A 72,089-nucleotide genomic window follows, 5' to 3' on the forward strand; every position below is an offset into this window, starting at 1 on the left:
TGGGATATTTGTCTTCAATAACAATATTTGTCTTTTTTCAGACTTGTGGTGTAAAAAAGTCAGAAATAAGCATTTAGGTCTTTATTTTACTACACTTTGTCTGTTTGCGACTGTAGATTTCTCATAAATTCATCAAAAGTTGTCGTTATAAATCATCCCTCTGCTCCGCGATCGCGATCTAGAAAGCTCTCTCTCTCCTGAACAACACTGCCGGATCCAAATATGGTCATTTCCTTTTTATCAGCAACCAATCGTGAAACTAAAAGGGGGATTTAACTCTAAATGCGTAATCTTATTGGCTGATGCTAAACCTTTAAAGCCCGTTTTCTCAAAATGACTTTTCTATCGTACTCAAAGTCCGAAATCTCCAGTTCAGTATACACCAAATTTCCCAGTCTTGTACCTAGTTATATTATGAAGACATTTATAGAGGGATTTGTAAATATATTATTCCTAGCCTGATTTATATAACATTTTATTCCAAAAAACATGGCGAAAATAATTTTTAAGGCTATTGACAGTATATTCTGATTTACAGGATAACAAAAGTAGATATCTATAAATCCCTCTGTAATTTTTTCCCCATCTAATATGTGAACACAATGAAAAAATAATTTTGAACCTGGCTTTATCCAATACTCAGATTTCGTTTTTTAAATATATGCAAATTAGCGCATATTTAATTAGATAATGCCTAATTTGTATATTTAAACATTAAATTACAGAAAACGTGCAATACATTTTTTTCTCATTTTAATGAGGGTAATCAGGTGGGAAAGTTTCATGGTGATATCTGCTAGCTAAAAAAAATATCCTATTCACCTGTAGTATCTCGCCTTAAATATCTCAATATTTCCATTGGCTTAAAAACATTAGAGTATTTCTGGATTAGATTGTTGATCTTAAAGGGATATTTCACCCCAAAAAAGAATAAATGTAATAATTTATTGACCCTAATGTCATTCCAAACCTGGTTGACTATTTGTTTTGCTGAACTTTTATATTGAAGAATGTTTAAGCTGTTTCTGTCGATACAATGAAAGTCAATAGGGTCCAAAACAACACTGGACCTCACTAACTTTCATTGTATGGACAATTTTTTATCTTTCATGTTCCACAGAATAAGGAAAATCATACAGGTTTGGAGCGACATCAGCAAATGATGACATCTTTTCATTTTATTCTTTTAAATTTAATTTTAAACAACTTGAAAATAATGTTATGGGCTTGTCAAATGGCAAAAGTGTCCATTTTTCTGCACCACATGTCTACCAGTGAACCAGAAACAGTTTGGTCACAGCTGGGAATTGGAGATATGCAGGAAAACACTTTTTGGTGTGACAGCTTCAAACCACTCTTACTTAAACCATGAGGTATTTTTTTATCCTTTAGCACATGCACATGTTTGCCACCTTCAAACAGGGATTCTAGTACAGAAGTCTAAGGTATTTGTTGACTTTCAGTTCATTGGTATGGTTCTTTTGATTAAATTCTTTGTGGTTTATCTTTAAAATGTCATTGGTATGGTTCTTTTGATTAAATTCTTTGTGGTTTATCTTTAAAATGTTTCATATAGGGAGTAAAAGAGAAAAAAAATTGTTTGAGGGAATATGAAGGAACAGTTTCTACATATATAAGGAGCTAAAGTAAATCTCTCTACATGGAGATATTAATACACTTTTTTATTTTAGTAGAAGTTTTTCAATTACAATATGCCTTGGAGATTTACCACAAATGTTTTCCCAGTTTAAACCAAAAGAAAATTACCTATTTTCTTTTCACAACATAGAGGTACTGAGCTAATGAGGCACAATTTATGGTCAGCTGACTACACCGTTCTTCACATGTGCTTCAATTATTGCGCTTGTTGCATTTATTGATGTTACGGCTGATTTTCTGTTGGCCAAAACAAATGCAAAATGCAACACATTTTATGTTATGTGGAGGTCACGACAAATGTTTCACTTTCTGCTATTCCATCTCCAGTTCTTCCATGCCCAAGGCTAACCATTCTAACCATTATCCTGTTAATACAGTAGGTTATACAATGTGAATGTCAACAGCAGTCTTGTTCAGGACTCTTAAAGACTTTGTCCAACTGTAATGGCCGCTTCAATGCTGAATCTTTAGCTGTGTCCCAATTCAGAGCATGCATCCTTCAAAGAACTCAGACTTCAAATGCTGCATCTTTCAAAGGCCACGAAGGTCAGACTAAGCATTGTTAAATGGGATGGTCTAGCCTACAGAGGGTTGTTCTTGTCGCCTTGCAACTGTGACAGCTGCCGTTGATGAGTGGCAGAAACGTTGGTACTGGACTTTTTTTGAAAGTTATATTAAACTGTCTGAAAACAAAACAGGGTTCACAAACTGCCTAAATATGTTCACCACTATAGTGGTGTATAAACTATATTTAATCGCATTTTGGTAGGATATAAGTCAACATTTGAACTGCTTCAACATTTTGTTTTTTTTGTACATTTGTGTCATTTAGATATTTGAGTAGCTGAAACCAAATACTTAAGTTTAAAAGTGTAATTCAGCAATTTCTCTCCAAAAAGATTCTGTCCTCACTGGCACGCAATGAATTCTGGGGTACTAGGAAAGGCCGCGAAGGATCATGTTGTATCCTTAATTTCACAGGTAACGAAGGACGCATTTAGAGGCCGCATTTTGAAGGAGTCTCAGAATTGGGACAGGCTTCGTCGTGCTGGGGTGAAGCAACCGGCCTTCAAATGCGGCCTTCAAAGGATGTAGACTATGAATTTGGATCCAGCTGTGTCCACAAGTTCTTGTTGAGGCACGACCATAGCTGTACATTTTTCTCTAAGATTCTCTATCTGTCTGATAGCCGTCTCCAGATGGACCCCAAAGAAGTGTACCCTAAGGATATTCATTTGCAGCTCTAATGTTCTGTGGCAAAAGGACTGAAGTAATTTCATCTGAAATAAATTGAATCTCAAAGCTCATCGGAACCTTAAGTTAAGCCCGCAGGTACAACAGCCTTCCTCTTTCCGAGTAAAATGGACAAAAAGAGAAGGTCTGAAATCACATATAAATGATAACATAAACAGTGGCAGAAGGGAAAAGTGAAATGAGGCTTTGCCTCACTCTGTGAAAGTCGAATGTGCTGTGGGAGATGTTGTGATGGATTTCTGTTTAGAGCGTGTAGAGCAGCTGTTTGCTCTGAGCCTGTTTTTGAAGAGAAAAGCAAAGTGTGGACACATGCCAACACAAAATGCAGCAGTCTATTAAATGGCATGGTTTCACCCAGGGCTTACTGCTTCTAACCACTGAATCAGAAAAGTCAGGTTTTATAACGCACATTGACATATTCTCCTTTGCACTTTTAATTACAGTCCTCTCTGCAATCTATTTTCCCCATGTTCTTGTTTTCTCCAGAAATGATTTACTGAGCTATGACATCAACTACCTGTTCAGCCGGTATCTTTGTGTCACCCTTTTTTTGCCCTCCCCCTTTTACAGATCCGACTGAGCACATGAAAGGGGATTTTGAGGCACATCAATTCTGCACTCAGACACAGACACATCGGAGCATTTCTCTCCTGTTGTATCCCCATCTGACTCTTACTTTTTAGAAACACCACCTCCTCCTATTTTCTATTACATTATGTACATTATATAGACAGCTAAGAATAGACCAACAACTCTTTTAGAATTCTAGGAATAAAATGCAGTTTCAAAATCTTTTTGAATTGATCCTTTTCAGTGCGATTACAAGAGCACTGATCTTTATGCCTTATCTTACACAATTGGGTCATTCCAAGAAATGGGTGTCGTATCCGTTTTTAAAAGGTGAATTTTTAAAGCAAATTTCTTTATAATGATAATAATTCAACCAGATGAAGAATGTTAATAAATTGCATTTTTGCCATCTTGAGCCAAATTAAAAATGGTCAGAAATTTGCTATACGCAATCATAGATTAATCGTTTGGGTTGCAAACCTAACAAAATATAGGCTATGGTGAAAAATATAATAAAGTCAAAAGAGAGATAATGTCTTGAAAGAATGGTGTCATCATCAATAAAATATAAAGTAAAATATGTTTATCTATGCATCTAATCTCTGTATAATATGCCTAATTTAAGAAAAGTAGGCTTCTCATCATTGAAGTCATTGTTTACACATCTTCATGAGGGACAGAAGGCTCCTTTTTCATAGAATAACCCAATCATGTCCATTTTTGTTCCTCTACACTTATTTTCCATGGACACTCCAACTAGTGAAATAAATAGACCTCATAAATAGATAAATACTTTGCTGTAAATTTGATCGTCAATATCCCCAGCAGAGCTTCCCTCACAAGATGTGAAATCAATACGCTTTAGAGCTCTAAGATTCTCGTCCCACGCAAACCTGCCGTATTATGTTTTTATTTCGGCTAGAGGAGAGTCGACGGAAACGCATCGACGCACACAAGACTCATGGTACATATTTCGTGTCCTTTTTGGAGAGACACACAACGGAAAGTCCGTACAGTCTGTCATTGACAGCATTCTTACCTTGTTCTCTCAGAACGAAACTGTCTTTTATTGAATGGGAATTTACAGCTTCACACAGAGCAATAATCTAAGGTGACTTTATGAATTCATACAGTAAAATTAAAGGGACAGCGAAAGATTTTGTAGCAGATATTGTGTTTTAAAAGCTGCGCGCGGAGATTCGGACAAGAAAGTTCGCGCTGTCTTGAACAGCTCATGATTCAACTGAAAGATGCGCGCGGACTCCTACTACTATGAGGTGCGGTGTACAGTAAGACTGTTTTAAAGCTGTACTGTGTTACAGTCAGTAATTTTACCGACTTTTATCATATATATTCTGCATTAGTCAAGTTGGATATCTGTTGCTCGAGAAATGACTCACGTTGAGCAGGTTTATTGTTTCGTTGCTCGTGTTCATCCTTAGAAATCAGAGGTATTGTTGTTCGCTGAGTTTACCGGCGCCTCACGGGCTTCTGCAATGGAGACTCGGATTCAAACCGTTTGACATTTCTGTGGAAAGCCATTCGAATGCCACATTGTCACTGAATCAAATCGAATGAGCCGGACACCTGGATTACTGAGTCGCAAGGTAAGACATGGACATTTCCGAATATGAGGCTGAAATTTGTCATAAATATAGGCGCTTAGCTACTGAATAAACAGATAATCTGATTTGATCACTGTACACAAAATGCCTATGTTAATGGCTACTATGAGTTATACTGTAGCCTACAAATGTCTATTGTATAAGCCAGGCTTTGGCCAGAGTGTATTCCAGTCTGAACACCTTTAAACACAAAATAACATTTTATGCTTTTGTCTGTGCCCTTAAGTGAAAAGTACACTGTACTGTTGTTTACAGATATGACATAAGGATTTACTTATTTTATGTTGCAATAATGAGGCTTATATTATCGTTATTGACACATCATTGATATGATAAAATTGTTTTACGCACGTTACTTACTAATCTGTGCCGTATACACTACACTGTCCAGTACAGTTTACAAGCATACATATGTATTATGCAATCAAAGCATTATATATATATATATATATATATATATATATATATATATATATATATATATATATATATATATATATATATATATATATATTCAGCTCTCATTCTGTTTGTTGATCTGTACATTCGCACTGATTTACCCTTCACTGACAGAGTGCATGAGTCACGACTAGCTTGTATGACTATGAGTGAACAACATCAACAGATAATTAAATATGCAAATCAAATGAATACTAGAATACAAATAGCCTCTTTGTATTACAAGTCCACATTACTTCGTTCTTCCGTCCCTCTCTTGTACCTGCATTGTGCACAGGGAGATTACAGTGCATACATGAGTAGCAAAAGTTTCCATTATCCATTTTACCCAACACATTAACACTGCTAAAGTGTTTTCAGCCTCTATCCTATTAGAATTCAGAAGGGCCGAGACTCATAAGGCTTAATTGACTAAGACACCGGCAGGGGGGTTTGAATGCACCTTAGCACAAGGAGAAAGGGGCTGTAATCAATGATGGAAGCATGTTGCACCTTTCTTTGTTTTGGTTACCTTGCTGTTATTGAAATGGAGGAGAACGGTTATTCACAAATAGTTAAGGACTGAAAATCATTTAAAGCTGCTTTGAAACAATTTTGCTGCAATGGACAGATCGATTCAAGTATAACACAAAAAGTCTATGAAATGGTTCTCGATTTGTTCTAAATCACTGTCAGTCTGAGTCACTGCACCCATATGCATTAGTTATATTTGTATTGCATGAAAGATAATTATTTGCATATTCATACTAATAACTGAGGAGAACGGTGTTGTGACCCTCCTCATCAGCGACCCTGTTAAATAAGGGAGACCTAAGAAATCTGCTTTAATGTATATTTACCAATTAAATGCTTGCCTAGGATAAAAGGTCTGTGTTTCTGTATGTTGGTCTGATGCATATTTTATTTAACCCCAGTCATTTCAGTTTTACATGTTCTTAGAAGGTAAACAGCCTTTTTTTAAACCATACAGTTTATCTCTGCCTACAGTATACGGATGCTATTCAAACTCTCATTTAGACCTGACCTTGACAGAGGATATTTGAACACTTAACAGGTGTTTCTACAGATGTAAATGCACAACTGTACACACCATAGTCATAATAAATCGCTAAATAGTGTTTGCCGTGATCACCATTTTAAAAAGATGTTTCCAGTTTGAATTTCTTTTTTTTGAAGGGGCTTTAATATTAATCTTTCCAACTTCCAGTGATAAGGTTCCACACAAACACATTCAAGGATCTAAAAAAGAATGTAGAAGAGAAATGCACAGGTGTAAAAGCTTTAGAAGTTTATTGTGAATGTATGAATTGAAGACTCTCTGACTCACCAGGCAATTATTTGTCATTTAGAAGTCACTTTTTATCCTAAGCTGAATTGCTTCTGCCTAATTTATGAAATGAATCATGAGCAATTCTACCATTCAATTATTTTAACATAGCAATTCTGACAAATTATATCTCTGATAGCTCTCTCAAATTAATCTAGACATAACTGACATCGTCTACAATAATATTGTCATATGAAATTATGTAAAGATAAACTAAATTAAAAGGCATCTACAGTACCATTAAAAACAGAATCTGTTATTTTATTTCATCTTTGCTCTGCAAAGTGTAAAAGTTTATTGCGGTGTCAGTTGCATTACAAGCAGTCCTTTTAATTCAGTTTAAAATTCAGCAAAAAACAAGTGAACACTCTTTACTAGGGATGTGCGTAACAACTAATTTCATAAACGTTTGAATGGAAATTTTGCAACCGATAGTCTGCTTGCTTGCTTTGTATTATTATCATCGTATATTAAACTTAAGCATTCACTTAAGCAACATTATCCATTATAGATATATGTATTCAAATCAACTGAATCAAGACCAATAAGTTCAAACCTAATAGCCTCTTATAAACAGATTTCCTCAAATGAAATTTAATCCACACAAGTCAGCACGTTAAGGTATTGTTGTCCGTTACCATGGCAACCACCTGCGTGTCGGAGTATGACAAGTATCTGTACACATGACAGGTGGGAAAATCACAAGAAAAGCTTGAAGTGTTGACAACTACATTATTTAACCGTATTCTCTTCGTTAGGATGTTAGTAGAAACTGTTCAAGTGTCAGTTTCATTCATAAAGTTTCTCCTTTACTCCGATATAAAATTTCATATAATATTGCCCCTCCCAACCGGTAGTATAACAAGCCTATAAGCAAGCTTATATACTAGTTTGACATGACAGAAGAAAATTAAGTTTGTGTACGCTTTCAAATGCATAGGAATTGATGAAAATTAAAATCCCACAATGATTTTCCGCCAATGAAAGAGTCCTATACAACCAATTCTAAAACTATATCTGTACACACAGTTTCTGACCTCTCAGCTACAAACAACAGCATATGCTTGCATGTTTCACAGGCCAAGGCCTGTCTCTTTTTGACAAGAAAGGCTTTAAGGCCATGTGAAATTTCACATTTCCAAGATCCCAATGGCAGTTAGAACCTGGGGGATTTTTTCTTTTCTGTTTTCAATTGCCAGGGTGGTGGAGCCTACAAGCATAGAGTAGCAGAAATGGAAATTAGGTCTGCTGTGACATCCTACTGGCAATTTTAGTATGGCCTCATTTTAATTACGAAAAACAACACTAATTAATGCTTTCAGATGATTAATGACACAAAAAAACAAATTGTATTTTAATTAGAAAACAAAGACACCATAAATAATGAAAACATAATAATTATTTTTTAAATATATTTTATTTAAAGATTATTTAATATATTTTAAAATGAAATGATATGAACAAATACTGTATATACTTAAAAATAAATAAAAGCCGTAGGTGTTTTTTGTTGTTCTTTTTGACATTATACAACTTAATTGCTATAGTTAGGACCAGCCTTACATAAGCAACTAATGCACACACTCTTCATCCGCTACCACTAGTCTCTTTCATCACAAATAGACCCTTGTTTTAAATAAGCGGGTTGAGAAATGATGATAGGAGAGGAAGCTAATGCGAGGAATGGATCTGTAGCAGACACGTTGTTGAAGATGCAGCTCGAAACGGTCCAGGAATCAATTCAGCGAGAGGAAAGATAGAGATTGACATTCAAACTGGGAAGTCTCCTAGAATAACTAATCATCAATCTATTCCCTAATTCATAATTTGATCTCGACAGCATCTTTTCATTAGTTAGCTCTAATGGTGGAGTATTATTGCGCTGGGAGAATGTGCTCAGTTGATGCTGACTGTGTTGAAATGCGTATTGAGAATTGGGGGAGCTCAAACAATCTGTCAAGCATGAAGTCAGCATTCCTTGACGCATGATCCTACATTTGACGATCCCTGGAGGCATCGGCACAATCATATCAAAAGCTCTGAAATAATCTGCTTTCTATCGGATTGTGTTGCTATTTTAATCACAGATTAATGAGGAGAAGGTAGGAGAGGGCACACCAACCACTGTGGCCACATGTCGTTTTCTCCAATCAAAAGAGAGTTTTGACAGGATTTAGATCTGAGTACAATTGATGTGCTCAGTTAAAGAGCATCAATAACCTGCTAGACTACTTAACTTCACATCAGTCGCACATTAAAGAAACTGATACATATTAGTCTCAGCCTCAGACAACACACCTACAGACCACCCACTGATCGTCTGATGCACACAAAATTGGAAAGCAGTTTCTAGATCTGGCAAGGGCTAATCTGATTGGCTGACTTTACACCGCTTCCCGGAGTAAGGGCACGCAAGTATGTTTTAATCAGTTCACTATTATTCCAAGTTATGATGCAAAAATGAATCAATGATTAGTAACATAAAAACTTAAAAGATACAGTTTAAACAAGATTTCGGGTCAAACACTTGGGTTTGCAGTAAAGATATTTATGATTAATTGACAATAATTTATTTATTAAATTAATCTATTTCAGCACAAATATGTTTTGTAATCAGAAGCAGATGGTGAAAACATTGACTTATCATAAATAAAGTCATCGTAAGCTAGAATCCAGCTCAGCTTGCACGTTGGATGTCATGACACAAACGTCCACATAAGAAACGAATAAAAAAAAGAAAAGTCTGTTTTTTGGTAATACTATTAACAATTGATTGATAGGTAATTTACTCTATGCACACTGACTGCATATTTCCACAAAATTAATGTTTTAGTAGTTTCAGAAAATGTTAGTACGAAGGTACTGGTAGATTGTATCAATATTGCTTTGTCCTGTCATATAACAGACTAAATGTGGAAGTAATCATGCATAATTCATAGTCCATTTAATTGCAATCGAATATATATTAAAAATGGACAATGCTAGTTTTCTGGGATATGTCTGTGAAATAGTTTAGATTAATTATTGTTTTCTGTACAACCACCCTCCCATTATTACTTTTTCATGCCAGCCTATTATTGTGAAATAAATATTTACAGACACAAAATGACATAAAATAAAAGATGACAAAAGAAAAGAAAAGAAGAACTATAGTGTGGTGGACCAGAATGCCATTTAGTCAAATATCTGCCTATGTAAGACTAAATACATATTTCCCCTTCAATTCAATTCTGGATGGCCAGTTAGGCATTTAGGATGGGTCATTGGGCATGTTTGGGATTCCCTTTGTAACAAAAATGTCTACTTTACCTTCATGGCATATGAACTCTCAGGCATGCCCATTCGGCAGGGTTATCAGTGAGTGTCATGGGGCAGCAGAATAAAGTTAATTAAAATCTGTCTGATAACCACATTTTATCAGTTAGATGGAGAGGAATGGGACATTATGACTTTTTTGTAATCAGAGAGGAAAAAGCTCTCTCTCAGACTGACAATCACTCACTCACCCCAATAAGAGTCAATCTGCTGTAGCTTAAGCCACTCTTGGTGCCACAGACATCATTGTGTTGTCTGCATGGATGCCTTTCCACTGCCCAGCACCTGTCCATCGTGGCAGTTCGGTCTTATTAAACTCTCCTCTACATGTGCTCAATAGTCCATGTCTTTTCCTCTATCTCGCTCACTTCTCTCTCCTCTCACTCCCCCTACAGCTCACGGCCTATTGAACACATTAGCACCTGTCACATCAGTTCAGGCAAGGTCATTGCTCCTTCCCTTCATTCTCCATCCGGCTGTTAAACTCCGAGTCCCGGCGCTCTGCACTTCAACAATGGAGAGCCTAAGTGAGCTTCAGAACCCACTTCTAGATAAAAACAGTAAGCATATGGTTATGGCCGACTATGGTTATGGTGGCGACTTCGACAGCAACCAGTATCAAGAGAACATTATTAACTACTTTGTGACTGGTGGAGGAGGTGGAGGAGGAGGTGGTGGCGGAGGTGGGGTTGCAGTCACAGGAGGAAATGGCCAGGCTAAAGCCCAGCTACTGGACGCCACCTCGCTTCATCTGGCGGTGGAGGCCTTTTACAAGCCTAACTTCATCCTTTACAAGGACGAAGTGAGCAGCAAGGGCAAGGATTACAAAAACGAGTGCTGCGAGACCACCTTCATGGAGAAGAAAGACAAGGACGTAGTGGTGGAGACCCCCAGTACGGAGGACCCGCAGGCTAAACTGCTGGACGAAAACGAGGTGAAAATTCAGACTGTGTCTTATGAGGTGGAGGAAGAGGAATATGTTGAATATGAGGTAAGTTTGCTTTTTAAAGGTTTCTTTGAAGATGCTGAGCCGAACTCATGTGGTTTTGTATGGCTGGATTAATTCATCAGGTCCCTGACAGGTGGCCTTAAAGCATCGCAGCTCAATTCTCCCAGGGAACACCAGTTTCTAGTTATAGCCTACACTACAATAGAAGACCCTTTTTTGGAAAGGCTTCACATTTCAAAAAGCTGTCCTCCAAAGGTTTAATTTTCTATTTGGAGGTTGAAATTGCTGTAAAACATCACTTTATGCTCTAGCAACATCTGCTGGCTCTACTGGATCGTATGTGACAACTACCACTTCAATTTCTCAGCAGATAGGCAAGGGCTAATGAGATGGGCTGGGCAATGATCAGTGCTGCTGATAGGATGTAATGGTGCTGGATGGGGGTCCGTCACCCTCGAAGCTCAGTGAGAGGAATATGTATTCTGGTCATGTCCCGGATTCTGAGCCTTTCAGCGTCTCACAATGGATGTAGCTCCATGCTAGGCAGCACCGGAATTCGCTGCGGTTGTCTGATGATATTAAAGACATTCTCCGCGTATGGGGCTCTGGACCTCTGCAGCCCATATGGTGTGGTCTGTCTTCATGATATGTTCTGTGGCTTACAGTACATTAGAGAACCTACAAATTAATTATCTCCCCAAAATTTAAGCCACAGCCGCATATATCTGCATATAATGTGAACAGGACCAAACTGAATGACTAAATAAAAAATAAAAATACAATATCAAAAACAAAAATCCATTGTTTTTAAATGCTACAAGTATAGACATAGCAACAATACAGAATGAAAAATGGATCTCTATTAAAGTTTATAAAACAAAATAGAAGAAATGAGCATGAACAGTTAAATATAAAGTATTGACTGATGCCAGTAAAATCTCTGCAAAATTATAAAGATTTTCCCCAAAAAGCACAGATGTGAATGTAAATAAACAATCTATAAATAAACAAGCCTGAGTTATGTCAAGTAAAAGTCATTACAGTGAGCATGTGTGAAAACAGAACGATTCATGTGAATAGCTAATGATTCATCCGGTTCACAGTCTTTATATCTGATAATAGGATATTCATGAGCATCCTTTGAGAGATATTTCAACAGTGCATTAGTAACATCGCTGTGACATTGAGGCTTGTGTTTCTCATTTGTATTCTATAGCTTTAAGATCCCTCTGTGGCAATGATAAAGTGAACGCGGGAGCTTGCCTCTAGAGACACCTCTGTTGTTCCCATTCTTGTTCTTTATTCTGAGATTTGTGAAATATTTTTTGTGTGTAACAGAAAAGTGTGAACTGTGCCTTTCCACTCTTGGAGAGTGCACACACACACAAACACACACACACACACACACACACACACACACACACACACACACACACACACACACACACACACACACACACACACACACACACACACACACACACACACACACACACACACACACACACACACACACACACACACACGCACGCACACGCACACACACACACACACCTGTCAGAGCTTCTCGCTTGAAGGAGGATTGACGGCAGGTCTTGGTTAGCCAACATCCTCTAGTAGAAAACAGCCACTAATGGTCCTAGTGGATTTGTTTGGAAGTCACAGAATGTCATGAAAGCAGTATTTGAAAGGATTAAAAAAGAAATTACATCGCCTTGAATGGCAAAGTGCCTAAATATCTTAATTGAGATTTTAAGAGATTCTCATCAGTGGATAATAACTTAAAAATCCTCAATTAGCCTCCTTTAAATGAAAAGATGATGCAAAGATTATGTTGAAGGAGAATGTCATGCTCATTATCCCTGTTGGTTTTTATAAGCCTAACTTAAATGGTATAGGAATCTTTATCTAAATGTCATCTTTTAGAAATCTCAAAATGAATATCCATTTTTTAGATATTATACACATAAATTTCATAAATTTTCACACAATGCGTTTTGAATATGTAATATTGGCCATAACATGAAAATAATTGTCAGCTTATCAGTGTTGGGCAGGATTTTAATATTGGTTTTAATATTGGCTTTAATTGCATACTAAGCCACATGCTGAGACCAATGGAATACTGTGATGAAAAATGTCACTCACATATAATAGAAACTATACTCCAATATTAAAATTCTGTCTGTCTGATACTGGCTAATATTTATTTAAATTGAATGGATTATAACTGATAAATAACAGTAGGATAAACAGTATGAAAATAATAGTATGATAAATAATAATAAATAATATTATAATAATGGATATTTATTTTAGATATGCTAAAGAATACATTTAACAGTGTTTTTAACTTTAAGTGAGCATTAGATGACAGCAATCTAAATATAAAAATAGGGGAAATTATGGAAGCATATGGGTAGCAATATTAAATTTGAAATGTAATATGCAAAATGACAATGCAGCATGTAAAATGGCAATGTATTTCTTTATTTAAATTTACATTTTCCATTACATCTGTGCAATGTTTGGTGAAAAATGAAAATGAAAATTCAATTAAATAATTTACATTTGCCACTTCAAACACTAGTTTTTATATGTAAATTCAATATATTATATATGTTAACGCTTTATAAGTTTCAAAATTAAAATTAAAATGTATTACAGAAATTATTAGATATGTTTAAAATGTTCAAGCAAAAACTGTAGCAAAATGATAATTTAAATGGGTTACACTTTATTTTAAGGTGTCATTGTTACAGTGTAATTAAATATTTAAGTACAGTGTAATATTAATTAACTACATATACTTACTATAGGGTTAGGGTAGGATTAGGATTTGGTTGAGGGTTAACTGCGTGTAATTAGGCATAATTCACTGATATTACTATGGTAATTACATGTAACATATGTAACAAGGACACTGTAAAATAAACTGTTACTTTTAAATGTTATTTTTCTTAATTGCATTTACACTCACAGTTAAGACACTTGCGAATGCATTTTCATTTAATGTACCGCAATGAATGTAGCAAAATTCAACGTGCAAATCAAAAATGCATTCCGAGCTGATCACGCTACACTGCATGAAGTTGGCCCCACCCCCTCCCACCTTGTCAATCACTGCGTGAAGTTGCCCCCACCCCCTCCCACCCTGTCAATCACTTTGTGAAGTTAGCCCTGCCCCTCCCACCCTGTCAATCACTGCGTGAAGTTATCCCTGCCCCTCCCACCCTGTCAATCACTGTGTGAAGTTAGCCCTGCCCCCTCCCACCCTGTCAATCACTTTGTGAAGTTAGCCCTGCCCCTCCCACCCTGTCAATCACTGCGGGAAGTTAGCCCTGCCCCTCCCACCCTGTCAATCACTGCGTGAAGTTGGCCCCATCCCATCCCACCCTGCCAATCACTGCGTTAAGTTAGCCCTGCCCCTCCCACCCTGTCAATCATTGCGTAAAGTTGGCCCCACCCTCTCCCACCCTGTCAATCACTGCGTGAAGTTGGCCCCACCCCATCCCACCCTGTCAATCACTGCGTGAAGTTAGCCTTGCCCCTCCCACCCTGTCAATCATTGCGTAAAGTTGGCCCCACCCCCTCCCACCCTGTCAATCATTGCGTAAAGTTGGCCCCACCCCCTCCCACCCTGTCAATCACTGCGTGAAGTTAGCCCTGCCCCCTCCGACCCTGTCAATCACTGCGTGAAGTTAGCCCTGCCCCTCCCACCCTGTCAATCATTGCGTAAAGTTGGCCCCACCCCCTCCCACCCTGTCAATCATTGCGTAAAGTTGGCCCCACCCCCTCCCACCCTGTCAATCACTGCGTGAAGTTTGCCCTGCCCCCTCCCACCCTGTCAATCACTAGGCTTGTTCGACTTGAACCGGCGCTGCACAGACCGATCGGCTGATGACATCAAAGTACCGCGAGAGCGATTTCAAAAGCATAAGGAGCCGTCTGCTCTCTAATCGCTCTTGCGGTACTTTGATGTCATCAACCGATCGGTCTGGGCGATATGGCCTAAAAAAAAATCCCTGATTTTTTCACAAAAAATTCAATTCACGATTTAAATCGTTTTTTTCTCTCTTCCTACTTAAAATCAATCTGCAGATGACAAAGAAATTGTTCAAAACAAGTTTTAACTTTATTTTGATTTAATATTCCCTTCTGGGATTTGATCTCCATTAAAGTCCAATCAGAAACAACAAGCCAAAAAGACAAGAGGACAGGCCCTGTCTTTGAAAACAATGAAAATGTAAAATAAAATGGCTGGATTGGGATTGGGGGGATGTGTAAAAAAAACAAAAAAACTTGCATCACAATACGTGTATTGTGATTGTCAAATTATTTGGTAACTAAACATAATTTTATTAAGTTTACTGGTATGCTACTGTTTTTATTATTGCTTAACACAAATTTCACAATTTCAAGTCAATTCTTGTGATTTGATTCTGATCTTGATTCAATATAAATTCCTTTGGACAAATAGGTACAGTAGATACGTTAATGTGTTAATTGTTCTCCCCCCAAAAAAATAAAAAAATAAATCACCTAATGCTGTAAACATACAGAGAGCCCTGTCAGCTGGTATTATTAAAGGTTAAAACGAACTCAAATTAAATATAATAATTTTTTATTTTATGATGCGTCTAACTAACATGCGTGCTATGGGTCATTAAAAGGCATCCTGAGGTAAATGTTTATTTTTTAAAAAGGTTTATTACATTTCGGTAAGTTGGTAGTAAAGAGTAACAGATGTTCGGTTCACGTGCCGCTTGAACTGAGATCTGCCAGCTTTCTTTCATGTCACATTTACAAGCGCCAAAACAATGTTTATTGTTTGAATTTTGTAATAAAATTGACAGAATCTGAGAGCTGAGAATCTGTTTCATATACTAATCTATAGTAACCTGCTCTGTCTTGTCTGTCGGTGTCAGTGTCCTCTTTGCTTCGCAATTTTTCTCTGCGTGAGAAAAGGGATGTGTGGCGTGAGAGCGTGTAAAAAGTGACAGAATTGCGTCTCTCACAGTGAACATGTGAGAGTTGGCAGCCCTGCAGATTCAGCTTGTAGCCTAAATGTTTTCGTCGGCTGTGCTTCTGCTGCCGCGTCTTGCTCATTTGCCATGTTGTTTGTGTATCTCTATCATGGCAAGCGCTGAGCCCGGTCGGAACTACGGGAGCCCAGATCGGAGCGTTGGCGGTTGTTAAAGAGAAAACCGATTTTCATTCAAAAAAATCGTCGTAAACTACACATTCGAGTTAATCGATAAAATCGATTTATCGCCCAGCCCTACCCCGCCCCCTGCCAGGGGCGTAATTTGTGGGGGGGATGGGGGGGATATAACCCCCCCAATATTTAAATCTATGCATTACAACCCCCCCATTATTTATACCATGATCACAATATCAGGAGGCATACCCAAACTTCAACCCCCCCAATGTTCAAACCAAATCTACGCCCTTGCCCCCTGCCACCCTGTCAATCACTGCTTGAAGGCGGGGCTCGGCAACAGGTAACCGTTACGTATTTTGAGGTGTTGGAAAGAAACATGGCGGCGGCATATCTGATACGAGCGCTAAATACACTGGCAGAAGAAGTGGAGCGTGAACAGAGAATTGGTAGTGTTTCCGAAGATTATTACCCGTCTGCAGGTGATAGAACCAGTACGTTGTTGGACCGTCTGGGAGAATTTTCTGCTGCGCTGTTGTTGTCCGATGCTGGACTGTGTTAATGATGGTTTTATTTTCTATAAAATATTCTCATTGTCTGATACACATATGCTTATCTTTATTCTTATTGCTATTAACTATATTCGGCATTCTGAGCCGATCACACCCCCGCCCCCTCCCGCCCTGTCAATCATGCGTGAAGTTGGCCCCGCCCCCACCCAATGCAAAACTCCGGCAAAATAGGCTCAATCGTTTTTAAAATCAATCGTTTTTACTTCGTTTGTACTGGTTTGTGCTGTAATTCTTTTTTGTTTGTGCTGCTTCAGCTTTTTAGATATTAAAAGAATAGTTATAGGTCATTCTGAGGTCACCCAGCCCCCCACGTGTAATTATTCTGTGGATTAATTTCCATCGTTTGGTCTTTTTATTCTAATTTAGTATATGTTTTCAATATGATCAATTGTAGATGGCCTAAAGCTGGAGTGCTCTTGATGACTGGAAGTCTGCACTGTTGAACTTTATAGTCAATAATGTTGTTTGTTTTCTTTCGCCACCCATTTGATAACATCTGCCATCACTCACCATCTGTGTTACTGTGCTGTCAAATAAATAAGTTTCTTCCAGCTGTTAGTGCATTATATATGGTCAAAGTTTTCAGAGAATGTCCAATGATCAAATATAGAACATCCAATAAATAGTTTATCTCTCAAATTCGAGAACATTTCTGTTCCGAGAGCTGTTTACCACCAAGTGCCACAGGGACACATTTCTGTCAGTTGTGGAGATGATTAAATTGAATTTACTAGGCATAGAAAACTTTTACTTGGATGATTGACTGCAAAAAAACAAACAAAAAAACAGAAAAGGCACTGGGTTTTTTTCTGTGTACAGTTGTATACTGTCAAACTGTCTTAATTTCTCTCTTTCTCCCTTGCTAACAAACTCTAACAGCTGAAATGTGGCTTCACAAATATGTCCTTTATGACAGAAAGAAAGAAAGAAGAATAAGTTCTTCAACCCCTAATCATATTCCGCTGAAGCTGTGATGCACCTGCACTTTCTTTCCTGCATGCCGGATGCCAGTCTTAAGATTAATTTCTCAGGGTCATGCCAAAACATCAGCCGCCGTTTTATATAAAGCTCCTAAAAGACACACGACAAAGCACGACAAGCTAAAATCAGAAGGAAAAAATTCCTTTAGTAATTTCCTAATAGTAATTATAAATTCAAATACTGCTATCAGTTATTTTTATTCTACAAAAAAAATCTAACTATTTGATCAAATAATACATTAAATAATTTACCAAAAGCATCAAAATGTATCACATTTTGACACAACATTTTTTGATTTACTGAAACCAACATATTTCGCTATGTGGAAAAAAAATCTGATCATCATTAAAATCTGGTTGTATGGGTTCTACTCATGTTTCTACTCCAAGCACAACCATTACATTGAATGGTATTTCTCTTATGCTGCTCTGTAGCCTAAATAAAAAGCTCTGGCACCAGGAAATGAATTAGTCTTTAAATTATTAAGACCCAGAGAACTCTGTCAACACTAACCCATTCTTAATCACATTACTACTACATTGTGGGTGAGAGGGTACGCTGAGTTCTCAGGTGATCAAAGGCTATTTACACAGACTGAAGATAAATAAGCTTGCTGTGTATTCCACAGAAAATTAATTTATCATAACTGCTGATGGATAGGTAAGCAAGAGTAAACATTGCAAAATGTATTATTGTAATAATATCTCTCTGTTAGGAGGTTGCAGATATCAATTACAAGAGTTTATCCCAAGCTTCAATATCAAATCGAGCCCAAGTACCAATAAATTATTAATACAGCATTGAGCTTTTTAAAATAATATTCTTTTAGCCCTCATCAACAAGCATTTGCCATCAAACATCATGTAAAACAGCCTATTCTGGAAAGAGAAAAGTAATCCATTTGAAAATATAGTTTAGAAAAAATATGGCACAGAATTATTATTCTTTTCACTATTATCATGCACACGTCATCCTGGTTATCTGCTCAGTGATTGAGAATCCCATTGTGGTCCTTGAACACGGGTCATGCCATACGCAAGTGTGGTCCTGGGGTCTATAAATCAGCCGGGCTTATTAACAGCTCAGTAAGTCAGTATTTTTTATTTGTCTGGCATGCGCTAGACGTTAATCAAACCCCATGATGAATTATATCCTTATGACCCGTGCCTGAAATGCTGCCAGCACCTGGCAGGACACAACTTAACTACTCTCTGCCGTGAGACTACCGCTTATAATCTCTGAACAGTCCCATTAAAAATGTATGCGGCTGTTTTCAGCAACGCCATGACACCTGCTGGGACAATGACCTCCCAATGACATATCTGATGCAGTTACTTGGCCCTTTGTAGAAATATAATTGCCTGGGAGAGCTTTTCACCTGACAGCTCTTTTATTCCATGACCCCCACCACCACCCTCTAGTTCCATCAGTTTACTGGTTGCTGTTTAGATCGCCTCATTCGCTTTCCATCCTCAACATCAAATTCCATTACAGACTGCTCGAAGTCAGAACGATGTGGAGGGAGACTGCGGCAAAGGAAGAATTTTATAAATCCTATGTTTGTCCAAGTTGAAATGCATCCCGGAATAAAACCCCACAAGTTGCGTTTAGCTTCATGAAGGGACAAAAACAAAGCCTGCACTAATTTCAGTTTAGTCTTGCGGCGAAAAATCTGGTCTTTTGTTGTACCTCATTCAGGCCGCTTGGACAGGAAGACTGCCTGAACTCAGAAAACAAAACTGAATATATATAGCTTTGTTCATGGTTATCTAGTTAATTTGAAATGAAATGCCTCTAACTAAATTCTGATGCCACTAGTGTATACAACAAATACAAGAGTTATTTTTTCATCAGATACACCGGTTATATATATACCTGCTACCTACTTGTTCCCAAGAGGACTTGGAAACAAATAATTAGGCAGCGGTCCGACATAATAGCCACAAACAACAATTATCTAAATTCAAGGAGTTTGGAAAAGTGGAGATAAGTAACTAAAATTGCCAAATTTGAAAGAATGTAATTTTATAAAAATACACTTTAAAAAAGAAGAAATTATTATTTTTGAGCTAGGATCCACTAAATTGATAAAAAAATTACAGTAAAGACATTTATAATCAGGGCTTAACATTACCACCTGCCAAATGCGGATGGATTTCAGCAGTGGCATGTAACGCAGTCACTCCTAGTAGCCACTTTGGCTGAATTTTGTTGAATTTTATGAATAATAAATTATTTTTTCCCCAATTGTTGTCTTTTACAAAGGCATCTGAAAAGTGCAATGTAGTGTTGTCAAAAATATCGATTTTTATATATATAGCCTATCGATTACTCATTTTCCGTTAAATAGATACATTATTTTGCTCTCTCATCTCTCAAACAGCGAGTTGACACACAAACCCGCCTCGCCTCAATCACTCGTTTAATTTGCTCCGGATGAATATTGTTGGTGTTACAGGGCTTGAATTTCGGCATGGGATTGCATGTATTGCACATAATTGTACTCATTCCCGCAGATTTTTTGCTCACATCCAAAGTGTGCGCACATAAAGCCGCCTATCAGTACCGAATTGATTTCTTTTCCGCTGCTTATTGCATTTAAAGGGGTCATATGATGGTTCTAAAAAGAACATTATTTGTGTATTTGGTTTGCAATGTGTTTACGTGGTTTTAGGTAAAAAAAAAGTAATTACTTTACACATACTGTACATTATTGTTAAAAATCTATGCCCCGCCTTTCTGAAACACGTCGATTTTTAAAAAGCTCATCGTTCTGAAAATCACGGTGTGCTCTGATTGGCCAATGATCCAGTGCATTGTGATTGCCCAAAAACCTTAAGTGTGTGACGGAAATGTCACACTCCTTACCATATTTGGAACATCAGTCCTCAAAGCAATAATGACAGGTGATACTGTCGGAAACTACCTTATCAATTCGAGCCCGAATCTGACCAGGAAAATGCAGATGACCAAGCTGATCGATCAACTTTGCCAGCGCGACTGGACCAGAACGTAACAGATTGGTAAGGTTTTATTTCATTATAATTATTATAATGACTTTACTGTCTTTTTACGCGTCGCGCTGCACTACGGGGGAGGGGGGGGGGACACTATGTAAACATAAAACCATGTCTGCATTTGTGATAATAGAAACGACAAACAAGCACTACTCTATTCTGCTCAAAACTCGCATTTGAATAGTCAATAATGTCATTTGTTTTCTTTTGCCACCCATTTGATAACATCTGCCATCACTCACCATCTGTGTTACTGTGCTGTCAAATAAATAAATTTCTTCCAGCTGTTAGTGCATTATATATGGGCAAAGTTTTCAGAGAATGTCCAATGATATAGAACATCCAATAAATAGTAAATATTTTTATTGTATTTTTATCAAATAACTGCAGCCTTGGTGAACATAAGAGGCTTCTTTCAAAAACATTTGAAAAAGTCTTACTTAACCTAGACATTTGAACGATAGTGTATACATATAAAATAATAGAAAAATCTGTACAAATACATTAGCTTTCCTGCACCGTTAGTGTTCGGACCCCTAAAAACACCCAAACAATCAGATTGAAATTGAGGACATTTTTTTGTGCAATTTGAATCAGATGTTCAGCGAACAGACTTTGGGAGGTCTGTGGCCATTGCCATCTGAGGCTAATTTCAGTTTGACATGAAGCTATTTTACTCCTTTTGCATTGTGATAAAATCGTGTCGGATAAAGTAACTGGAATTTTGATCAATTTGATTAAGCAGCTAATCACAAATGTATATGGATTCAATTTCCTCTCCGCCAAAGGAGGGCACTCATCCAGAGCCCTCACACATGACACATACATAATAAGTTTGAAAGTGTTGACATCGATCACCTTGAAATTGAGATGAAGTTCTATTAGCTGAGCGATGGATCGCGTAAGAACAGAAAAGACAGAAAGGGGAGAAGGAAGAAGGACAGGACTCATCGTGCTCATGCCAGGGGAGGCATTTTGGTAACATAAATTACACGCTTTCCTTCCTGTGCCTCCTGCCACCCTGAAAGGATAAAACCATCCATTAATCTGTCATTACCTGTCAGGAAGCTGGCAGGCAGGCAGTGACAGCATCTGCCGTCGCCCCCCGCACACCCTCTTTCAGGAGAGGCACCTGAGAAGGAGAAGCAGGGGTGGAGGTGGGCTTATCGGTGGCCAAGCTGTGGGTCTCTGGCTCTGGGGCTAAATCATTTGACACTGCTGGCAGATTATTCACATACAGCTTAGATCAGTAATAACATAATGCACAAATTTAATGCCTTTCAGCTAAATGTGGAGATAATGAGATTGTTTTTGGCTTTTCTGTTTTTATTCCATTTTTTGGACAGTTCAATGCATTAGGCAATTGAATCCATGCAGGATATTGGTTGAAAGATGTTTGTACATTTTCTGTTGCACGATGCTTCTACGTCATTTTTAAACATGTTGGGGAACAAAAATCAGGTGTTGTCGTTTGAATTTGTTACACTGTGTCCTCACCAGAGACGATGCAATAAGATTTTATCGACAAATAATTTGTCTTTCCACACTAGACGCGACGCGACTGCGAGATGCATCAAAATCAATCAAAACCCACGGCCAATCAGAACAGCATGTGGGCGGAGTCTCGCTCCAAGTGCACAGCACCAGAGAGTAATCTTGATGGCACTCGCAAGAAAATGGATAAGTAGGCTACATAATCAAATTCACAACTATTACACCATTTAAACATTATTAAAAATACATAGGCTACTGAGTTACTAAAACAATCTTTGTCAAAGAATACACTTGTTTGTTCACAGTTTGAACGTTCTTGTTACCATTTGTTTAATTTCAAGATCTGAGGTGAATTATCCATTGTTGCTTTTACAGCTGCAAAGCTGGGAGCACTAAAGTCACATTGCATGCTTTTAACATTAAATAAAGCACACGAACAGTATCTGAGATTATCATTGCCACACTTTGTGTTTGTTGTTCCAGCCACAACTGGCTAGGACACAAATTCTGATTAACATGGAAAAGATACCTTTTATTCAGACCAGAGCAATCAGTGTGGTGTGAAAAGGAACCAAAACGCCTGAAAATGATACAAAGTATAATTTTTCACCCTTAGTCCAGACCAAATGAACCGAACTACAGGTGTGAAAGTTCGATATTTCGCCGGACATTGTTTTCCCTTGCCACTGTTCTATAGGGTCGGCAGTCTTACAAAGATATCAATAGCAGGATTAGTTTTAATATTATGTAACCATTATCGACATTAAATATTCGTTCAAAATCACCGTGCTTTAATGCTGCATATTAATACCTGAGAATGCTTTGACGCGTTTCCACAACGCATGCCTAGGGAACGTTTGCCAATTCCACTAACTGCATTAAACGTAGCCTATAATTTGTATTATTTAAAATTACTTTTCAAATTCCAAAGCTTGTAGAAGGTTCCTATTGGCAATGCTGATCTGGTAGCCTTGAGTAAATTAACTTATCTAAGAAAATGATTCATAAAACTCATCAGTTGAGCCTATGTTTACTTTCTTCACTGGCTCAGACGAAAATTTAAAGACTATCAGTCAAAGTTCAGCTTTAGGAGGGGAAGAAATACGGCAGGATAAGAGGACTGAGAGAAAAAGAAAGATTAAGATGAGAGAGCAGGTATTGACAAATAATCTAATGCACACTGACATGGTTTTAAAGCTATTTTTTGTCCATTTTATTGGCCTTCAAAAGTTTTAAATTGCACATATGTAGGTAAGAGAAATCAAAATTTTCTCGGTGGAGCATGACCCCGAACCCCCCTAACTACCTCACATTTAAATGCACATGGCTGTGGGGGGTAATGTGGGCTGATGTGGCTACAATGCCAGGGCTCAATTTTTGGCCCAGTGTTCAGCAATTTTAACATTGTATCATCATATCAGTGTAGATGGACCAAAATAAACCATTAAAATATCAAGTAAATAAGTATTGTGATATGTGGTGCCACAGTGACACTCTTGTCCAAAAAAGTGTTGCTATACCACAATACTCAATATGTTGTCCCACGGTGAGTCATTTTCCCTGTTGCACCTACACAAAATTTGAGGGTTACCCAACCTACCAAATTCCACTTTAACCACTGTGTATATATATATATATATATATATATATATATATATATATATATATATATATATTAGGGATGCTCCGATTGATCGGACGCCGATCATGATCGGCCGATATTGGCTAAAAATAGATTGATCGGCGAACCCCAAAAGCGCCGATCAAAAAAGCCGATCACGTGACGTAATTTACTCGCGCGACTTTTTCCCACATGCATGCGTGGTGCACGGGCACACAACAGCAGAGTGGAGCTTGGCCGTGGCAACATGAGTTCTCCTTCACCGGAACGAATAGGGAGTCTCCCAACGGATTGAAGCGCGCTTCCGAGTGAAGACCGTGCACCGCGCGAGCCACAACAGAACGCGGTATCTGCGCCACTGATCGCTGCGGCAACGAGCACTTTGATCACTTGATAAAAAAAAAAAAAAATTTCAGTGCTAGATCGCCTCTTATTTAACAAATGAACAAAATGTATGCTCTCAGTTAACTGGATAAGTTTTTATTTATTCGTATTGGTACATTTGTGCCGCGAGATGTTTCAAAAGTGGTGGTGGTATTTTTTTTTTTTTTTGATCTGACGTAGTTGGTTCCTCAACTACATCAGATTCAGATTCAGATTATTTTATTTAATGCCATGTCAGCATTCAAAGCTATTTTCATGGCAAAAATTCAATTATAAAAATACAAATATCAAATAAATACAATAAAACAAAACAAAACAAGAAGTCATTTCATACAATATATATTTTTAAATGAACATATGATAAAAAATCCAAAACCTTTTCAGGCATAATCTCATTAAATATGTCCTTTAATGAAGTAACTTCATAAAAGAGCATTCTGCTCAACTACATCAGACGTTCATAATAATAACAGAAAAAAACTTGCCATAGTTTTGTCCTTTTATCAGTAGCCAGTTTTGGTGTAACAAGTTGTACATTTTGTTGCCAATTATTAAATGTAGTGGGTGTATTAAGAGGCTACAATTTCCAAATATGCCTAAGTGTAACTTGATCCCCTCCCATTAGGCTGATCTGATGTGTGTTGGTCTGCCTGACCCTCTTTGTTTGGAATAATTTAATGTTACTCTGCCTTATTTGGGAAAGCTGGCCTACAGTAGCCTTAAGACATCTTATTTTCTAAATACAATTAAATAAACACATTTCTACAAATGGTGCAAACTCTGCTAGATTATAGATAAAGATTCCCATTCCCCTGCCATTCTGTGATCGGCAGTGATCGGCAATCGGCAGATCATGATTTTTGTGATCGGTAATCGGTGATCGGCCCCAAAAATGCTGATCGGAGCATCTCTAATATATATATATATATATATATATATATATATATATATATATATATATATACACGCACATCAACATGCATGAAAATATTTAAGAAATATTTTGTATAAATATTTATATATAATTTGTTATGTATATAAATGTAATTATTATATATAAAAAATAAAAAAAAAATTCTTAAATATAGAGATGCATGTGCATTTATATATACAAAATAATTATAGACAAAACACAAACACAAATTATGTAAAAAAACTTTTATTTTGGATGCAGAACTATTCAGTGTTTTCTACCATATAATGTTTACATTATGTTTATGACTTTAACACTCATGTTATGTAGTGGGTCAATTTGACCCATTTAGATATTTGAGGTTTTTTTTCTTCTTCTCATTTAGGGTCATGAACATGCATGCAAAGACAAAGTTTCATCTTGCTGATGTGTTTCGACATGTACACTCATAATTTCTATTACGTTTGTGATGTTCGTGGGAAAATTCATACAGAATTTTTATACAATCTTGATGTTCATGGGTCAATTTGACCCATATAGGCAGCTATATGCAGCTATAAAGGCAAGCAAGCGAGCACTTGGCTCAGTGTCAACTCGCACCCTCTGAGGGGGGTTCAAAAACAGTCAGTTCGGTTGGTTCCGGCCACTATGCTTCAGGCCACCGAAGTGGCCGTTCCAGTTATACCAGAGGCCAGTCTCGAGAGGCTGGTACCCTTAGTAGATTATCTGACAGAATGGAAGAATCTGCCAAACATATCTCAATGGGTTCTGCACATAGTAGAAAGAGAATTCAGTTTAGTTCTCGTCCACCACGCTACAGCAGGGTGTTGCTCATTAGGGCTGGGACAATAAATCGGTTCATAGCGATTCGTTGATCGATTCCAATTTTTTCCGAATGCATAGCGATTCTCTCTCGAATCGATTCTGAGCTTAGTTTTCAACAGCAGATGGCACCCTAGTCTAGTTTTTAACCGCACACTCAAATGCTCACAAAGAAGAGCGCTCGTGCGTTCGGGTGATTCTGAGATTATACTTGCTCCTCAGAATGCTTTTATGGCGTGAGATTAATGTAAATGTAATTTACCGACAAAATATAGACTATTTACTTGCACGTATTTGTGAATCAGATTACCAGAAAAAAAATTAATATATCCAATACATCAGTCATACAGCGTGGTTTGTAACGTGACAAGCATGACACATTATCATGGAAATAATAATGTACCCCCTGAAAAATAGTGCAGGACACCCCTGACCAATGTAACCAATATATACACAATATGAATTAATATAGATGAAAAACAACAAATATTAGTCTCCAAAAATCAACCGATTTAGTCAAAATATATTGTGCATAGTCACTATCATTTAATGCTGCAGAGATGCTGTACAGTTTTAAAAAAGAATGCCATATGGTCCATCCTCCAAAACCTATAGCACTCATTTCTGTCATCACTGATTTTGTGTGCGCATTTGCAGTTACGCAATAATGCCACTAGCCTTGCAAAGTGAATCGGTTGTGAAAACTATGCATACAAATGATGCCATCAACTGGCACAGTTCATTTGTAAGTGTTTCAGTTTAAAGCACTAAACTGCTAGTCCACAGCACACAGCAGAATGGCTAACAAACACCCAATTAAATTATTTATATCCTCTTATGTAACGTCAAGGTGTACAGATATAAGCAATGAGAAAGAGTGCAGGTGTGACGATTCGTTATATGGACTGAAATTTGCCAGGTTTCTTTTGCATTAACGACAAGGTAAACTGTATGTTGGTTTTTGCCAAGAGATGTACTTCACCATATAGCAGAAACATGACAATATCCATGTGCACAAGCCACTTCACCCCTTTCTTACAGAGAAATTCAATCTAATATCTCATGTTATTTTATAGAGAGGTAGGCCTATTATTTGCACAGATAAAATCCCGGTGACAGAACTATCCTTCACCACTGATGATTGCAGCTTATTGCCGGGAATCAGTACAGAAACATTTTCCTAACAGCTTTCCTCTTGGCACACTCTACAGGCAGAGTTATTTTTAGTAACTCAAGTGAATCACTGGAATCAAAGGAGAGAACTGACAAACAATGCAAAATTCACAAATTGTTGTAGAAATGCTGCACAGATTCAATAAAAGTTGTCATTATAAGCCCTATGAACAGTATGTGATGCTTAATGTTCATTATCACAGAAAATAATTTAGACTTGGCCATCCCAAAAAAAATTTAAGTAAACTAGACCAGTGTACTATGTGGGGTTTCAAATGTGTTCATAATAGTATATAACTATTATATATAATGAATTATTACTTATATATTTTGTTTTTTATACTTTTAATGTACAATGCAATTCAAAGGTTTGGGGCCAGTAAGATGCTTTTTTTCCCCAGAAATTTATATTTTTATTCAGCAAGGACTCAAAGTGATCACAATTGACATTAAAGACACAAATATTTCTTACAAAAAATATATTTAAAATAAATGCTGTTCTTTTGAACCTTCTTTTCATCAAAGAATCATGTGACATTGAAGACTGCAATAAATTACATTTTAAAATATATTCAAATATTTATTTAAAATGATACTAATATTTCTCAATATTACTTAGTCTCGGTATGATACTTTTTATTTTTTATTTAAATACATCACCTGTTAACAAACTGCAGTGATTTTAATTAATCTTCTCTCTCCCTATAGACAGATTGCTCCAGTGACAGTGAGAGCGAGGACAACTTTATCGTCATCCCTCCTCGTGATCACCTAGGCCTCGCTATCTTCTCCATGCTCTGTTGCTTCTGGCCTCTGGGCATTGCTGCTTTCTACTTTTCTCAGGGGGTAAGTGCAGAGCCCACCAACCAAATCCAGAGCCTAACCACTGAGCCTGCTAAAAATCTGCTACGACACAAGAGAAAGAAGAGATGAATTCTTCAACACTTTTTCATCTGTGCCCTCCAAACAAGCCTGTAGTCTCTTGAGAGAAAAGTGTTTTGTGATCTCTATCAGCTCCCTCTAATAATACAGAACATCTTCATTATAAAACCCATCATACGAGCAAACAGCTCTGCTTGCGTGACTGCAAAAATGACCAGGCACTCCTCTAATATAAATGGTGTAAACATGAATGCACTGATAAAATGGGTGTGACTATGATGATGTGCCATGATTTCAGCTCCAATTTCTCATCCTGCACAGAACACATACATTTTTCTACCTCAGAATGAGCCTTTTTATTCTTATCTATAGTTAAGTTTGTGGCAGACACGGGCAGAGTGAATTATTTTGTCAGGAGCTAAGTGCATTCTCCCAGAGTAATTATGATGATGGTGGTGTGTTCAGAAAAGGTTCTCCAGAATGCAACTTCAGTGTGTGTGTGTGTGTGTGTGTGTGTGTGTGTGTGTGTGTGTGTGTGTGTGTGTGTGTGTGTGTCTGTGTGTGTGTGTGTGTGTGTGTGTGTGTGTGTGTGTGTGTGTGTGTGTGTGTTTGTGTGTGTGTGTGTGTGTGTGTGTGTGTGTGTGTGTGTGTGTGTGTGTGTGTGTGGATGGAAATGCGAAAGTTTTTGCCCTGTCTCCTGGCTGGGAATATTCCTCAAAGAACATCCTGAATGGATTGTCTCACCTTCCTCGCGGCATAGGGTTGAATGTTCATGAGAAGTGTCACCAACTGTTTGCCTCAGACTCCTTCCTCTCAGCTTCCACCTCTGTCTTAGTCTTACTAATAACTAATTAAGCACTTTGGATTGTATAGGACTTTGAGTATGTTAAAATCAATATCAATATTTGTTCTACACAGGCCATGACACATACTGAGCCCATGCATATAGAGCTGGGCTATATAACAATAATTTTCAGCTTTTTTGCTTTTTTTTTTTGCTCTAAAATGACTGAAAGGGGATCCATCATTCTGTAGATACTACTTTACAATCAAAGTACTTTACAATCTACTTTACAATCCTAGTTAAAATTAATTAGTTTTTCACATTTAATCTTTTTAATTTAAAAGCGTCAATATAACAATTACATAGAAATAAAAGCAATATTTACCTTCATACAGTATGTTGTCCAAGTGCATTTTTGAGTGAGGAAACAAACATAACGACTCGGTTACTAACGTAACCTCGGTTCCCTGAGAGGAGGGAACGAGTATTGCGTAAGTAGCTTACGCTATGGGAAAACTCCTTTTCTCGAGAATATTGAAGTCTTTATGTAAAACGCATTGCAGCTGCACAGCAGACAGCAATGAGCGAAGGAGCTCGGTCATTGGCTGTGCTGCGGCAACTTGCTCAAACCAATGACGGGGCGACTCTGAATGCGCGACCAATGAGCGCGCCTCGCGCCCGCGCGCGTCAGAGCCCGCCAAGATGGGCGTGGCCAAGAGCTATATATTGGGCGCCCCGTCATGAGAGTTATTTAGGTTAAAACGACTGAAGCGAACTAACCAAGAACAAGCACGGCAGCTTACGCAATACTCGTTCCCTCCTCTCAGGGAACCGAGGTTACGTTAGTAACCGAGTCGTTCCCTTTCGAGAGGTCTCTCCTATTGCGTAAGTAGCTTACGCTATGGGAACACCATGCAAAACGCCGTGCGTGCTGAACTTCGCCTTATGATAGCCAGAGGCAGGTGCCTGAGCTAAAAAGCAAAGTTATCATCCAACCAGCCGGCAGAGGCGAGCTTTATATGTGGGAAAAAAGTAAAGAGTGGCTAGAAGGCGCTCAGTGTGACACAAGCACATACATAATCTAGATACGAACTCATAGTTCTACTAGCATCATGCTGATAGTACATTGGAATGCAATGTCGGGACCTGTAGGTTGTAAAACCTGATAAATGTGGACGGTGAGGCCCAGCCTGCCGATCGGTATCCCGCTCGACCACGCCCAGGAAGAAGCCACACTCCTCGTGGAGTGTGCTTTGACTCCCCAGGGGCATTGAAGTCCCTTGGCTTCATAAGCCAGAGCTATAGCCTCAACTATAGCAGTGAGAGATTCTCTGCTTTGAAACGGCGGAACCCTTCGTACGGCCGCCAAAGCATAAAAACAGTTGTTCTGTCTGTCTGAATAAGGCAGAACGCTCCAAATACACTCTGAGAGCCCTAACGGGGCAGAGTAGGTTAGCGTCGTGTTCGTCTGCTGGAGACGATAGCGCAGTTAGGGAGATAACCTGTGCTCTGAAGGGAGTGGTGAGCACTTTAGGAATATACCCATGTTTTGGCCTAAGGACGACCCTGCAGTCGTTAGGTCCGAATTCCAAGCAGGCAGCGCTTGCCGAAAGCGCGTGCAGATCGCCCACTCTCTTGCCCGAGGCGAGTGCCAGCAAGAGCGCAGTTTTAAGCGAGAGCTGCTTAAGGTGCACGGTTCGGAGTGGTTCGAACGGGGGCCCTTTAAGAGCGTCTAGGACAGTAGCTAGGTCCCAGATCGGCACCGAGGGAGGGCGTGAAGGGTTCATCCTCCTAGCGCCCCTTAGGAAACGAATAATTAGGTTGTTTCTTCCCAATGGACGTTCCATCACAGGGTCGTGTGATGCTGTGATGGCCGCCACATATACTTTGAGCGTGGAGGGGGAGCGGCCCGCCTCCAGAAGCCCTTGTAGAAAAGCGAGTACGTTCGTAATCTTGCATGTTTCAGGGTTCAGGCCCTCGGCGTTACACCAGTCACTGAACACTTTCCATTTCTGGGCATATAAGCGTCTCATGGAGGGCGCCCGCGCCTCAGCGATGGTTTTTAGCGCTCCACTCGTGAGGTTCCTGGGAACCCGTTGAGGGGTCATGCATGAAGGGCCCACAGATCGGGGCGGGGATGAAATATCATCCCGCTGGCCTGACTGAGGAGGTCTGGCCTCAGTGGAATCGGCCGTGGTGCAGATTGCATTTGCATCAATTCTGGAAACCATGTTTGGTTCTTCCAGAGTGGGGCTATCAGGAGCACTGCGTTTTTCTCCTCTCTGACCCGACTGATGACTTGTGGCAGCATCGCGATCGGGGGAAGAGCATATAAGGGGCGGCTCGGCCAGCTCTGGGCGAGCGCGTCCGTGCTTTTCGTGAAGAAAAGAGAGCAGTGTGCATTCTCCTTGGAGGCGAAGAGGTCGACCTCCGCCTCGCCAAAGATTTTCCATAACCACTGAATCGTCAGCGGGTTGAGAGCCCATTCTCCTGGGAGAATCTTGTCTCTGGATAGCATGTCTGCCCCTTGGTTCAGCGCGCCTAGCACATGCGCTGCTCTCAGCGAGCGCAAGTTGTGCTGGGACCATAAGATGAGTCTCCTGGCCATTGAATGCATGGAGCTCGACCTGAGTCCACCCTGGCGATTTATGTACGACACTACCGTCATGTTGTCCGTTCGGACCAGGACGTGTGCGTTTTTTAGATGTGGAAGCAGGGCTCTGAGAGCCAAAGCGACCGCTTTCATCTCCAGACAGTTTATGTGTAGGCGCTTCTCCGGGTTTGACCAAAAGCCGGAGACAGGCCTGCCCTCTTAAAGGGCCCCCCAACCTATTTTGTAGGCATCTGTTGTGATCATCTTTCTCCTTGTGTTCACACCCAGGCTCATGCCTGACTGGTACCAGTCGGCGGCTTTCCAGTGCGTCTGGGCTTTTATACAGCCGTGGTTCGTTCTGATTAAAAGGTGGCCCGAACGCCACGTGTGAGCAGGGACGCTCTTGAGCCAGCGTTGGAGAGGACGCATATGCAACAATCCTAGCTGGAGTACGGCCGATGCTGAGGCCATGAGACCCAGCATCCTCTGAAACCGCTTGACGGGGGCGCGCGCGCCCGCCCTGAATGATGTTGCAAGGCGCCAGATGGTGAGCGCGCGCTCTGATGAGAGACGAGCTGTCATTTGCATCGAGTCTAGAACTATTCCCAGGAAAGAAATCTTCTGGCTGGGAGATAGTATACTTTTTGCAAAATTGATTCTTAGACCCAGGCATTCTAGATGGCTGATAATCCAAGATCTGTGTGTTATTAACTGACTCTCTGATTGTGCTAGGACCAGCCAATCGTCGAGATAATTCAGTATTCCCACTCCCCTTCGTCTCAAGGGGGAAAGTGCTTCATCCATACATTTCGTGAATGTACGGGGAGCCAGGGACAGGCCGAACGGAAGTACTGTGTACTGGTAAGACTGTCCCTCGAAAGCGAATCTCAGAAAAGGCCTGTGATGAGGCGCTATTGGAATGTGAAAGTAAGCATCTTTCAGATCCACTGAGAGAAACCAATCTCCTGGGCGTACTTGCGCAAGGATATGTTTGGTTGTTAACATTCTGAACGAGCAAATCATTAGTGCATTGTTCAGGTGTCTGAGATCTAGGATGGGGCGGAGACCGCCATCCTTTTTCGGGACGAGAAAATAGCGGCTGTAAAAACCTGCCCCGCTCATAGAGGGGGAAACAGTTTCCACAGCGCCCTTTTCTATTAATTTGCGCACCTCGGTGCATAGAACATGAGAACACTCCTTTCTCACTTTCGTCTCGACCACAGTCGTAAAACGTGGTGGTCCGCGAGCGAACTGGAGCGAGTATCCGTGTTTTATTATATTCAACACCCATTTCGGCATATCTGGAATGTTTTCCCATGCCGCTGCGTGTACAGATATGGGCTGAATACAGGCTAGGGGCGGGCCGCTGTGACGTAGGGAACCGGCCAGCGAATTGCCTGAGCTCGTAGCTCTCAGAGGCGCGGGCGCGCGCTGAGCAGCTGAGTGAATGGGCGCGTGTGTGATTACAACAGCTGGGGTTGTGTTTGACACTGTAGGGACAGTGTTTATAAGTGGGGGTGCATAGACAGTGGTAGGCACACGCGTCACTTTTATAATGTTTCCCGCTTTTACTGGGGATGAAATCATAACTGTGTGAACAGTGCTTGTGTGTAGTGGTGCGTACATGACCGTAGGCACGTGATCTACATTCATGGGGCGTGCAGCCTGAGCTGGGAATGAATTTGGCACTGTTTTGACAGTATCTGGGAATGCACACTTTGTGGACATGTGAACCCTTAGTGACACAGGCAGAAAAATACTCTTTTTGTGTTTTCTGTGTGTCGCCGTAAAAACGCCGTTTGTTTGCAGGTGAGCGAGCTCTGTGACTGGCCCATTGACTGCTGTATAGACATTTCCAGCTGCCTGTACGGGGACTGGGTAATGTTTGAGATTTTGCAGAGAGAGTGGTCCGGCTTTTGCGAGACACACACTCTCTCTTCTCATTCCTGTGGCTAGGAAGGCTTTCGAGGCTCAGGGTTCAGCACGATCTTGGGCCGAGGACCCCGTGCGTCAGGAGGCGGCTTGCGGTTGTGGGAGCGCGAGCCGTGTCGAGCGTCAGTCTGAGGCGCGGGCTGAGAGGCGGTGGTGGCTGCTCTAGCCCGCTGCGGCTGTGGCGGCCTCTGTCTGCTCTGCGATGAGATGGAGCGTTTAGGCAGGAAATGGCGCATAGCTTGTGAAGCGTTCTGGGCCTCAGTGAATCGTTCGGCGAAACCTTTAACTGCCGGTCCAAACAGCCCGCTGGTGGAGATAGGCGCGTCGAGAAACGGGGCCTTATCCGCGTCTTTCATCTCCGTCAGAGTCAGCCACAAATGGCGTTCGAGAACAGTCAAATTAGCCATGGCACGGCCAATAGACTGGGCGGTGGCCTTCGTGGCTCGCAGGGCTATGTCAGTCGCGCTGCGTAGGTCCTTGAAGGCTTCGGGTTCGGGGCCAGACTCGTCCAGGGAGCGGAGAAGCTTGGCTTGGAACACTTGAAGTACCGCCATTGAGTGAAGCGCTGACGCAGCTTGGCCGGCGGCGGCGTAGGCTCGACCAGCGAGAGCCGAAGTAGTGTGGCAGGGCTTCGAGGGGTGGGAAGCCTTGGCTTTCCATCCGGTGGTGGATGGCGGGCAGAGATGATTGGCCACGGCCTCCTCGAGGGGCGGCGTTCCCTCGTAGCCTCTTTCCTTCGCGCCGTCCACAGAGGAGAGCGACGAAGAAAAAGAAGGCTTCAGACGCGCAGAGCGGGGGGCTTTCCATGACTTGGTGAGTTCGTCGTGAACTTCCAGGAAGAAAGGAGAAGGCCTTTGCCGAGGGGCCTGCTGGCGCCCCTGCAGAAACCACTCGTCCAGTCGGCTTCGGGTTGGTTCTTCGGGAGAAGACCAATCGAGCCCGAGGTCCTCCACGGCCTTCGAGAGGATGCGGACAATCTCTGTATCCATAGAGGATCTACCACTCGTGTTAGTTAGCGTCGACGGGGCGGGGTCGAAAGTGGAGCCCGGCCAGTCGTCAGATGCAGCGTCAATGGACAAAGAGTCATCTACTCCTCCGTCGTCTGACGCACGCGGGCGCGAGGCGCGCTCATTGGTCGCGCATTCAGAGTCGCCCCGTCATTGGTTCGAGCAAGTTGCCGCAGCACAGCCAATGACCGAGCTCCTTCGCTCATTGCTGTCTGCTGTGCAGCTGCAATGCGTTTTACATAAAGACTTCAATATTCTCGAGAAAATGAGTTTTCCCATAGCGTAAGCTACTTACGCAATAGGAGAGACCTCTCGAAAGGGAACTGTATTAATCAATTAATTGAAACAGTTTGATTGCAACAAGTGAATTTATGCATCACAACATTATAATTTACAGTATGAAAAATAGATATTCGTTTTAGATGTGCTTACATTTAAGTGTTATTAAAATATTTTTTAAAAGTTTACTTAATTACATAATAGGTGTAAAGTGTACCTGAAAATCATATTTAAGTACCGATACCTTACAGCGAAAATGACCAATGAGTAAATGTCTTAGAGGATCTGATTTTAACAGTATTTAAGTATTTTACTCACACTAAATGTATAGGATCAAAGATGTCACTAGTCCTCAACACCTAAGAGACATGCCAGTGAAAAACAAGAAACAGTTGATTTGTGCAAACAATCATGAAGTCGAAATAAAACATCTCAATACTCCAATCGGCAGAACAACCTCTTAAACGTCTACAGAAACTAGTCTCAGTTAAGCTCAAGTGCGCAAAAAGGATATTAGTAAACGAATATCTTTCAAAAAGGTCTAATGTTAACAATAATTAAAGGGGTGATAGAATTGGTTGGGCTGGAAATGCCCCGGAGGCTCTTTTATACACCCTAATGCAACCCTGAGAAATAGCCCCAGAATGAAACGAGCGGTTTCCTCCCTTTGGTATGCTCATGAATATTTAGATGAGCTGCACGAGACTAGACCAATCAATGAAATGGCAGACTGCAATCAGTCGCTAATTTGTTGTGAATGACTCAAGGAATTGCTAAATGTACCCAGTCATCATAGTAAACATGCTTGGAAACACTCCCTTGCTAATACCAGTCATATGCTACTACACATGGAACACATAAACACCTCTTGTAACTCTAAACATAATAACGCAATGCCAGACTGGGAGAATCTGTTTGGCAGCAAGCATCTTTTGTGCGGTGTGATGTACTCTGAAATAAAATTTAAAAAAATTAATAAAAACATTAAATTAAACCAAACCGTCACACTAACTGTACCTTCTAGATAACTATAGCTAGTAGATAACGGATAGCATTGTTAATAACTGTTATCAACAAATTTATAACGTTAGATTACTTGCGGTACTTATGTCAGCATGGTCGGAACAGCCCCTCTTTTCAGAAGTAGCCACATAGAAAAGCCTTCTTGAAACTGTCCAAGGTTTTCGAAACAGTCTGGGGTGAAATTGTTCGAGCATATTGATAATTTCATGTTGAAGCGCACAGGGATCTTGTTGTATAAAAACATCAACCATGCCCATTGAATGTTTGGTTCCTTGGGACATAGGACCAAATGGATATTTGGGTATAAATAGGACCAAAGAAGACAATGAAAAGTGCCAACATTCCCTTTACAGCCGGGAACACTGCTGTAACGACCGTGACTCATTTTGAAGATCCTTTAAAAACGTCCAAACTTTTTATTTGAAATTCCAGAAGCAGTAAACTTAGCACGCCGGCTAATCTGTGTCTGATTGCACGACCACCATTGATATAACTGGGCCCAGAAAGTGTGCAGTGTGTATGCAAATGTAGGGGCGTAACAAAGATACAAACCAGATCCAAATAAGGAAATCCCCTAAGTGTTACATCACATCTGAGCTGATTTGAGATCCAGCCGTTTTACAGCTGCAGTTTAAAGTTTTGAGATTTTCATATTAAGGAGGTGACATAGGATTTTGAGATTCTGTGTATTGCCATTTTACCCACCGAGTTGCTGTTATTCAACTATGCCAAGGTTAACTTGGTTTTGCATTCTATCACCTCTTTAAAGCCTAAAAAGCCTACTTATAAAATGTAAAATAAAGCAAACAAATGAACAGTGTCTTACTGACGCGATCTGACTGGAGCTTAATTAAAAATAAAGTTCATCCACCCTTTCTTAATGTTAGGATCACAAGTGTGGCAATGCAAAGACAGTGGCCATGTTCACACAGTAGCAGATTACGGTTGTCAGTCCTGTATTTGAATCCTTAATACAGTTTGCCTACGTTCACACACAGTTGAGTTATTTACAGGAGTGACAATCACATTGTATAATCAAACTCACATCCATTCATTTTCAGGACTCACAACCGCTTTCTTGGAAAACCCACCCTGTGTAAACGGAACCAGACTGGACAACTAATTGTCAAGTCATACAGTGAGAGAGAGCCGTTCTGTGCAGCACAAACGTGTCTACCATGTTTTGCGGGTTTTCACGTGTGGTTTCGGTAACTTACAGCAACGAAGATATGAGCTGTGTGTCACCTGAATGTTTTAGATCAGTCACCCTTCTCCACAGGAGTGGCTCCCGTCAGTTTTATGTTCTACGCGTGACTCAAATGCTCAACTCTCCACCCAGATATAAAAGCTGCTGTCAATTTATAAAGATTTGACGAAGATTTGATGATTTTTAGTCCCCGTGATAGACTATTGCCGTGTCAAAATTGATAAGACTTCTCAGTTTTATGGACATCTCCATCTTTGCTATTACTTTGGTCACTGTCACTTTGGTTACTGGTAAGAGAATAGGATCATTTTAATATAAGGGCTTGACTCCCGTTGCACATTTATACAGACCGTATTCGAGACGCTGTTGTAAGTTGCTGTTTGAACGGGACATTTCAAGACTCACACCTATAAGTAAATGTGGTTGTCAATCCCAAAAACCGACAGTATGTGTTTTCCAAAATGTCTTGAAATCCTTAGAGCCATCTCTATTGTTTTGTTGCTGGAGTAATCCTCTGTTTGTGTCTGTCTTGTATTAACTTCTACATTACATACGCAAATCGGTGGGTGGGCTAAAGAGGCAATGATGTAGAAGTAGGCGTTGATCTTCTGCAGAGACTGTCTTTTGTCACACTATTACGTATTAATGTGACAATCCAAAACGAGTTGTTTTTTGAGCTTGGTTCAAATAAAAGGTGTTTTTGGACTATCGAGGATGTTTTGAGTTCTGAAACTTACAGGATATTTTTATACAATGACCTCATATGTCAAAAGATCAAGGAAAATTGTATTACTCAATTCATGGCCCCTTTAATATATCTCCCAGCCTTACAGGAAATGTTTGTATAAGAAGATGTCTTTAAATTTAAAGAAGAAAAAAACATCTTAACATGGCAACTCAGCTGGTGCACTAGCGCTGGTGTGTCTAAGCAACCCATTATTGACTCAAAGCGTAGTCACAAAGCGTAGGAGTGAAAATCAATAGTGTTTTCCCTGGACAACCGGGTCGGAAGCAGTGACAAAGAGAGCAAGACACCTCCCACAGTGACAGCCATGTGTGACTGGCAACTCTTTCCACTTTTTCATGAGTATACTACAATAGACACCAGATTCTGAGAGGTCATGATACAAATCACAAAAAGCGATTGTTCAAAGTATGTTTGCTTGCTTATACATATTGGACACCACACTGTGGGGAAATAGAATGTTGTGCATAATTGTGTCGGTTTAGTTATGTGCACGTTCTACAAAAATTCCCCCCGTTAAATTCATCCAGCCCTTGAGCCATGTTCTTGGTAAATGATCATCATAGTAGGACTTAATTATTCATTTGAACTAGGAAATGGATTGATTAAACTATTACACATGGGGCTCCATAGGGCTTGCTATTAAAGAAATTAAACCAGTGTGATGTTCACTTTTTCAGTCTAATAGCTCTCAGCACAGCGTACTTCCAGCATGGGGTTGTATGGAAAGTGAAACATTAGATAGGGCCATTCATTGCCATTTCAAGTCACATGTCATTTCTTTAAAACGCTCAGGGGGTAATAGTATAAGATTGGGTGTTTTACTCCATCAAGCAACCGCGTTGTTATTTGTTTGAGAGAATGTCGAGAGAACAACAGCTGAAAATGTATTTTCTTCTGATCTCCGATTCACATTTGGCTTATCCCTCCTGACACTGGCCATTATAACAATAAAGAAACAATGCAAGAAGTCAGTTGCTGACAAACAGAATGCCTGTGCAATGCATCACTGATTGTGACTGAAACCTCAAATGTGTTTTTTAGGAAGGTTTACAAGGTAAAACCAACAAGGACAAAGCAAGTAACAATTATATACAGTATATAGATAACACTATATAACTGACTGCTCACAATTCATGCATAAAAAATGTGATTCTTTTTATTAGTATCATTTAAATGCTATTTTTTTAAATATTTGATTCACGATTTTCCAACTAAACAAAAATAGAGACAAATGTATGATTCGCGATTAAGGCTAAAAAATAAAGGTATTTTTTAGCCTTCAGTGGTATTCTTAGATTAATTAAATGGGTGATTATTTTTTCAGTGGCAGTTTGCATATCAGCATGGCATTAATCATTCAATTTAGACTACAACCGTCTTTACGCTAAAAAGGCAAAACAGAATCTGAATCGGTGTATGTACCGAGAAGTGGTGCATTTACACAGACAGCCAGTGGTGAAAGTGAGATTTGGCAGGTAGGGGAACCCTCTAATTTTGTGTAGGTGCAACAGGGAAAAATGACTCACCGTGGAACAACATATTGAGTATCGTGGTATTATAGCAATACTTTTTGGGACAAGAGTGTCACTGTGGCACCAACTATCACAATACTTATTTACTTGATATTTTTATGGTTTTCTTTTGGTCCATCTACACTAATATGATGACGATACTATGTTAAAATTGACTGGGCTGAAAATGGACTGGGAGAAAAATTCAGGCCTGGCACTGTAGCCACACCAGCCCACATTACCATGCACACCCCCACCCACAGACAAGGGCATTCAAATATGAGGTAGTTAGGGGTGTTCGGGGCATGCTCACTCCCCCGAGAAAATTTGGATTTCTCTGACCTCTACATATGTGCAATTATTTTATCCAAAAAAATTGGATAAGAAATAGCTTTAAAACCATGTCAGTGGGCATTAGATTATTTGTCAATATCTGCTCTCTCCTCTTCTTCATCTTTCTTTTTCTCTCAGTCTCCTTATCCGCTCTATTTCTTCCCCTCCTAAAGCTGAACTTTGACTGATAATCTTTTAATTTTCTTCTGAGTCAGTGAAGAAAGTAAACATAGGCTCAACTGATATTTATATGTTTTTATGAATCATTTTCTTAGACAAGTTAATTTACTCAAGGCTACCAGGAAAGCTGTAGCCTAAGTCAGTATTACCAATAGGAACCTTCTACAAGCTTTAGAATTTCAAAACGTGTTTTTAAATGTTAAAAGTGATTTTAAATAATAAAACTTATAGGCTAGTTTACCGCAGTTGGTGGAACTGGCAGACGTTCCCTTAGGCATCATGCACTGTGGAAACATGTCAAAGCATTTTCAGGCATAAATATGTAGCATTAACGCAGGTGATTTTGAATGAATATTTCATGTCGACAGTGGTTATATAATGTTAAAACTAATCCTGCTATTGATATCTTTGTAAGACTCCAAACCTTATAGAACAGTGGCAAGGGCAAACAAATGTCCGGTGAATATCGAACCTAACTTTACCGCGCTCAACCACCGTGAGTGCATTCACGCATTTGTAATCGCTCGTGTTCAGCGGGGAGGGGAGGAAGGACTTTGTCTGCATTCGTAAACCGGCGTAGATGCACTCAAATCAGACAGGAGAACCGTGACTGAGAACATAACGTCGGGAAGCGTGTTTTCATTTTCGTCTGTGTCAGTGAAGAAAATAAACATAGGCTCAACTGATATGTATATGTTTTTATAAATCATTTTCTAAGACAAGTTAATTTACTCAAGGCTATCATGAAAGCTGTATCCTAAATCAGTATTACCAAGAGGAACTTTTCACAAGCTTTAAATGTGAATTGAAGACATTTTAATTATTTTTTAAGGATCTACGGACACCCTGCCTCCTGAAAGTGTACAGAATTGTTTCTACTTAAAAAGTAATTTCTACCTAAAAGGTTGCCTGAATTTTTTATACATTTAAAAATGGTACCATTCTTTGTGATACTGCCCTGCAAAGTGGGTCGAATGGATTTTAAATATGTCATGTGACTAAGCGTAAGATGTCTTGCCGATGTGCGTTAAACACAAATCTAATTTTCCATTGAGCCCTCAGCATCATCAAGGAAGCACTATATAGTTCAAAGCAATTTATCCTTGAATGGAAAACAGGTCAATGTGTCCTTTGATCTTTTTCTTTCTCACCATTCCCTTTCTTTGTTCCAGACCAGCAAAGCCGTGACTAAGGGAGACTTCCCATTGGCAAGCATTGCATCTAGACGAGCCTTGTTCTTGGCCGCTCTCTCCATCACCATTGGGACGGGGGTCTACGTGGGCGTGGTGGTGGCCCTCATCGCGTATCTGTCCAAACCAGGCCATATTTAGCAAGGTCAGGAGAGGACTACAGAACTCCACGATACTACACAGCCTCCTCTGAACGTCTTTTTTCTAAATGTCTCATTCTCATCCCTCCCCGTGGACCACCTGTCCGCCCAAATTAGAGAAAGGGATAAACCAGAAGAGGATGAACCAGAAGAACTGGAGACTTTATCACCTCAGTCATAATATATAAATGTAAGCTTCACCTCGTGTCACACCACACTGGATAAAACTTAACTAAGTCTAAGAGCAGTTCAGGTGAAGAATATAAACTACAGACAAATAAGCAATCCAATTAACCAACCCCAAAGGGAAGTTATTCCAAAGTACACGCGTAAGGATCAAAAGGACCAAGAGCCTTTGGATTTGTTTTTCACTTTATAACTGTGCTTCGTTCGAAACCTGAAAGAGAAGTCAAGCTGCTGTCCGTTTGTGCGTGTTTGTGCTGCTAACCCTGTATGTGCGTGTGGCCCAATTAAACCAGCACTGCTGAATACACCAACTGCAGTCTGTGAGCTCTGTTAAAAAGGATAGAATGTTGTCCACCCTATTTAGGAAAAATAACACAGCTTTGTATGTTATAAGCAAATGTGGAGTTCATGAACCTAAATGCTTATGATCACGATACAGAACTACAGGACAAGAAATAGCTATCAAAGACATTTCACCTCTAAGAATGTAAATTCATCTGTGAAATTCAGCTTATACACAACCTCTATGTAGTTCCCACTTCTTTAGGGCTCTATGCTTTGTATTGTAAATGCTTTGTCTTTTGTTTTGTCCAAAGTCTAAATCTTCATTTTGACTCAATGAAGGCTGCAAGGTTTGTGGACGCAGAAGATAGCAAGTAAACACGAATGGAAAACAAGGAAAACAAGTGTTCATTTTATATCGGTAATGATTTGCTTGACTTTAACAGATTCTCTTTTACACCAAGATGTCTGATCTGAATATAAATGAAACAACTGTGCACGTGGATGATATGGTGGTCTGTCCTCTTATTCCCCAAATGCATCACTTAATGTCTTATATGATTGGAAAAATTCAGAGGTGGCAAAACTCAAGGCAGATGGTAAAAAAATTACAATATACTTTCCTCAAATCCTAAAACGGATGTTTGAACAAAAAGGCAGGCTTTGTTTTCAGGTGAAAGGGCCTCAGATTGAATTGATTAATAATGTATTGGATGTCTGTAAGCTCACAAGCATGAGAACGAACACAGGGGATGTTGAGTTAAAGGTCGACTGGTCTATTTCAACAACAATGGAGCCAGAATCTGGTGTAGTCATCCATACAAGAACTTCACAACATGAAAACAATGGGTTCCCTAATGGCTAGGTAGTGATTCAAGGCTTGATTTGAATTCTTATGATTATGAAATAGAACTTAGTTGGAAGCTGGTAGAAATTAAATTGGCCACATTTTGAAGTATGTTAGCCAATTGTGCGTAACCTCCTTATTGCTTCCCATGGTGATTTGGAATACCCAATACTACCCTATTCAATGCTTTTAAATTTGCATTTTTATGCCTTTCAGGGGCTGGACTGACAAAACATTCATAAGTATAAAGTTCTTTGTGCTATTTTTCCTTTGTTAAGGGATAGTTCACCCAAAAAATCGGGGTCAGTGTTTTAACATTTCTGTTCATGCGTACCTTCTGTAAAATGACAGTTCCGAAAACAGTTTGATTAGAAAAAATACTGATTAATACAAAAAATTATACTTTGAACCAGAGATAAATATAACTGCATACCAAATAGCTTTATACTAGAGCTTGTGAATACACTTCATAACTCCAGTGGATCCTCCGACTGTCGGCAAAACCTCATGCAGTATATACTGTATGTCTCCCACCCGCCTCAATCGTGAATGAAGTGCTGCATAAATTTTTAAGACCCTCTCTGCTTGTTTCTGCTGAACACAAAAGAAGATATTTTGAAGAATGTTGGTAACCAAACAGTTGATGGACACTATTGACTTACAGTACATAGTATTTTTTCTCCGTACTATGGAGTCAATGGGGTCCATCAACTGTTTGGTTACCAAGATTCTTCAAAATATCTTCTTTTGTGTTCAGCACAAGACAGAATTTTAAACAGGTTTGGAACAACTTGAGGGTGAGTAAAATGATGACAGAATTTTCATTTTTGGGTGAATTATCCCTTTAGGATTGTTCATAGGAGAAAACTTCTTTCATCGTAAATCATCATATGTAACTTCTTTAAGTTAGGATAACCTTCAACGTCCATTAGACAAGGCAACCTCATGAGCATGATACAATCAGACAGCATCAAGCGTCATTTTACTCATATGCTCTTGAGAAAATTCTTAAAGCACATTCTAATAAACTTCTTAACAACCTTCTTTTTTCTTAAGTAGATTTTCATGAGTCCTGCCCCAAAACATACTAATAGCTGACATGATAGTACTTACAGGTTGCAGATGCTTTTTGAATTCTGGAGAAACTAATTCACAAGGACTTAAAGGTGTGTGGAGGACTGTTCATTGTGAAAAGAGCAAAATGGTAAAGGTCATGGTTTATGTCTTTATGTTAAAGAGTGAGTACATATTGTGGAAGTACTGAGCTACAGTAAGGAACAAGTTTGACTTGGAGTTCTGTTGTGAAGAAGCCTGGAGTTGCACATTATTTTTATTATACTGATGAATTATATGAATGTGTAAAAAGTGTTACCAGATACAAATACAGCAATTGAAAATACATTATCTCAAATAAAAGTCAAGATATTAGGGTTTTTTTTCCAGGAGGACAAGTTTCTATTGGTGTGGTGCTTTTGTCAAGGTTAGCAGATTTACTCATTGCCAGCACTGTAATTGGAAAAACAACGTTTGTGAGAATGAATTCAATGAATCACCAAGCTTTTATTAGACAAGAATGAGCTCAAATGAAAAAACGAGCGTATGGATGAAGATTTTACAGTTAATTCACTGTTCATATCTGTGCTGTAAGAACTAATTACCCTAAATGTTTAGTATATGGCACCAAAATGAGATTTCAGATTTTCACATAATAAAAATGAATTCGCATACCAGTCATACCAGAACTTTTGTATGTTTTTTATGCAAACACATCACCCTACATTCACATACTTGAAGTAGTATGTAGCAGAATGCACAACAGGGAAGAATGATGTTTGGATGGCTAAACACAAACGTCTGCTGCTTTCTCAGAGCCTATGATGCACAGCACACACTCAAGACCCTGCTGGTTTTGTTGCGGTCTTCGGCAAAAGCATTTTCACTGCAACCACCAGAGCATTGAAAGCCAACATGGGACACTTGCAGTCTCTCAGCGCAGGTCATGCATTAGTCATACCTGACATTTACGGTTCGCAATTAGCTTCCCATAATGTTTTTTTCTGAGGAAGTGTCTAGTCTCCAGAGCATAGCTGGAAATAACAAAACAGAATTGTTTTTACAAATAACACTCTATGCTACTTTGCAGCCACTTGAAACTTGACCAAGCAAATCTTTGCTATTTTGAAGTGAAAAAAAAAGCAAAAACTAATTTTGGTTTTGTAATGAAAATGGATTTTATTTTCAGTCAAGGTCTCAAGCCGTTCACGTTTTTCCTCATGTGTTTGCGTCATTAATTTCTAAATGAACAGTGTCAGTGTCTGCCCTCCCTTGATTATGTTCCACACTCCCACATCCCCCCATTTTGCATTTCCATAGTGACTAGTCATTTTCTGACATTCATTTTATTCCCGTGCTCGCTGTGTTTTGCTGTTAGTGTTTTGTTAATATTCTGATACTTGATTTTTTCTCATTCATGATTGGAAAATATGCTTGTAAGACAGTGACAATGTAAATACTGTAAATGAAAGACAAGAACAACCGGTATAAAATAAATAATTTGAGACAAAAATGATCTTGTATATATTATTGCAAATGCTGGATGTGTTTTGTTACCTCTTGTGAAATTTTGATACACTGTGGTCCTTATGCGTGAGTCTTTCTTGTCAGGAACAAAACACTAGTCAGATTAAACAGATGGATGACTCATATTTGAGCAAAGCAGAGGAGGTGTAGGTATGGAGGTGTAGGAGGTGTAGGTATGGAGCTTCCCCCCCTCCCCCTCCTTATTTCCATATATCAACACCCACAAGATCCTTTAGAGGAAATATAAAGAGGAATGTTGAAATATTTGATGTATCTGCAATTTGGTTTGATATCTATTACTGTAGGCTATTTGCTTAAATGCATTAGTAACGATTGTATAGAGACCAGGAAGCCAGTCTGACAAATACAAAAGGTTTGTTTTCTGAATCACTTGTGGTTTTGTAGGCAATACAGCAACATTCATTTACAAAGTTGGATGAATTGATTATTAAACTAGTGCAGTGCCCATGCAAAATATGTTTTTGTATATTTGGGTATGTGTACAGGTAGCAGGAGTTTAGATTAGATTAGATTTACATTAGTTTCAACTTTGTTGTCATTGTGCAGAGTACAATAAGAGAGACAATGAAAGGCAGTTAGCATCTAACCAGAAGTGTAAAAATGCAGAAAAGTGCAATGTGAACAGTATTCAGGTAGTGCAGTATAAACAGTATATGACACAGTATATGATAGTGCAGTGTAGTATACAGTTAATGAAGTGGTATGGTGTACAGTAGTACTTCAGGAGGGGGGAGGGTAATTAGAGTGGCAAGAAGCTATTTATGGCCCTTTCAATCATTTATTTCACATTTCTTATCCAAATAACGTCAAACTTGGCACTGCACACACTCGTGCCCCTAGCAAGAAACCTGTCAAGTTTGAACGGTTCGAGAAATATGCGAATAACAAAGACACTGACATATCGACGTTCCCGTAGCCTAATAGATAGCCTATTGAATAACTTGATACAGAAGACAAACCATTTTGTGGAATGATGCATCATCATGTGATATTTGCAACAATGTGACTCAAAAACAGAGTCTGGTAGCCTGCCTATAAGTCAGTCCCTCCAGAAAAACGCGGATATGCGATCGCATAATTCAATGCATAATCAGCCAAAGTCCACATATTTATGCGGGGGCCGCATTTTTTCAAATACGGCGCACTTTCGCCGCATAAATTGCAGATTTCCGCACAAAATATGCGGGGCTTGCAAAAGCTGTAAAACAGGAAGAACACATTTTATTTTTTTATATTTTATTTATTCATTTTTGGGTCAATGACGTATTTTCAGGATTTTCAACAGGCTGATTTTAAAATACAAAAAAAAAAAATTAATACCTGTTGCAATTGTTCAAACCTTAAGGATGTTGTGTACACATAAATTCATATAAAATGTTTAATTTAAGTTATTTTAGTGTTTCTTCATCTAGATGAAGTGGCCATAGTCTTAAAAAATGTCATGTGGTGTGACCGTGATTTATCTTAAAATTAATTAATTTCCTTAACATGCTTAACATTTTTTTTTACAAGTTCTTAGTAGTTAAAATGTTTAGAAACATAGTATTTGCATTTCTTTTAAGTTTTTGTAAATAATGATCAAATTTTTCTATAATTTTAGAGTTGCCGCCTTAAATCTAGTTAACAGACGTATTTTTCCTTTAAATATCATAAAACTGATAAAAATGTTTTAAAAATATCATTCACTATCAGTGATTCATATTTCAGCCACAGAAATAAGATATTTAATTTAAAATTTAATAGAGATTGCTTTTATTGGTCGCACCACATGATGAGTGGTCGCTCCAAATGACAACGAAGACATTATATAGTTAAAAATCTATTTAAAGAGATCAATGAACAATGCATTTTATACAAAAAATAGATTTAAACCAAATTTTATACAAAATTCACAGAATTTTCCTGAACACAAACATTTCATAAACATTTTTTTATAAAAATCACATCGCAAACATAAGTGCACCATTTCATTTAACTTGACTTAGAATTTCTTTCTAACAAATAATAATGTTATATATATAAATACAAATATTGTATATAGGTAACATTTGGGGTCAATAGTTTTTTTTTTGGAAGTAATTAATACTTTTATTAATCAAGGACAAATTAAATTGATAAAAAAGTGACAGTAAAGATATTTAGGCTAGAATGTTACAAAAGATTCCATTTAAAATAAATGCTGTTCTTTTGAACTTTCTATTCATCAAATAATCCTGACATATAAAATGAATCACAGTTTCCACAATTTCCAGTATAACAAAATATATAGTTAGTATAACTAAAATCCTAAATCCGGAAATTGAGCGTAAGATCTAGAGCATAGATCACCATCGATAATAATCAAGTTTCTTGAGCAGCAAATCATTATATTAGAATGATTTCTGAAGGATCATGTGACACTGAAGACTGGAGTAATGATGCTGAAAATGTAGCTTTGATCACAGGAATAAATTACAGTTTACTATATATATTCACATTGAAACCAGCTATTTTAAACTGTAATAAAATTTCACTCTTATCCTAGCAAGGTACTCCACTCTTCCTGCAGGGTCAGAATTTTTACTTCACTTGGCATTGGCATCTGGTAAAATAGATTAAAACAGTTTTAAATAAATAAATAGGCAATAATAAATACATTACTAATAAATGCATAATTACTAAACTAAAATTACATGCTATAACCTTTTTGTTGCATTTTCTCATATTGTACAAAGAGTAAACATAAACCGTCTGAAATATAAAAAAAATTCCCAAATTACATAAAAATCTCTTCCAAATTATGCTAAATTAAACTACTTTTGTATATAAACCATCAATTGAATATAAAAGCACAAAACCTGCCAATCTAGGACATATATCTATCATGAAAAACAGTCCGCAGTGGTCACACCACATTATATTTGGTCACACCACATATTTTCAAATTCAGTCAAAATTTACAGGCACATAATTGGTCACCTGAACAAAACAAACTAGCTTTCCACAAAAGGTCAGTATAAAATTTTGAATAAAAATATATATTTGTAGAAATAACTTTAATATATATATATTTTTAAGGTCATACCACATGACATCCAACTTTGGTAACTGCATACCAACCATTACAAAGTTTTATTTTTTTTCCTATTTGAGAGAATTACAAACCTGCTTGTGGCTTCCATGGGTCCTTGGTAAATTGGTATATGATGTAACTTCCTGTGTTTGAATAGTTTTCAACATAAATGTCCCAAAATGGTAGTTCCTTGATGGTCGCACCACATGATATTTTATAAAATGGACATCATCGGACAAAGTTTGTTTGTATATTATGATGGAAATATAACTACAAATGCTTTGATTTTTTTTTTTTTTTTTTTTTACAGAATTACAAAACACTTAGGAAATCATGCCAAAGAGTGCAGAAAATAATTTTAATAAATTTAGAGTAATTTCAAAGACGTTTTCAAAACGGAAGTTAGGGCTGGACGGTCGCACAACATGATATTTTGACACTTAATATATCAAAAAAAGTTACAAATAACTGTTTTTTTAAAAGTTAAAGTGAGAGGTACTACAAATATACAGTATGTTTTTATGCATTTAAACCCGTTTTTTCCGTGTTTATTAAGGTCTGAAATAAAACAAGATGAGAACTTAAATATTCCCAGCACTTTCTGTGATGTAGTATGCTTGCTTATCATATGACGTAATAAGAAATGACTCTTTACATTAATAGTAGCCTAGTGAGAACAGGGCGTTGGGGCTGAGAAATCACTTCTTTTTCTCTTTTTCATCAAACCGCAGTTTTTGCAAGTTCCCGCAATTTCATTGCATAAAATTGCACAAATATCCTGCATATTCCATCGCATTTTTTAAGAAAACGCGCCGCATAATCAAGGATTTTTGCCCGCAACAATCCCAAAAAAACTTTTTTCATTTTTCTGGAAGGACTGATAAGTGCCATCATGGTATGTCTGCCACTCGTTGGGATGGGATTCTGAAACATCCTTAAATTTGGGAATTGTCATTTGTTTATTCAAAGTCAAAGACAGTCCAAAGTAGTGCTACCTTGCACATTTTTGTGGGTCTGAGGTGTATTTTACATAGTAGCTGCCAAAGCTCAGCTGCTTTCTTCGACCATCTCCGTCTCTGGTCCTCCGCTGTGCTCATTCAGTGTGCCGTGTGAGAGGAGGAGTGGCCAGCGGCTAGAGCAGCAAAAGCCAATGTGTGCTTCTTTGACCAATATATATTTAATGATATATCTTTTGCATTTCTAATCCAAACAACGTCAAACTTGGCACTGCACTTACTCGTGCCCGTAGCAAGACACCAGTCAAGTTTGAAATCAATCGGACATACAGTTCGAGAGATATGCGAATCACAGACACGCAGTCAGACAGACAGACAGACGTTCCTGTAATTTATAGATAGATAGAAGATAGATTAATCGTCCACCTCAAGAGTTGTATCATCTACAGACCACATGCAGAGACACATTTCATTGTTTGATTACAAATGCAATCAGGCAAACTGGAGCTGTTATGACAAATGGGATTACTTTATAGCATTCATGATAAAACACTTTCTGTAAAGATGCTCTGAGACAATGTGTATTGTGAAAAGCGCTATACAAATAAATTTGAATTGAATTGAATGATCAAATGTGCTGGAGAATTTGTTTTTTTTGAAGAAAGTATTTTTGACATTAATTATGATGGAAGTGAAAGTGATAGTTCACCAAATCAGTGTCATTGATCTACATCATTAGTTATCATACGTGCTACCACAGCTCTCACAACACTACACCAGATTTCTTTTTATCCCACTTACACCTGGTATTAATATCTATCTGCAATAGAGCCTGGCACAACTGAGCTCACATGCATTCTCTATCTGTGACATCAAATGCATCTTCTGAAGAGGAACCGGAAATGAATTGCATTATTCTTGTTGTAGAAGAGTTTTATACTGCACATCTGCCTAAGTAGGGGCATGTGTAACCATTGCGGCAATAAATATATATACTTTACTTTATGATTTATAGATTTATAAAACATTTTAGGTGGTAGGTGGGATAGCATGCTCATAGCTTGAGGTGAAAGCAGCAGCAGGTACTGTATACTGTATACTGTATAAGATATAATGCCTGAGATGTAGTTTGAAGTTAGTGCTGCTGTGACACTTCTACAATCTCTGCAATATACGTTTATGTATAAAAAAAAAAATACATCTACTATTGAAACATACGGACCCCGGGAAGTCAGCTGTAGGAGAAAAAAAAAACGGTTCTGCAATCCGTCCTCTCAGTTTATAAACCGTACTCACGAATTCTCAAACTGTTCCCTCGGTTTAACAAATCATGCTCACAGATTAATAAACCGTACCCAGGAGTTTCTAATCCGCGCTCTCAGATTTTTAAACCGTGTCTTCAGTTTTTGCAATCTGTACCCACTATTTCATAAACCGTGCCCACGATTTCGCCATCCGTTCCCACGGATTTGTAAACTGTACTCGCGGATTTGTGGCTCGCCCTCATTTTAGAAGAACACCAGGAGATAAGTTGTTAATGAATCTTATTGTATATTGTTTTACTGTGAATTAAGTGGAATACATCAAATTGTCTTGTCTGCATGCTTAAAGTGATTCTCAATTGTAACGGGTATGGGGTGGAATATATGATTTAATATGAATGATGTGCATCAAAATCTTTTGTTTATTTGGGATAGGCTAATCTTAGCACTTTATTATTGTTGCCTAACCTGTATTATAACTGATAATTGCTTTGTTCCTTTTTTGTAAGTGTTGGACAAAAGCGTATTCTAAATATGTAGCCTAAAATGTAAAAATTATTTGCATTAAAATTATTATTATTATTATTTGAGTTTATAACTATAAATTAGTTTAAAACTTACAGAAAAGGAACAAAGCAATTATCACTCATAATAGAGGTTAGACAATAATAAAGTGCTAAGATTATCACAAATAAACAAAAGTTTTTGATACGCGTCATTCATATTAAATCATATACACTCACCTAAAGGATTATTAGGAACACCTGTTCAATTTCTCATTAATGCAATTATCTAATCAACCAATCACATGGCAGTTGCTTCAATGCATTGGTCAAGACAATCTCCTGAACTCCAAACTGAATGTCAGAATGGGAAAGAAAGGTGATTTAAGCAATTTTGAGCGTGGCATGGTTGTTGGTGCCAGACGGGTCGGTCTGAGTATTTCACAATCTGCTCAGTTACTGGGATTTTCACGCACAACCATTTCTAGGGTTTACAAAGAATGGTGTGAAAAGGGAAAAACATCCAGTATGCGGCAGTCCCGTGGGCGAAAATGCCTTGTTGATGCTAGAGGTCAGAGGAGAATGGGCCGACTGATTCAAGCTGATAGAAGAGCAAATTTGACTGAAATAACCAATCGTTACAGCCGAGTTATGCAGCAAAGCATTTGTGAAGCCACAACACGCACAACCTTGAGGCGGATGGGCTACAACAGCAGAAGACCCCACCGGGTACCACTCATCTCCACTACAAATAGGAAAAAGAGGCTACAATTTGCAAGAGCTCACCAAAATTAAACAGTTGAAGACTGGAAAAATTGCCTGGTCTGATGAGTCTCGATTTCTGTTGAGACATTCAGATGGTAGAGTCAGAATTTGGTGTAAACAGAATGAGAACATGGATACATCATGACTTGTTACTACTGTGCAGGCTGGTGGTGATGGTGTAATGGTGTGGGGGATGTTTTCTTGGCACACTTTAGGCCCCTTAGTGCCAATTGGGCATTGTTTAAATGCCACGGCCTACCTGAGCATTGTTTCTGACCATGTCCATCCCTTTATGGCCACCATGTACCCATCCTCTGATGGCTACCTCCAGCAGGATATTGCACCATGTCACAAAGCTAAAATCATTTCAAATTGGTTCCATGAACATGACAATGAGTTCACTGTACTAAAATGGCCCCCACAGTCACCAGATCTCAACCCAATAGAGCATCTTTGGGATGTGGTGGAACGGGAGCTTCGTGCCCTAGATGTGCATCCCACAAATCTCCATCAACTGCAAGATGCTATCCTATCAATATGGGCCAACATTTCTAAAGAATGCTTTCAGCAGTTGAATCAATGCCACGTAGAATTAAGGCAGTTCTGAAGGCCAAAGGGGGTCAAACACAGTATTAGTATGATGTTTCTAATAATCCTTTAGGTGAGTGTATGTTCTACCCCATACCCGCTACAATTGAGAATCACATATAGCATGCAGACGCAGTTAAGACAATTTGATGTATTCCACTTAATACACAATAAAAATTATTGTCTAACCTGTATTATGATTAAATTATCAATTTTTAAAAAATAAAGTTTATAAACACAATGCAATGCGTAGGCTATACGTATCCCACACCTGTCACAGTGTCTGGTTGTGTTTCCCTGGGGTTCACTAGAGGTCTTCGTTGTCACGGTGTCATTCACTATAGACTACATTTCCCAGCATTCTGTTCTGCCACTCATTTTTCATTATCACACTCAGCTGTTCCAACTCACCTTGTTAGTGTCTGTCTACTTATACCCTGTCTGTTTTATCACTTGTTCTGGAATCCTTGTATTTTGTCCCCACACTTTGGATCTCATTTGGTGTGTCTTGATCTGTGTATGTTCTTGTCTTTGGATTGCTTACATGGTATTTGACCCCTGCCTGGACTGGTTGTGAGTACGGATTATCCTTTAATAAACACTGCAATTGGATCTATTGTCTCACTCGTGTGTGTGTTGTGACAGAAGGATTCCAGCAAAAATTTATAGATCCAGCAGTTCGGGATTCCGTAACCCTCCTCCTATGAATGGGGGAGGAAGGGGACCACAGAGAGGAGGTTTGCAGACCCGGGAGGAAGCGCCCCGGTTAAACATCTTTCAATGTTTCGCTTTATGGGCCCGTCAAACTAAGGAAGCTGCGGCGGCAAAATCTCCAGTGACCACGTCCGTCAGAGGTGGTGAGTCGTTCGAGGGGACTCGTCTGGCCAAGTTCTCCGGAACTCGGGGAGGTTTCAGGGGAGGAGGTGGTCGACAAATTCCACGACATCGTCCTCCGCCTTGCCATGTTCCTGATCCGGAGCCGCTGGTCTGGTCCAGCACAAGACCCTCGCCACTGGTTCCGCCCCGCACTAATCCATCACCACGGGTCTCATCTAGCCCAAAGCCCTCACTACTAGTCCCGTCCAGCACAAGATCCTCGCCGCTGGTTCCGCATAGCACGAGGTCTTCACCGCTGGTCCCGCCCAGTCCAAATTCCTCGCCGCTGGTCCCGTCCAGTACTGAGTCTGCACTGAGTCTGTGAAGCCTGCTGTCGTCCCGGAGGCCGTCCCCGTGCAGCCTGCTGTCATCCCGGAGATCGTCCCGGAGTTGCCCACCATCAGTCCTGCCATGGCCACGAGGGCGGTCTTCCTCTTTTATGCAGTGGCAGTACTGCATGCTTGGAGGAGACACAGCACGTCTGCTGATCCAGAGACTGTTCGGGTCCCGTCTGCCGATCCAGAGACTGTTCGGGTCCCATCTGCCGATCCAAAGACGGTTCAGATCACATCTGGCGATCCTGGGACTGTTCACATGACGTCTGCCGATCCAGAGGCGGTTCAGATCACATCTGGCGATCCTGAGACTGTTCACATGACGTCTGCCGATCCAGAGACGGTTCAGATTACATATGGCGATCCTGATACTGTTCACATGACCTCTGGCGATCCAGTGACTGTTCACGTCACGTCTGGCGATCCAGAGGATGTTCCTGAGCCGGAGCCAGTGTCTGCTGTTCCTGAGCCGGAGCCAGTGTCTGCTGTTCCTGAGCCGGAGCCAGTGTCTGCTGTTCCTGAGCCGGAGCCAGTGTCTGCTGTTCCTGAGCCGGAGCCAGTGTCTGCTGTTCCTGAGCCGGAGCCAGTGTCTGCTGTTCCTGAGCCGGAGCCAGTGTCTGCTGTTCCTGAGCCGGAGCCAGTGTCTGCTGTTCCTGAGCCGGAGCCAGTGTCTGCTGTTCCTGAGCCGGAGCCAGTGTCTGCTGTTCCTGAGCCGGAGCCAGTGTCTGCTGTTCCTGAGCCAGTGTCTGCTGTTCCTGAGCCGGAGCCAGTGTCTGCTGTTCCTGAGCCGGCGTCTGTTCCTGTACCAATGTTTGTTTCTGTGTTTGTGTCTGTCCTTGTGGCTGTTACTGTTCTGGTGTCTGTTCCTGAGCCGGTGTCTGTTCCTGAGCCGGTGTCTGTTCCTGTGCCTGGTTCTGTTCCTGTGCCATGGCCGCCCGAGGGGTCTTCACCGCCCTGGCCGCCCGAGGGGTCTTCACCGCCCTGGCCGCCCGAGGGGTCTTCACCGCCCTGGCCGCCCGAGGGGTCTTCACCGCCCTGGCCGCCCGAGGGGTCTTCGCCGCCCGATGGGTCGTCTGCTTCGCTCTGCCCGCCCGATGGGTCTTCTGCTTCGCCCTGGCCGCCCGATGGGTCGTCTGCTTCGCCCTGGCCGCCCGATGGGTCGTCTGCTTCGCCCTGGCCGCCCGATGGGTCGTCTGCTTCACCCTGACCGCCCGATGGGTCGTCTGCTTCGCCCTGGCCGCCCGATAGGTCATCTGCTTCGCCCTGGCCGCCCGATGGGTCGTCTGCTTCGCCCTGGCCGCCCGATGGGTCGTCTGCTTCGCCCTGGCCGCCCGATGGGTCGTCTGCTTCGCCCTGGCCGCCCGATGGGTCATCTGCTTCGCCCTGGCCGCCCGATGGGTCGTCTGCTTCGCCCTGGCCGCCCGAGGGGTCTTCACCGCCCTGGCCGCCCGAGGGGTCTTCACCGCCCTGGCCGCCCGAGGGGTCTTCACCGCCCTGGCCGCCCGAGGGGTCTTCACCGCCCTGGCCGCCCGAGGGGTCTTCGCCGCCCGATGGGTCGTCTGCTTCGCTCTGCCCGCCCGATGGGTCTTCTGCTTCGCCCTGGCCGCCCGATGGGTCGTCTGCTTCGCCCTGGCCGCCCGATGGGTCGTCTGCTTCGCCCTGGCCGCCCGATGGGTCGTCTGCTTCACCCTGACCGCCCGATGGGTCGTCCGCTTCGCCATGGCCGCCCGATGGGTTGTCTGCTTCGCCCTGGCCGCCCGATGGGTTGTCTGCTTCGCCCTGGACGCCGGCTAAACCATCACCCCCTGTTTCTGTTCCCTTCCATGGACCTGGCCCCCCATCCCTCCCCCTGATCCTCCACCGTTCCACCTCCCTCCTGGACCCTTGTTTTGTCTTGTTTTCTGTCATGGAACATCTGGTAGCCGCTCCATAGAGGGGAGGTTCTGTCACAGTGTCTGGTTGTGTTTCCCTGGGGTTCACTAGAGGTCCTCGTTGTCACGGTGTCATTCACTATAGACTACATTTCCCAGCATTCTGTTCTGCCACTCATTCTTCATTATCACACTCAGCTGTTCCTACACACCTGGTTAGTGTCTGTCTACTTATACCCTGTCTGTTTTATCACTTGTTCTGGAATCCTTCTATTTTGTCCCCTGTTATGATCTTTAGTATTTTCTCCACCAGGTGGCGTTGTTCTATGTCCTGGAGGAGCGGTGTGGTGAATCTCCGGTGATCAGGTGTGCTGGATTACTGACTGATTGCGTTTTGTCAGGAGAGGGCGATTAAAAAAGGACTGACGGAGTTGGACTGAGACGTTGGCTCTTTCCTCTTCAGTTCCACATTGAATTATTTTTCTTTATTTTTGATTTATGGTTACTGTATTGTGTATGTTTTGTCAATTAAATGTTAATTGTTAAATTGAGTTCCATGTGTGGTCTCCCCAGTTTTATCTTGCTTCACCTTGCTTTAGGTGAACGTAACATAATGGGGGCTCGTCTACTAAACTGAGAGAGGCTCAGAGAAGAATTTCGGGTAAGGTTATTCGGCAAAATTGTGATTTGGGAGGTGATTGAATGAGGTTGATTCAAATTAATTTTGGGGACAAAACACCATGGAACATTTGATTGGTTTTATTATTTGGTAAATTATTGCTGGGGCTGAAGAGGAAAAAAATTGTCTGGAAGTTGAAATATCTGAATTTTGATGGGGTTGAGTCCTGTTGTGCATGACTAGAGGTAAGACGGATTTGTACTATAATTCCCGGGATGAATTAATGAGATTGGTTAGACCATCAGAGCCACGTGTTAGGTGTTAGAGCGGTGACGCTGTTTTTATTTAAATTTTTTATTTTAGTTTGTTGTTTTTGGTACGTCGGACGCGGGTAGACGGATTAGCCGTTGAGCTGCAGGTGGGCGTACTGAAGACTAGGGTTGAGTTATTTAGAAGATTTCTTAGTTAGATACGGGACGGCTTTTGATTTGTCCTGGCATTGTGGTGCTATCTGCCTTGCCCTGGTCTTTGTGCATTTTTCATTTTCCAGTTTGGGAGTTTAGGAAAAGGGGAACAACCAGTTTATTTTGACTTCGAAAAAGAGATGAAATGGTAATACGTGAAGTTTAAAATGGATCAACTACAGGCGTTTTTGGCAGCTCCTACGGGGGAGAAATTGAATGATCTTTCAAGAGATCAATTAGCCAAGGTAGTTGAACATTTTAATTTTGAGGTAGAGGTAACAAAAGGTACGAAGGTAAAACAGTTTCGGGATATGGTAAAAGAGAAATTAGTGGAGAGGATGATTTTAACTGCAGATGCACCATCAGAAGAAGTAATTTCACCAGACGGTACGTCAACGCCGCTTATGACGGGAGTACAGAGTGGGTTTACTTTTGAGCAACAGTTACAAATTTTGAACATGCAGAGTAGGGAACGTGATCTGGATAGACAGCTTGAATTGGAAAAACTGAGAATTGAAGAATGAGAGCGTGATAGGGAATTTGAGAAATTTAAGTATGAGAAACAAATTCAGGAGGCTAAGTTGACTCAAAAAACCGAATGGTTAAGATTGGTTGCTGAAGGGAGAATGGGGAGTGTATTGGCGACTCGGGTGGTCAACTGGGTTTAAATAGAACATTAAATATTGCAAATATGACCAAGTTGCTGCCCAGATTTAATGAGAAAAATCTAGAAGTTTTTTTTCTCGTTGTTTGAAAGCGTTGCTGATGATAGAGGTTGGAATGATGCAGAACGCATCTCTTTTGCTGCAAAGCGTTCTTGAGGGTAAAGCTCAGGAAGCGTTTATTTCACTCTCAGCAGCAGGGCGAAAAGATTATCAGGTCGTAAAAGACGCAGTTTTAAAAGCTTATGAACTTGTTCCTGAGGCTTATCGTCGGAGGTTTAGAGGATGGAAAAAGGGAGAAAGGCAAACACATGTGGAGGTGGCGCGAGAGCTCATGAACCACGTTAATCGTTGGTGCGTTTCCTTAGGAATAGATTCTTTTGAGTCTTTGTGATTTGATAATCTTGGAGCAGTTTAAGAATATTATCCCTGAGCGGATAGAGACGTACTTAAATGAGCAAAAGGTGAAAACCGCGGCAGAAGCTGCGGTTTTATCAAATGAATTTGTGTTGATTCATAGAAATTCAGTTTACCAAAGAGATCACCTTGAAAATCAAGATAGACCGAAGTCGTTAAAAGCAGAGTATAGGCCAAATAGAAATGTAGATCCAAGTTCTACTTGCAGGTATTGCCTGGAAAGCGGCCACTGAAAAAAAGGAATGCCCGGTGCTGAAAGGCAAGTATAAGGCCAATGCAAAAGCTGTTGGGCTTGCGTCAGCATTTACTGCGTGTGAAACATCATGGGTTGGGGGAATCCCTGTTGAAGGGAAAGCTCAAAACGCAGATAAGGTTGGCGGATTCCAGTCGGATTATGGTCCATTTATTACAACGGGGTATGTTTCGCTAGTTGAATGTTCAGTCAAAGTACCCGTAAGTATTCTGCGCGATACAGGATCTTCTGAATCCTTTATTTTAGAATCGAAGTTGAATTTTTCTTCTGTGTCTAGTACAGGAAATAGTTTTCTGATTCAGGGAATTGGGTGGGAAATATTCTCTGCTCTGTTACACAAGATTCAGTTTGATTCGGAATTGGTGCGTGGGGAAGTTGAAATTGCATTGCGCCCTTCTTTACCTGTGGAAGGTGTAGATGTAATTTTAGGAAATAATTTGGCCGGAAATCGTGTCTGGGGTGGGTTGGTACCTCCCATTGTGAAGGTTAATCCAAATTTATCTTCAGAGGCAGATAGGAGTGTCCAGGAGTTTCCCGATGTTTTTGTTTCCTGTGCAGTGACTCGAGCTATGAACACTGAAAAGAATGTGTCCCAGATCAGCAAAAAATTAGAAAATTCTTCTTTCGATCCTTTGGGTAATTTATCCTTGTTGCCGCCTTCGATTTCCCGTGATGAGTTAATTTTGGCTCAGGGAAAATATGCCGGGTTGACAACATTGTTTGCGTCGGTTAAATCTACTACCGAACTTGAAAGTATGGCTTCTGGTTATTTCCTGAGTGATAGCGTTTTAGTTCGCAAGTGGACGTCTTGTAATGATCGTGCTTTGGGTGAACCCATTTATCAGATTGTTGTTCCGGAGGAGTTGCGTGATTTGGTGTTGAGAACGGCTCACGGGGACATAGCTGGGCATTTAGGGGTCAAGAAAACATACAACAGTGTAATGCGATATTTTTTCTGGCCTAGATTAAAAAGACATGTGGCGAGTTTTATTAAGACGTGCCACACTTGTCAAATGGTGGGTAAACCGAATTAGGTTTTGGCTCCGGCGCCGTTGTTTCCAATTCCTGCGGTGAGCCATCCTTTTGAGTATCTTACCATTGACTGTGTGGGGCCGTTAAAACCGTCCAAAGTGGGTTCTAACTACTTGTTAACTGTCATGTGTCAGACAACTCGCTATCCCGCTGCCTATCCCCTGCGAACGATTTCCACAAGGTCTGTGGTAAAAGCTCTGTCCCAATTTATTTCAGTTTTTGGTATTCCTAAATTTATTCAAACTGATAGGGGAACCAACTTTATTTCTCGTATGTTTGAGCAGATTTTGCAGCAACTGCGTGTGAAACATCATAAAAGTAGTGCGTATCATCCTGAAAGCCAGGGAGCTCTTGAGCGATTTCATCAAACGCTAAAACAATTGTTGAGGGTGTATTGTAACGAACTGAATAAAGACTGGGAGGAGGGGCTTCCTTGGTTGCTGCTAGCCGCATGCGAGGTTGTTCAAGAGAGCCTTGATTTTACCCCTAACGATTTGGTGTTTGGTCACAAGGTAAGAGGCCCGTTGTCCCTTCTGAAGGATAACATGACTGGACCTGAAATGTCTGTAAATCTCCTGGATTATGTTAATGGCTTTCGACGTAGGTTATATCTGGCAGGGAAATTGGCCGGAGAAAATCTAGGTAAAGCACAATTGAGAATGAAGACCTGGTTTGATCGTAGGTCAGAGCGTCGCAAATTTAGTCCCGGAGATCAAGTTTTAATCTTGCTTCCTGTTATTGGATCGTCTTTCTTGGCAAGATTTGCTGGGCCTTATAATGTGATGAAGCGGGTATCAGACCAAAATTATATTGTTTCGACGCCAGATAGGAGAAAATCTACACAATTGTGCCACGTGAATTTGTTAACCTTATTTCTGCCGTACACGTGACAATGCTGTCCTTGGTGCTGAAGTAAAATCGGTGGCGGTGGTTTCAGAGGTGAGTGATTCCTCAAGAGCAAAGTTAAATGGCACTGAGGGTGATAGTCTTACGTCTGATCGTATTGTTCAACCCCGACTTTGTTATTCTGAACAACTGGAACATTTGCCCGAAGTAAATCGCGAACAATTGATCAGGTTGATATAGGAGTTTTCTGTACTTTTTTCTGATACGCTTTCATGTACCGACCTGATCTATCATGATATTGATGTTGGAGACTCTTTGCCAGTTAGACAGAGAAGTTATCGGGTACACCCTGAAAAGCAGAAGTATTTGGAAGCTGAGGTCAGGTACTTGATCAATGCTGCGCTTGCGAAACCATCTTATTCCAGTTGGGCGTCACCATGTATTCTGGTTGCAAAACCGGATGAGACGTTTCGATTTTGTACTGATTATAGAAAATTAAATAGCGTCACGAAGCCCGACTCTTTTCCACTTCCGCGGATGGAGGATTGTATAGATTCCGTGGGTTCAGCTAAATTTGTAACGAAGATCGACCTTTTAAAGGGGTATTATCAAGTTCCCTTGACTCCTCAGGCACAAGAAGTCTCTGCTTTTGTTATACCTTCAGGGTTATACTCGTACAGGGTTATGAGTTTCGGTCTGCGAAACGCTCCGGCTACGTTCCAGCGCCTGATGAATCGAGTGGTTTCAGCAGAGCCGGCCCGAGCCTTTTGGGGGGCCCTAAGCAGAATTTGATTTGGGGGCCCCCTCCCACTACGCGAAGTCACCTGTGCTTGACGATTATTGACACAAATGTCATGCAATAATGATACATTATAATTGAATACAGTGAGGTTATGTATTAATACTAAATAAATACTAAATAAAAAATAGATGCCTACTTAAAAGTTGAAACTTTTACTTTACTCTTTTCCTAACTCTTTGAAACTTCTTAAAACAAACTGTCTCAAAACGTATATAAAATAAATTATTTGCAAAAAATAATGACAAAACTGAGAAATCAGAGACATAATAAGAACAAGGGTTCAACAATGACAATTATTGTTGAAAACTGTAAAAATATTATTATTATTTCTCAACTGTCTCAATACAGTGTAACTGTCCTCAAAATCTTTTTTATTATTATTATTGTAACAGACTTTGTTGGATTGTACATGACAGAATCCAACAAAGTCTGTTACTATAATACCGGTAATGTACTGGTGCTCGTTGTATGTGTGTATGCAATCTATTTTTCCCCTCGGGGCTTGCCGTAGATAGGAATTGGTCGTGCGCACTTGGTACTGGAGTGTCGCGGGTTTTTGGAGTTAGTGATCTGATGTGTGGTATAATAAAGTGGAGAAGAGTTCAAACTGCTATGTTTATTATTTATTCAAACTGCTAACCTTACACCTAGAAGGTTAAGTTCCCCTGCGGCTATTTTCTCCAACTTAAACCGATACCGTGACTATGCGCAGTTGCGCACGAATTGTCTATGCACACGAGGTGTCTAGATTATGCGCATGACTTAAACGCTGGCAGACACAGCAGCAGTTGTTGCCAGGTATATTGATCATGAAATCAGAATTTTCTTGTCTTGAATTATTCATTCATTCATTCATTCATATTCATTCATTCATTTGTCACTTGTTTAAGTCATCTAAAAAAAAAAAAAATTTAAACTCGATGGGGGGGGCCCCCTGGCCACCAGCAGCCCCTTAGTTCGCTTATGCCTCGGGCCGACCCTGGGTTTCAGGGTTGGAAGGATGTGCGGTTTACTTGGATGACGTTGTGGTATATAGTCAGACGTGGGAGGAACAGTGTTGCCGGTTGCGTGCCCTGTTTGTTCGTCTCGTTGAGGCCAAGTTAACAATAAATCTCGCGAAGTGTGAGTTTGTTAAAGCCACGGTAACTTATTTGGGAAAAGTGGTGGGACAAGGGGAGGTGCGTCCGGTACGGGAAAAGGTGCGAGCTATTGATGATTTCCCCGCTCCTACTACAAAAAAGGAGCTGATGAGATTTTTGGGAATGATCGGATATTATCGTAGTTTTGGCGCAAATTTCTCGACTGTAGTTGCCCCGCTGACTGAGTTGTTGAAGTCAAAAAATAAGTTTGATTGGTTTTCAAGCTGTCAGGGTGCGTTTAGAAATGCAAAACTTCTGCTGAGTACTGCTCCGGTGTTAGTTGCTCCTCGGTGGGATCGAGCGTTTCAGCTCCAAGTTGACGCAAGGTAAGTAGGTGCAGGAGCTGTTCTATTGCAAAAGGACGATAATGAGGTTGACAGGCCAGTTAGTTATTTTTCGAAGAAGTTTAATTCGTATCAATCGAATTATTCGGTTATCGAAAAGGAAACATTGGCTTTGGTGTGGTGGGCATTGCAACATTTTGATGTGTATGTGGGGGGTGGTTCGATGGTGGTTGTTTTTTCGGACCACAATCCACTGATTTTTTTGAAATCGTTGCGAACACCTAACCAACGACTTATTCGTTGGGCCATATTATTACAGCCATACAGTTTGGAAATTCGCCATATTCGGGGGCGAGATAATGTAATGGCGGATGCATTGTCCCGTTCCCCAGTGGATGAATAAGACCATCTATGTTACCGCATGTTATTTGCCCTTGATCTAGGTCTTGTCTGTTTAGTGTTTTCAAGGCGTCTGAGAACATTGAAAGTTGGAGTTGGGGTAGGTGATGAGAAGAAAAGGGGTAAGTGACATTTGTATGTGAGCCTACGAATGCTGAGTATGTTAAGTTGGAGTTTGCAGAGTTCCCTTTTAGGGGCCCCTGTTTTAAGAGGGGAGGTGTTATGGTCGTTAGTATTTTCTCCACCAGGTGGCGTTGTTCTATGTCCTGGAGGAGCGTCAGGAACAGGTGTGGTGAATCTCCGGTGATCAGGTGTGCTGGATTACTGGCTGATTGCGTTTTGTCAGGAGTGGGTGATTACAAAAGGACTGACGGAGATGAACTGGGACGTTGGCTCTTTCCTCTTCAGTTCCAGATTGAATTATTTTACTTTATTTTTGATTTATGGTTTGGATCACACTTTGGATCTCGTTTGGTGTGTCTTGATCTGTGTATGTTCTTGTCTTTGGATTGCTTACATGGTATTTGACCCCTGCCTGGACTGGTTGTGAGTACGGATTATCCTTTAATAAACACTGCAATTGGATCTATTGTCTCTCTCGTGTGTGTGTCGTGACAACACCGTGACAGATTGCCTGGTTGAATCTGCCGGCACAGACTGGGGGAGGAGCCACAAATCCGTGAGTACAGTTTACAAACCCGTGGGAACAGATTGCGAAAGCGTGGGCACAGTTTATGAATTTGTGGGTACAGATTGCAAAAACTGAAGGCACAGTTTACAAATCTGAGAGCACGGATTAGAAACCCGATTTGTTAAACCAAGGGAACAGTTTGAGAATACGTGAGTACGGTTTATAAACTGATTGCAAAACCGTCGCCACAGATTGTTTTTTTTTCTCCCACAGGTGACTTCCTGGGCTCCGTAGTACCACAATTACATCTTACGTCATCTATTTCCAAAAATATAATGTATGACATTAATTGGTATAAATTGGTTCAAATGAAAATCCGTCCTGTCATTTCTGTAAAATGATAAAAAAACAAAAAAAAACATGTAGACTAAACTCCAACAAAAATTAGCAATTTTTCTATCAAGACAGTGACTATCTAAATTCTTTTAAATGCTGCTTCAGTAGAGGTATGAACAAGAAACGTATTATATTGCCGCATAAAAAAATAAAACAGTTGCTTTTTTTGTTCAATGCTTTTAGTTTCACTAGCAAACATAAATAGACTGCAACTTATTTTCGATTTCTCTAAAGAGTGCATGTGTTACGGTGAACGACGTGATTTCACCAAGTACAACATGTCCCTGGATCAACATCTTTGTTGATCCTGGAACAACATTCTAATCAACCAATCAGATTTGAGGGACACGTTGTCAGGGTTCTGTCACTTCTGTCAAGTTCTTGGTTTTGTGACAGAGCCCTTACACTCCTGTTTTGTATTGTCTGTGTGCCTTTTTTCATGTGCTTTCATGTCATGTTTTGTCTTGTGCTGTGTTGCATGCAGCTTGTGTTTATCAGTGGCTGTGTGCTTTCATGTTGTCATGTTTTGTGTGAATAGGGCTGGGTACCGAGTTCGGTACTTTTTAGGTACCGACCGAATTGCCTCGATACTACCGAGTATCGAAACATGTCTTGTTTTATGTGGAAATTATCAAAAGTGTACCTACCTATGTCAGAAGGCAACACGGTAAATCATAAGGCACTTAAAAGCGCACAGAATACACTTGAGAGTAAAAAGTTTATCCGTCTTCGACTGCAAGAACTGGAGCGCGTCACAAATGAACCGAAACTCAGCGTATAGGATACTTGCTTCACAGACATGAGGAATAGTCCTATATACAGTCAAAATATATCTATTTTTAAACTAAACAATTTGAAATAAATAGTTTGATTACCTAATCCATATAGGCGCGTTCACTACTGCAGGAATGACGAGTCAGCATCGCAATAATCATCTTTGCCGCCAACACACTGTAAACACTTGTTCATTAATAAACAATTAAAATGTCTCCTTGCTATCGTTTCACGACACATCCATAATCATTAGGCTACTTTCGCAAGTGCTTTGCGGCAAGCTTCATGTGTGCTGAGCGCGAGGCATATATCCCGCCCCCCAGTAGCCTATATTTAATTCAATTCACATTTATTATAGCATTTTTCACAATACATATCGTTTCAAAGTAGCTTTACAGAAAATGCATGTCTAAATTACAATTTAGAGTGATCTGTTATCAGAGGTGACTGTGTGTAATGCATTTCAATTCATTTTCATTCAGTTTCATTGTTAAACAATGCATTAAGAAAAATTAGCTAATTGAAGTAAAGAATACATGTTGTTAAATGATTAGGAAACAGAAAACTTTAGCATTGGTGCTTTTTTACATACTCAAAATATGTGTAAAAAAGTCAACAAACTGACTGAAAAAATAAAAGTTTTTTTTTAGGTAAAGTTATATTGTTAAAACTGGTTTCATAAAATTGGTATCGAAAAAATTATCAATCATGAACCGGTATCGAAGTCAAGGTATCGGTATCGAAAATGTTGTTACGATACCCAGCCCTATGTGTGAATATGACGTAAGATGTATCAATAAAATTAGGGCCCTATAATTTCCGCGATCACGGAATCGCGGACGGAATCGAGCAATTGGCAAATTAACGCGGAATCTAGTGTTAATGTGGAATTTTGCGGAATTTTACATATTTGGAATGAAATTCTGTTTTTGTGTGGGAGAAGAACGTATGTCTGTGGAAAATGCAGACCCCGGAAGCAAATCTGGGCGACACAATCCCTCCTGTCATTTCAGCTGCCTCTTCCCCTTCAAAACAATGGAAGCATGGCGAAGGAGATGGTCCTGCAGAACATGAAATCCACGGGAAGGGCCCTCCCACCTCACATATACCTAAACCTACCCATCTCCACCCCCTGATCCCTAAACCCACCCCTAATCCCTAAACACACCCCTAATCCTACCCATCTCCACCCCTTGGATCTTGATCAGACTCCTCCCCGTGGATCTCATGTACTGCATTGAGGTGCTACTGGGGCGAAGCGGCTCTCCACGGCTCGTCGGCGAAAAAGTTAAGAAACTTGACGCTAAGCCCTCAGTACCGAGCAGAGCAGTTCCCACATGACTTTTATGCGGTTTCCCACATTTCTCAATACCAAGTTCGCAAACTTCAGACTTGCGTCCTTGGTAGTTCAGACTTGCCAAGTTCGACTCAGGAGAACGAACTCCCGAGGACGAGAGGACGCGAGTCCGGTTATTCTGCTAATGGAAAAGCGGTGTTCTTGATCACGTCACTCAGCACACTCTGGCTACTCCGGTTATCTCTTCATGTATATTTTAGGCAACAATAAAACGAAAGATGGTATAAAATACAACTTGCCTCTTTTCATCAACAATAAAACGAAATATGTAATAAAACACCACTCTGCCTCTTTTATAATAATAATAATATAATATAATAATAAACTTTATTTTATATAGCGCCTTTAAAAAGTATCTCAAAGCGCTTCACAAGAACACAATTAAAACTTATGAACTTTTCATTAAAAAAAATCTTAAACATATTAATGGCCACTGTTACGTACGCCGTGCTACGTAGTTATGTTTTTATATACGTTGCTGCGTATGTGTGTATGTCTGTGTACTCTGTTTAAGGTGTGGAATTTGATTGGAGGTTCCGCCTGTCAAATCTGCTGACGTCAGGAACTGCGCCACCAATCGCCTGTCGCCGTGCGGTTTATGAATGGCTCTGACTACAATGGCGACAGTCGACACAGACTCTGGGGTTTGAGAGAGAGCCTGCACGCTCGGTGAAGACGGAGCTCTCGTTTGAGAGACCAGTCTGAGAGACTGATCAGTGTCTGGGGTTCGCTGCTCTTACGATCTGGCAGTGAGATCAGTTCTCTGTTTGTTTTGTTTTATTTTGTGTTTTTGAGATGTGCGTTCTTGTTATGCGCTTGTGGTGCACGATGAAATGTTTGTTGCTCTTATGACATTCTCATCTCAGTCCCCGTCCAACTCTTTGTAGACTGGCGGGAGAGGTTGTGAGTCAGGTAAGCAGGTCGCGACCTACATTTTGCACACGCAGTTGTCATTGAGATGTATTAGACGCACTAGTTTAGGAGTGGTGCTATTTATGTATGTTTTATTTGGTTAGTTAGGGTAGTTTTAGTTATGGCGACTCCTCGACGCTGAAGACGTTTCTTTCTACATCTTTTGTTGATAGTTAGTTTAGCTCTTTAAACTTTAGTTAGAGGATTGTTCTTTTTGGTTATATTTAGTTCTTTGAGTTAAGCACCACTCTCTTGCTCCTTCCTCTCCACCAGATTGACTGTTGATCTTGATGATTTTTGCTACATTGTATTGCCTCATTACTTCATTACTTTACTATTTAATTATTTCACTATTAATTCACTTAATTGCAGTTGAGGAATTAAACCTTTTTTTTCAACTGAAGTTTGGGTTGTCTGTTTTCTCTTCCCATACGGTTACCCGCTGCTGTACTGATACACACGTAAATGCAAAATATGTGTTCTGTCCAATATTATTCCTAGACAAGTATAATCTCTAACGAGGGACATAACATATTTGGGGGCTCGTCCAAAAAAAATATATATATATATTTGCTTGTGTGTGTTTTGTAGGGTGTGGGAAAGGAATTATTTGTGCATGTTGACGTGAGGATAATGAAATATTGATATGAGTACTTTTGATTTGCAAGGATTTATTGCTAATCCAACTTTGGACATTTTTGAGCTCTGTAGAAAAGACGATTTGTTGCAGATAGCTGGACACTATCGCATTCCTGTGGTGAGGCAATCGCTAAAGCATATTATTAAAAATGACATTTTGAAACGCTTGATTAAATTAAAAATACTTTCATTTCCAGATACGGATAGTGAGAGGGCTGACATGTCGGTTGTGGAAAGGCGTCTGATTAGCGTGGGGAGTATGGAGGAGGCAAAAGGTGAGACTGCCGAGGTGGAGGTCGAGGCTGAGCCCAAGGCTGGTTTACCGCCCTTCTACCCACTTTCTCCGCCTTCCATTGAGTCTGGGGGTGATGCGCGACTGAGGGTCCGCTTAGCCGGAATCCAGATGGAAGCGCAGGAACGAGCTGAGACGCGCCAAGCCGAAATGACGTTACGCCTAGAAGTCCGTAAACTGGAAATTGAAGCTGAGACACAGGTGAAACTGCGACAGCTTGAGTTGGAGTCAGCGAAGGTTGTCTCGGACCGTGCTGCGCAGCCTAATCCTGTTATTTCAGTAAATTCGGCAAATTCTGTGAGTGATGTTTCGACCACTACATTTGATGTTAGTAAGCAGATCGCTTTAGTGCCTCACTTTAGAGAATCCGAAGTGGATGCGTATTTCGCTGCTTTTGAACGTGTGGCTGCTGCACTTCGTTGGCCAAAAGAGGTTTGGTGTCTTTTACTACAATGTCGATTAGTTGGAAAAGCACAGGAAGTTTGTTCTGCGTTAACTTTAGAGGAAAGCTTGCAATATGATGTAGTAAAGAACGCTGTTCTTCGCGCATATGAATTGGTACCTGAGGCATATCGGCAACGTTTCAGGAACCATAAGAAGGTAGCTCAGACGTTTGTGGAATTCGCTCGGGAGAAGGGAATTCTTTTTGATAAATGGCTGTCTTCTAATAACGTGCAAGATTTGAGTTCGTTGAGAGAGCTAATGCTTTTAGAAGATTTTAAGAATTGTTTGTCAGAGCGAGTAGTCACCTATCTGAATGAGCAGAAGGTCACGACGTTATCACAAGCTGCAATTCTTGCGGATGAGTACGTGTTAACGCACAAGAGTGTTTTTGTTTTACCCCGACCGGAGGAAATATGGAGTTCGTCTTCAACTCAAAATTCGAATACCCGTACTAAACTGAGTTCACCACAGAATAAAGAAACACAAGAATGTTTTTATTGCCACAAAATGGGACACCTCATTTCTGATTGCTTAGTGCTGAAACGTAAGACTCAGCAAGGACAGTTAAAGCCTGTTACCTTTGTGAAGACGGTGTCTAACACTGTTTTAGAGAAGGATGTGCTTGACTCGGGGTTTAAACCATTCTTGTTGAAGGGGTTAATCTCCGTAAATGGCAAACCTAGAGAGCAGAAAGAGGTACAAATTTTGAGGGATACAGGATCGATGCAATCATTTGTAGTCTCTGATGCACTTCCTTTGTCAGAACAGACGTTTTATGGGTCAAGTATGTTAGTTCAAGGGATTGAGATGGGGGTTGTAAAGGTACCGCTGCACCGGATACACTTACACTGTGATCTGGTCTCAGGTTTTGTTAAAGTGGGAATACGTTCTTCTTTTCCTGTGAAAGGGGTTGCATTTATTCTAGGAAATGATTTGGCAGGGGGTAAAGTGTCACCTATGCTCGAAGTCGTTGATCGACCTGATTGTTTTATTCCTGCTGATGACATTTCTGATAATTTTCCGGATGTTTTTGCTGCTAACGTAGTCACGCGTGCTCAAAAACGCAGAATTGGAGATGACATTGTTTTGGCCGACTCTTTTATGTCACCTGTGTTTACAGAGGATAATTTTGGGACAGATCCAAAAGATGCTGAAGATGGTAGACATGATGGACATCCGGTTACGGCAGTGGCCGATTTTGAATTGTTGGTTGCACCTATATCTCATGAAGGGATTAAGGTTGTACAAAGGAAAGATGTGTCGCTAATTAAGTGTTTTTCGGCTGCCAAAAATCCTAAATCTGATAAAGTTGGCACAGCTGATTACGTGATCGAAGATGGGTTGTTGTTAAGGAAATGGCATTCGCGCAGAGATTGGGAGAACGAGTGGGATGTTGTGTGCCAGATTGTTCTGCCTACTGTCTATCGAGAACAAGGGTTGAGTATGGCACATGATCATGAGTTAGCAGGTCATTTGGGAGTGACAAAGACTTACAACCGCATTCTCAGACATTTTTTCTGGCCTGGCTTGAAGAGCGATGTGTCTCATTATTGCCGCACATGTCATGAGTGTCAAGTGATGGGTAAACCGAATCAAAAAATTCCACCAGCCCCATTAATTCCGATTCCTGTCATTTGCGAACCGTTTGAACATATAATTTTAGATTGCGTTGGTCCCCTGCCGAAATCAAAGACAGGTAATCAATTTTTGTTAACTATAATGTGTTCTGCGACACGTTATCCGGAGGCTGTTCCCTTGAGGAAAATAACGGCACCTGTCATTATTAAAGCCTTGCTAAAGTTCTTCTCCACGTTCGGATTGCCAAAAATCGTGCAAACCGATCAGGGGACAAATTTTCTTTCCACTGTTTTCAGACAAGTGTTGAAAACTCTGGGTATTTCACATCGAATCCCAAGCGCTTATCATCCTGAGAGCCAGGGTGCTATCGAACGATTTCACCAGACCCTGAAGTCAATGTTGAAGAAGTACTGTCTCAGCTCTGGTAAAGAATGGGACGACGGAGTGCCGTTAGTGTTGTTTGCAATTCGTGAAGTGACTCAAGAATCTCTAAGGTTTAGTCCAGCAGACTTAGTATTTGGGCACACTGTACGAGGTCCGCTGAAGGTGTTGAAAGACAGGATGTTGAATGAGACCAAGTCATCTGAACGAAATGTGCTTGATTATGTTAGTCAATTTCGAGAAAGTCTCCATAAGGCAAGTTCATTTGCACGGAAATCGTTGTCTACTGCTCAAGAGGGTATGAAGAAATGGTATGATAAGAAAGCTGCTGTGCGTGAAATTAATCCTGGCGATGAAGTGTTGGTATTGTTACCAGTACCAGGTTCGGTTCTGACTGCTCGTTTCTCTGGTCCATATAAGGTATCAAAGAGATGGAGTGAGACTGATTTTGTAATACACACCCCTGACCGCAAGCGGAAATTTCGAACATGCCACATTAACATGTTGAAATTATATTGTTCTCGGAAAGTGTCTGAGAAATTTGCGGAAGAAAAGCTTGTTGTTCCTACTGATGTTTTAGCTGCTGCTGCTGTTGCTGTGTCTGATTTTACTGAAGTGAATGTCGAGGTGATGTTGCCTTCTTCTGGTCAGTGTGATCCTGATGACGGTGTTACATTTCGTAATGATTTATCAACGTGTGGTAGACTTTCGAATTCTGAAGTTCTGAAAAACTTATCCGAAAACCTTGAAAATTTGCTTGAATCACAGAAACAGGACGTTATGCAACTAATTCAAGAATTTTCCATGCTGTTCAGTGATGTGCCAACTCAAACACATGTATTACAGCATGACATCCAAGTGACGTGTACTTCTTCCATTAAACAACACTCTTACCGAGTGAATAGCTTCAAACGTTCTGCGATGAAGGCTGAGGTTGATTATTTATTGAGGAATGACCTAGCTGAACCTAGCTATAGTCCATGGAGCTCTCCTTGCCTTCTTGTTCCGAAGTCTGACGGTACATTTCGGTTTTGCACAGATTACCGGAAAGTAAATTCTGTGACTGTACCGGATAGCTATTCTCTTCCTAGAATGGAAGATTGCATCGATAACGTGGGTTCTGCTAAGTTTGTAACGAAATTAGATTTGCTGAAAGGGTATTGGCAAGTGCCATTGACAGCTCGAGCTGCGGAAATTTCAGCTTTTGTTACTCCGGATAACTTCCTGCAGTACCGGGTTATGGCGTTCGGGCTGCGAAACGCCCCAGCAACTTTCCAGCGTCTTGTAAACATTGTATTGTCAGGAGTTAAAAATTGTAATGCATACCTCGATGATCTAGTGATCTATTCTTTGGATTGGTCTGAGCATTTGGCTGTTCTTCGGGTAGTTTTTGAAAGGTTGGCTGACGCTTCTCTAACAATTAATCTGGCCAAGTGCGAATTCGGTAAAGCAACGATCACTTATTTGGGCAAAGAAGTAGGTCAAGGTCAAGTCCGCCCTGTTAGTGCCAAAGTATCTGCTATCGCTGACTTTCCTAGCCCAACGACAAGACGGGAGTTACGTCGGTTTTTAGGTATGGCTGGTTACTACAGAAGTTTCTGCCGAAATTTCTCCACTGTAGTACACCCTCTGACTTGTTTGTTAAGTCCGGCGAATGCTTTTATTTGGACTGACGCATGTTAACAAGCTTTTGATGGAGCAAAACTGTTGTTGACCAGTGCACCTGTTCTAGCTGCTCCGGACTTTACACGTTGTTTTAAATTGGAAGTTGATGCTAGTGCTTTAGGCATGGGAGCTGTCCTTGTTCAGGAAGATGATGATGGTCTTGAGCACCCAATTTGTTACTTTTCTCGAAAATTTAACCGACATCAGAGAAATTATTCTACCATCGAGAAGGAAGCTTTGGGTCTAATCCTGGCGTTGCAATTCTTTGAGGTTTATGTGGGTTCTTCCGTTCTACCTGTTACTGTGTACACGGATCACAATCCGTTAGTTTTCTTGTCCAGAATGTACAACCACAATCAACGTCTTATGCGTTGGTCGTTGATTGTGCAAAGTTATAAATTAATCATAAAGCATAAAAAGGGATCAGAGAATGTCATTGCTGACACCTTATCTAGAGCTTAAAAAAAAAAAAAAAAAACTGGTTTGGGTTGAGTTTTAAGGGGGTGAGTGTTACGTACGCCGTGCTACGTAGTTATGTTTTTGTATACGTTGCTGCGTATGTGTGTATGTCTGTGTACTCTGTTTCAGGTGTGGAATTTGATTGGAGGTTCCGCCTGTCAAATCTGCTGACGTCAGGAACTGCGCCACCAATCGCCTGTCGCCGTGCGGTTTATGAATGGCTCTGACTACAATGGCGACAGTCGACACAGACTCTGGGGTTTGAGAGAGAGCCTGCACGCTCGGTGAAGACGGAGCTCTCGTTTGAGAGACCAGTCTGAGAGACTGATCAGTGTCTGGGGTTCGCTGCTCTTACGATCTGGCAGTGAGATCAGTTCTCTGTTTGTTTTGTTTTATTTTGTGTTTTTGAGATGTG

General features: G+C 40.4%; 1 protein-coding gene across 3 annotated transcripts; it reads left to right on the forward strand.

Annotated features, from left to right (window-relative positions):
• The first annotated feature begins 4,309 nt into the window (after positions 1 to 4,309).
• On the forward strand, positions 4,310 to 44,986 carry syndig1l (synapse differentiation inducing 1-like). Of its 3 annotated transcripts, none has more exons than XM_077219688.1 (4): positions 4,310 to 5,090; positions 10,605 to 11,200; positions 28,005 to 28,142; positions 40,948 to 44,986. In XM_077219688.1, exons 2-4 carry the CDS (start codon positions 10,724 to 10,726, stop codon positions 41,104 to 41,106), a joined length of 774 nt encoding a protein of 257 aa, XP_077075803.1. In that variant the 5' UTR covers positions 4,310 to 5,090; positions 10,605 to 10,723; the 3' UTR covers positions 41,107 to 44,986. The 3 variants fall into 3 exon arrangements, with proteins under 3 accessions (XP_077075803.1, XP_077075804.1, XP_077075802.1); XM_077219689.1 differs by lacking the exon at positions 4,310 to 5,090 and adding an exon at positions 9,138 to 9,309; XM_077219687.1 differs by lacking the exon at positions 4,310 to 5,090 and having other exon boundaries at positions 10,391 to 11,200.
• The last annotated feature ends 27,103 nt before the right edge of the window (positions 44,987 to 72,089 follow it).

The sequence above is a fragment of the Siphateles boraxobius genome, unplaced genomic scaffold, assembly GCF_051911475.1.
Source record: "Siphateles boraxobius isolate OS27281-9 unplaced genomic scaffold, OSU_SipBor_1 8, whole genome shotgun sequence".
Classification (NCBI taxonomy): Eukaryota; Metazoa; Chordata; class Actinopteri; order Cypriniformes; family Leuciscidae; genus Siphateles; species Siphateles boraxobius.

What these genes read in the sequence shown, in the direction of transcription:
- syndig1l (XM_077219687.1), top strand. Translation starts at nt 10,553, where the DNA reads ATGTCTTTTCCTCTATCTCGCTCACTTCTCTCTCCTCTCACTCCCCCT. An exon ending in AGGAATATGTTGAATATGAG is followed by an intron (nt 11,201 to 28,004) that starts GTAAGTTTGCTT and finishes CTCTCCCTATAG; the next exon opens with ACAGATTGCTCCAGTGACAG. An exon ending in CTTTCTACTTTTCTCAGGGG is followed by an intron (nt 28,143 to 40,947) that starts GTAAGTGCAGAG and finishes TCTTTGTTCCAG; the next exon opens with ACCAGCAAAGCCGTGACTAA.